At 50.7% G+C, this 70,161-nt stretch overlaps 2 protein-coding genes across 4 annotated transcripts; both read right to left on the bottom strand.

The window, feature by feature from the left end:
- Positions 1-43,384: 43,384 nt before the first annotated feature.
- LOC123358230 (probable E3 ubiquitin-protein ligase TRIML1) lies at positions 43,385-53,269 on the bottom strand. 2 transcript variants are annotated; one of them, XM_045000894.1, is made up of 6 exons: positions 52,177-53,269; positions 50,157-50,162; positions 49,837-49,863; positions 46,308-46,328; positions 46,177-46,209; positions 43,385-43,862 (listed from the first exon to the last, which is right to left on the bottom strand). In XM_045000894.1, exons 1-6 carry the CDS (start codon positions 52,181-52,183, stop codon positions 43,642-43,644), a joined length of 315 nt encoding a protein of 104 aa, XP_044856829.1. In that variant the 5' UTR covers positions 52,184-53,269; the 3' UTR covers positions 43,385-43,641. The 2 variants fall into 2 exon arrangements, with proteins under 2 accessions (XP_044856829.1, XP_044856830.1); XM_045000895.1 differs by lacking the exons at positions 46,177-46,209; positions 46,308-46,328; positions 49,837-49,863; positions 50,157-50,162; positions 52,177-53,269 and adding an exon at positions 44,379-44,660.
- On the bottom strand, positions 51,691-69,767 carry LOC123358229 (butyrophilin subfamily 3 member A2-like). 2 transcript variants are annotated; one of them, XM_045000892.1, is made up of 10 exons: positions 68,936-69,766; positions 66,641-66,987; positions 62,505-62,784; positions 60,537-60,644; positions 57,596-57,628; positions 56,978-57,010; positions 56,838-56,870; positions 55,372-55,460; positions 53,294-53,313; positions 51,691-52,197 (listed from the first exon to the last, which is right to left on the bottom strand). In XM_045000892.1, exons 1-8 carry the CDS (start codon positions 69,156-69,158, stop codon positions 55,375-55,377), a joined length of 1,143 nt encoding a protein of 380 aa, XP_044856827.1. In that variant the 5' UTR covers positions 69,159-69,766; the 3' UTR covers positions 51,691-52,197; positions 53,294-53,313; positions 55,372-55,374. The 2 variants fall into 2 exon arrangements, with proteins under 2 accessions (XP_044856827.1, XP_044856828.1); XM_045000893.1 differs by lacking the exons at positions 51,691-52,197; positions 53,294-53,313; positions 55,372-55,460 and adding an exon at positions 55,471-55,630 and having other exon boundaries at positions 68,936-69,767.
- Between the last annotated feature and the right edge of the window lie 394 nt (positions 69,768-70,161).

Genomic DNA, 70,161 nt, shown 5'->3' with positions numbered 1-70,161 from the left:
TTATTATCCCTACTCGAAAGAGGGAGAAGCTAAGGCTGAGAAAGGAGAATTGACTTGTCTGAGGTCACACAGCCAGTCAGTGGCAGAGTTGGGAATAGGACCCAAGAGCCCTGATTTTCAATATACCTGCCCCTGGAAATTTCCACTACATGCATCCAACGAAGTGGGTATTCACCCACAAAAGCTCATGCTCCAAAACATCTGCTAGTCTATACAGTGCCACAGGACTCTTTGCTGCTTTTACAAACTAACCATCAGATCTTGAATTTCAGACATTGAATGATCTGAATAAAGAGCTCTGTGATGAGCTCCAGATCAACAACAGTGCACAGGAATTATTCAGCAAGTATTTGAGGAGAACTGCAATGTTAGAGAGAATCATGAACTGCTCAGAGACCATTAATGCAGAGAAGCAGCAAAATTCATCAAACACAGAACTGGTTCTGACTTATTTCCTTGGTCTTAAAAGAGAACAAGGATCTGAGTCTCCTCCCTGTCAATAACCCCCTGCTCAGCCAATCAGGGTAGAGACTGAGGATGCGAGGCTGAGGGTTCTCACCAGAGAGCCCAAAGGATGGCCCAGGTCATTGGTGGGGATCACTGCCCGAGCTCTATTTCAGCCCCACATTTTTGGGTGGACCTCCCACAGTGGGAACTGCAGAGCACTGCCCTGCAACAGATGGATCAGACTGAACAGGTTTCACACCTCCAGGAGGCTCTTACCTTCTAAACAGGGATGGCTGTTTTCTAGTAAAATCACTAAAAGGGAAGGAGAAAACACGAAAGAGGTTCCTCCTGGCGCTCACGTCCGTGAACCCGAATACTCTCTCAGTCCTCAGAGAGAGACCTGGAGAAGGAGACTTGCTGGAGCAAAGCCACAGGGGTCTCTGAGGTTTCCCTGGCCCCTCACCCCTGTCCTGCCTGGCTGATGTCAGCATCTCTCTGTGAGGTCACCACCTCCCCACCGCCTTGGACCAATAGTCTGAGGTCCTGCAAAAGGCCTTTGTGATGTCATTGCCACACCCCTCCCTTGCTGTGCCAATGTCCTGCCCCTGGCCAGGCACTTTGGAGGTTTGAGCTACTCCCTGTGGATCACCCCACTCAAGGAGCGTTCATTCTAGGCAGCAAGCCGGCTAGACAGGGAAACATCAGACGCTGCTCCCAATGCTACCGTCAGTTTTTTAGAAATTAGTCAACTTTATGGCCAGAAGAGACCATTAGAGCATCTAATCTGACCCCCTGCACATCACAGGCCTCCTGTATGACACAAGAGCTACTTTTGAGGCAAACACATTCCAGAAAGGCATCTAGTCTTCATGAAATGACATCAAGAGATGGAGAATCCACCACTTTCCTTGGTAGCTTGTTCCTGTGATGAATCATCCTCGCTGTTGAATATTTGTGCCTTAGTTGTAATATGAATTTGTCTCTCTTCACCTTCCCGCCATTGGGTCTTCTTATGCCTTTCTCTGCTAGATTAAAGAGCCCTTTAATACCCAATCTTTTCTCTCCATTAAGGCACTTCAACACTTCAATGAAGTCACCTTTCAATCTTCTTTTGATAAGCTAAACAGGTTGAGCTCTTTCAGTAGCTCACTAGAAGGCATTTTTCTCCAGCCCTCAGAACCTTTGGTGGCTCTTTGCTGCCCCAGCTCCAATTTCACAACATCTTTTTCAAATGAAGACACCAAAATTGGAGACAGTATTCCAGTATCAGTCTCACTGATGCCGTGTCACCTCCTGTGACGTTATTGACATAATCTGTAACTGTATAGATCACCATTGTGACCGCTGTTCTATATTTGCAGCCAATATTGTAGAAAGGTTGTCGTGTAAGGGGGTCTATGGAGAGGTTCTGATTGGCTGATTATAATGATGCTATCTCTAGATGTGTATCATTTTTGTAGTTGACGTTATGAATATTGGCTCTATGCTGCCTGTATTTCAAACTTGTGCTCTGCTTCCGGGGAACACCCCAGACAAGTTGGTGTCAGTTCTGCCTCGCCTGCTTGATGGCCCTTAAGGACCATCAGCTCTACAATCGACCCACTGAGAGAAGGCAGATACACCTTGTGACTCAGCAAGGTCTGCAGGGACCTGCCTATGGACAGAACTCTAAGGTTTTTCTATGCCACGTGCTGCATAGAGTGTCCTTGGGACAAAGAAAGCAAAGACGACATGGAAAGAGGCTATAAAAGGCTGATGCCTCGTCTCCATCTTATTTTCAGTGCAGCTTCATGACTCCGGAGGGACTTTGCTACAAACTGAAGCTCTGTACAAAGGACTGAATGACCCATCCCAGCTGTGGATGGACTCCAGAGACTTGATTTGAACCTGCAGTTTATTCCATCACTGCTACAAGCCTGAACCAAGAACTTTGCCATTACTGTGTGTAATTAATTCCTTTAAAAATTTTAACTCTCATCTATATTTCTTTCTTTTTATGAATAAACCTTTATATTTTAGATGTTGTAAGGGAAAATCCAGTGTTATCCAAGGCCTTGTAGGCCCAGGCCTCATGTCAAGCTGCCAGGGCCGGCCAGACAAGCCAAGCAGGGGGGCACGGAGGAGACAGTGGAAAGTCCTAACAGTCCCCGACTGAAAAACAATTTTGTAATATCCCTGACTGTCAACACGTAACCGCATAGAACAGATAAGTAATAACAGGAAAAGCCTAATATGGAAGAAATTTACTCCTGCTCCAATCAGCATTAACTTTGCAATTTTTTTTAGCAAAATAATAAGGAAATTATTTATGTAATTTGCATATTACAATTGTGGTTTTAAGCTTTATAAGGCTGTCTGTAACCAGCTTCGGGGAGGCCGTTTCCATAACGGTTCTCCCCTGCGTGCTTCTAATCAATAAAAGGCCTCAGGCTGATCTGATTGAAAACACAACACATGGATCAATTTTTCCATAACAACGCTAAAGGATTTGCAAGAGCGTGATTTGTGGGTAAGATCTGACTCGTCTATTGACCTGCATCTGGGGCTTGGTCCTTTGGGGTCCTTTGAGAGAACCCATTTTCTTTTACTGGGGTATTGGTTTTCATAACCATTCATCCCCATAAGGAGTGGTGCTGGTGGTGATACAAGGGAACTGGAATAGGTGAGGGAATTGCTTGTCTGACGTCCGATTGGCCAGTGGGGTAAAACCGAAGTCCTCTCTGCATGGCTGCTGTGACGTGCTTTAATAGTAAAGGGCACCCAGCCTCGGGCTGTGACTGCCCTGCTCCAAGCAATTTGTCCTGAATTGATACTCTCAGTAGCATCCTGCCAGTGGTCGCATTGTTACAGGGGTCGTCCGGGATTACAGCTGGGAACTCTCCGAAGCTCAGGATGCGCTTCCTCAGCTAGGGGAACTACGTAACCCACACACCTCCAGGGTGCGGTGGGGTGTCCCAGCTAGTGGGACCGAGATCACTTAGAGGGAGCAATAAAACATGTCTTCTATACAGCCTTCGCTAACAGCCGGGTGGCTTTTAGTTCATGCTGTAGAGGCCCACACACTAAGCTCCAGAGGTCCCCGGTTCAATCCCACCCACCACCTCGTCACCAGTCTGGCTCTGTCAGCATAACAGAGGCAGCTGCCAACCCAAGGAGAGAGCTGCCATGCCACGCCCGGCTGAGAAGAAGTATCAGTGAGTTGACACCCGTCAGAACTTCCTGTGATAAACTGTGAACTTAGGACAATAGCGGGGTGGTAAGAAGTGTTGCCCTCAGAGTGGGCTGGGTCAGAGCCCATGGGAGGCCCTGGGCTCCCCCGCCATCTGCTGCGTCCTTCCCCCCAAAAGGGCCGAAACCCTGACCAAGAGGCAACATCCCCACGATCAAAGGCCATCATGAGCCATCTGTCTTCGAAAGTTTGCAGAGGATGCGGGAGCAGAAAGGGGAGAGAGGATGAGGGTGGCTCTTAGGAAGCTCTTGTTTACCGCCATCAACCCAATGATCAGATCATTGATGCCTAGAATCTTCCCGGACATGTTGTAATTGATTGGATCTAGGTTTTAAAATGGGTACCACATTTGCAGACGGAGAAATGTCAGCGAGTTGAGTGGAAGGCCATTGCAAGCTCAGCTAATTAGGCAATATGGCTTATGCCCCATCTAACAAGCTCCTTAAACAATACCTCCCAGTTTTCATTCGCATTGTTCTGTTTAGTGTTTTTCTCCAAAACACTTTTACTAAACCTTTGGGTCAGCTTTGGAAAGTTAGCCCTTTCAGCGCACCAAATATAAGTATTGCTGGTGGGGACTGCCCTCTATTGGTCATAAGAACGGCCATACTGGATCAGAACAATGGTCCAGCCAGCCCAGAATCCTATCCTCCCACAGTGGCCAATGCCAGGTGCCCACGAGGGAATCGACAGAACAGGGAATCATCAAGCGATCCATCCCGTCGCCCATTCCCAGCTTCCGGCAAACAGAGGCTGGGGACACCTCAAGAGTATGGTTTTGTATCCCTGCCCACCCTGGCTAATAGCCAATGATGGACCCGTCCTCCATCAACTTATCTAGTTCTTTGATGGACCCTGTTATAGTCTTGGCCCTCACAACATCCTCTGGCAAAGTTTCCCCAGGTTGACTGTGTGTTGGGTGAAGAAATTCTTCCTTTGGTTTGTTTTAAACCTGCTGTCTATTCCTTTCATCAGGTGACCCCAGTTCTTGTGTTATGAGGAGTAAATAGCACTTCCTTACAGAGGCAGACTAACACGGCTACCCCTGATACTTCCTTATTTACTTTCTCCAAACCCATCATCATTTTATAGACCTCTATCCTAGCCCCCATTTAGTTATCTTTTTTCCAAGCTGAAAACTCCCCTCAGTCTTATTAATCTCACCTCACATGGAAGCTGTTCCATACCCTAATCATTTTGGTTGCCCTTTTCCGTACTTTTCCCAATTCTGATATATCTTTTTGAGATGGGGGACCAACTCCAGTATTCAAATGTGGGTGTGACATTATTGATATAAATTGGGACCATATAGAACATGGGCTGCAACCGAGGTCCTGTAGTGGCACCAAATCTTAGGTAAAGGGGGTCATATAAGGTGTCTAAAACCAGGTTATGGGTTGCTGGTTATGATTATGCTGTCTGTGTGCATGTATCATTTTAGTTGAAGTTATGTATATTGGCTCTATACTGTCTGTATTTCAAGTTGGTGATGTGCTTCTGGGTGATATCCCAGACAAGCTGGTGTTAGCTCTGGTTAGCCTGCTTGATGGCCCATTAAGGACCATCAGCTACACAATTGACCCATGGAGAGAAGGCAGACACGCCTTGTGACTCAGCAAGGTATGCAGAGACTTGTCCATGTGACTGCAGACTCCATTTTGCGGTGATTTTCCACAGTAAGAACAAAGAGGTTCTTACACCTGGAAAAGCCTATATAAGGCTGATGCATCATCTCCATCTTGTCTTCAATCCTGCTTCTTACCTCTGGAGGGACTTTGCTACAAACTGAAGCTCTACACAAGGGACTGAGAACCCATCCCAATGGGGGATGTTCCAGAGACTTGATTTGAACCTGCAGTTTATGCCATCGCTGCTGCAAGCCTGAACTAAGAACTTTGCCATTACTGTATGTAATCGATTCCATTTAACCAATTCTACCTCTCATCTCTACCTTTTTCCCTTTGTAAATAAACCTTTAGATTTTAGATTCTAAAGGATTGGCAACAGCATGATTTGTGGGTAAGATCTGATGTGTATATTGACCTGGGTCTGGGGCTTGTTCCTTTGGGATCGAGAGAACCTTTTCCTTTTATTGGGGTGTTGGTTTTCATAACCATTTATCCCCAGGACGAGTGCACTGGTGGTGATACTGGGAGACTGGAGTGTCTAAAGAAATTGCTTGTGTGACTTGTGGTTAGCCAGTGGGGTGAGACCAAAGTCCTTTTTGTCTGGCTGGTTTGGTTTGCCTTAGAGGTGGAAAAACCCCAGCCTAGGGCTGTGACTGCCCTGTTTAAGCAATTGGTCCTGATTTGGCATTCTCAGTTGGGTCCCGCCAGAACCGCATCGTCACAGTGGGCATACCACAGATTTATACACAGGCAAGATGATATTTCTGTCTCGCTAGGCATCCCTTTCCTAAGGACTTCCCAACATTTTGTTCACCTTTTTGACTGCCGATGCACATTGAGTAGATGTTTTCAGAGAAGTATCCACAGTGACTCCAAGATCTCTTTCTTAAGTTGTAAGAGCTAATTTAGATCCCATCAGTTTAGATGTAGAATTGGGATCATGTTTTCCCGTGTGCATTACTTTGCATTGATCCACATTGAATGTCATCTGCCTTTTTGCTGCCCAGTCACTCAGTTTGGTGAGATCCCTTTGTCACACTTTGCGCTTTCTTTTGGACGTAACTAAATTGAGTTGGTTTGTATTATCTGCAAATGTTTCCACCTCACTGTTTACCCCTTTTTCCAGATCACTCAGGAGTATGTTGAACAGTGCTGGTCCCAGTACAGACCCCAAGGGGACACCACTATTTACCTCTCTCCATTCTGAAAATCAGACCCTTTCTTTCTTGCCTTTGAACCAGTTATTTATCACAGAGAGGACCTTCCATCTTATCCCATTTTGCTTCAGAACCTTTGGGGAGAAACCTTGTCAAAGGTTTTCTGAAAATCTAAGTATACTATATCCATGGGATCACCTTTATCCACATGCTTGTTGACTCCCTCAAAGAATTATAGTAGTTTCGTGAGGCATAATTTTCCTTTACAAAAAGGATGTTCATTCTTCCCCAATGTAAGCGGGGGCAGACTCACCCAGCGGCGCCTCCTGCTGGTCGTCTTGGGAATTAGCTCTCCAGCCGTCAGAGCGCCCTCTGCAGGCCGGTGATCTGCCTTACCGCAGCTGGCCCCCTGTCCCTCCCAGGACACCCCGGTGCCCCTTTTACCCTGGCAGTACCCCCTGGCAGTACCCCCACAGTTCTGGGTCTCCCCCTCCCAGGGGAACCCCCACCCACTATCCCCACTTCACCTCAGTCTTGGCTACTGCCCAGTCTCCATCCAGCCCCCGTTCACTGGGGCAGACTGCATGTGAGCCACTCATCACAGGCAAAGGGGTTTGGACCTGCCGCCTCTGCTTCCCCCTGGGCTGCCCCATTGCAGCCCTGCACCTATTCAGCCTAGAGTCAGGCCTGCAGCCTGGGGCTTTCCAGGCCAGAGCTCCCAGCTCCTCTGGCCCTTCCCCAGCCCTGCTCCCACTCTAGGTGTCTTGCTTGGGTCCCTGCAGCCAGGCCCTTCTCTCGCTACAAACAGAGGGAGACTGACTGGGCTCCTGGCTCACAGCCTCTTCTAGGGGCCAGCTGGGCCTGACTGGGGCATGGCCACAGCTGAGCCTGCTTCCCCCAATCAGCCCAGGCTCCTTGCTCCAGCCTCAGCCCTCTCCTGGGCTGCTTCAAGCCCCGCAGGGCAGGAGCAGGTAACCACCCGCTACACCCAGCAAATTCTGTTCACCGATGGGTCTAATCATTGGGCTCTACTATTCCACTCAATGTGCCTGGTACTGACGTTAGCCTCAGTGGCCTGTAATTGCCAGCTGCATCTCTGGAGCCTTTTTCATACACTGCTCCAGCCAGGGACTCAAGGCCGCCCCAGACTTTCCCTTTCTCCCTTCTGGGAAATCAAGTTCAAGTTCTACAAGCAGCTAAAGAAGCCTCAACCAACCCTGCATCTGAATTAATGTCACATTTCTCACTGCCCGACACAAACAAATGCCATTTCAATCCCAGGTGAGTCCACTTCAGGGCCGGCTCCAGAGCCCAGCGGGGCAAGCACCTGCCTGGGGCGGCCCTTTCCCGGGGGTCATGCCTGCGGGAGGTCCACCGGAGCCCCGGGAGCAGCGGACCTGCCGCAGGCATGACTGCGGAGGGGACGCTCGGCCGGCGGCTCCAGTGGACCTCCCGCAGGCATGACTGGGGACGGTTCGCTGGTCCCGCGGCTCGGCTGGACCTCCCGCGGGCATGCCTGTGGCAGCTCAACCGGAGCCGCCGGACCTGCGAACCGCCCGCAGCTGCGGGAGGTCCAGCCGAGCCGCGCGACCAGGGGACCCTCTGCAGTCATGCCCGCGGGAGGTCCGCTGCCCCCGCGGCTCGGGGGCGCCTCCCGGGCATGACTGCTTGGGGCGGCCAAAAACCTAGAGCCGCCCTGGTCCACTTCAGTCATTCCTCAGCCCCATTCCTTCACCCTCCTGCCTTAGCTTAGGGCATTGCGCCACCCTGTGGGCGTTTCATGTCCCTCCTCAGTTTCACATACAGACACAATTTCCTTTGCTGTTCAACGAACAGCAAAACCTTTCTGTGTCTCTAGTCTGAGCCAGGGCATTCAATTCCATTGAAACCTTTGCTCCTGCAATGGCAACGGTCAGACAGAGGGGACGTGGCCATCTTCAGCCCTGAGAGTGAGATATTCACTCTCCTCTTTCTTCAAGCTGCTGCTGTTAGTCCATAAAACATGTACCATGGAGTAAAAAGCTCAGTTTACTCCAGGGTGAGGAAAGAAAGGAGCCACCAACTCCCCGAAAAATCTCTGTGCCCCAGAGAGAGCCTGCCCCTGCTACTGGAATCACTGATGTGCTTCAGCTACAATGGGGAAAGCATCTGCTCTCAGGGGGGTATAGCTCAGTGGTAGAGTGTTTGACTGCAGATCAAGTGGTCCCTGCTTCAAATCCAAGTGCCCTCTAATCAGCTCTTATTATTTTATTTTTATTTTTGAAAAAAGGGAAAACATTTTCATTTCCATTGTCCATTATGTTCAGGAGCTCCACTATACGGGGATGCTTGAAATGAATGTAAACACTCAACATTTCACTGTCCAAATGCATAAAAACCTAGTACACCTGTCCATCAGCTGAAATCAGTTCCAAGCCTCTAAGTGTCTAGTTTATGTTTTCATCAATTAAACAAAGGGATCATATTAATGTACATTTGCAGATCCCTCTTCTCCAGGGCTGTGCTGTGCAGAAGAACAAGAACCACATCAGTTGGGGTTCAGGAGTCTGACAAGCAAAGGCCACTTGGTGCGGGCTAAAGTCACCAGCACTTCGGCTCCTTTCCATTCAACCAGCAGCTGGGCCCCCAGGACAAGGCATGAGAAGAAGACAGTGGCTCTGAGCAGGAAAATAGCCACCAAGAAGCTGGCTAAAGCTGTCAAGATCCCCAGGGAGGTCACCATGCCCATGTCTAGAATGTACTGACTGCAGCGGGGACCAAAAAGGCAGAGAAAAGCCCTCAAAAGTTCTAAGCTGCCAAGCCCCAGAAGGTGATCACAATCCTACCTAAAATCAAGACAGGATAAGGCTAATGTCACCTCCAAAGCCAGGGCTAAGAAGGTAACACTGAGAAAGAAGTGGAGAGATTTCCATTGGGATGACTCCTGCTCCCCAATGGCTCTGTTATGAATCACCACGGACCACCCGGAGAGATCAAAGTCCTGCAGGACAAACAGCCCCATGGCCAGTATAAGGAAGTAGTGGCAGTGGGGGGAAGTGCTGTGTTTTGTGTAACACCTGCCAGGTGAGTGATGCACTGACAGGGCAGCTGCCCATGAGCTCATTCTCTTCGATCTGCTTCTGCTGTTATTTCAGAGCCGGCACTAGCGGGAGCGTGTCCCTGTCACTTCACCAGCTCTAGAACAGGCTCTGTCTGCAGCCCAGCTCTGATTAATCCCACTTTTTAATGTATTCCTACTGCGATACTTTCCCAGTTCTCTGCCTCATTCGAACATTCCGGTCAGAGACTGAATATGGGGAGGGATGGACTAATTTGTGTGACAGTCGGTAAGTTGCCATCGTATGTGATTGAAACTTCTGCTGGAGGTGGGCAGGAGCCTGTTACACACATAAAATAGCTAAGCTTTACTAAACTACCTGCTACACATTCAAACCTTCCTGTACACACACAATAGAAATTGGGGCTCTGAGAAATGGCAACGTTCCTTTAACACAGATCATTGTTTTCTGTACTTTCAGAGGCATTGAAATAGCAGCTGTTTAAAGGCAATGTGCTTCTATTTCATGATCAGCAGCAGAGCCTCTGTAAATTTACCACCCGTAGAGCTGATTGTTTCTAACTGCAGGGTTAGCCAGACCATTCAGTAACATTATCGCTCTGTTCACAAAGCCTTTGGTTAGTGACAAATCATGAGACTTATCCCTTCCTGCTGTTATTCCACTGACTCCAGTGTCTCTTTCCCCAGTTCTGGTTCCAAGAAAATAAACAAATTAAAACAACCTTCAGAACTAACATGCTGTGGGAAAGTGGAAATGTTGATAGCTCAAATAATTCAGTTTCTTCTCTGTCTTGTGTGTGTCTATCTGCTGTGTGTGTGTGTGTGACCAGTGGGGCATTTTGTTTGCTCCTGGCAGGTTCAACCCTGTCAGATTTGTCTGTGGGGAGGGGCCAGAGAAAACAGACACCCTGCCCCTCCAGGTTGGGGTTAGGCAAAGGAATAACAACCCTGTCCCATAAAAAAACAAAAAATGTTACAGAAACAGTGGTAGGAACAGTGCTAGAGAAACTGGTAAATAATCACAGTGCCCAGGCTTGAAGTAATTGGAAACACAGAATTCAAAAAGCAAAGCTCAGGGGCTATTGGGGGTTTATTCTCTGAGCTTAGCCATGTGCTATAGCACAGGGAGCACTTTGGGACGTCTCCCATCCCACAACGGGGGAAAGGAAAAGGATTCTTAGGCTCTAGCACGGATTGAAGGAGGATGGTGACGGGGAATAAGGGAATCCCTCTGACTTACCCTAACTACGTCTGTTGTTACAATGGGGGAAATGACATTTTTCCCTATCCCTGCCCTGTCCCTGCTCTTTGTTATAGTTCAATATATTTTAAGTGTGGAAAATGATAATAAAAATATCTGCTCCCCAGCACAACCTGCAGCAACATCAGAGCAACTGGGAATGAAACAATTGGTTCCCCAAGGGAGAACTCGATGACTAACAGTTGCTGTGAAATGGGGGAACAGTATATCCGTGATGCTCAGGGTTTGTTTAGACTAGGGAAAGTGATGGAGTTTGGGTCAGGTCAAGGGGAAAGCTAATGCCAAGCCCTGCACCTGGGCTGCATCTGCACTACAAATGTTTACATTAAGATCACTAACTTGAGCAGCCAACGCCATGTACAGCCCTAGTGGATGTCAGGCACAGGTACTTTTTGCCTCAGTGTAGCTTGTTGGGATCAAACCTCTCCCCCACCTGGAGCTGATGAACATTCCTGGCAGGAGGGACACACACACTCCTTCGACTCAAAGGAAAGGAGTTGATAGAAAAGATCACAGGACTGACCCCAAAGAAGGGTGAGCTGCAAAAGGCAGAAGCAGGCAACTGATCTGGTGGAGCTGAGAGACCTTGGTGAAGATGGTGCAAAAATCACTATGTGGGAATTAGCATATGTAATTAAAAAAACAAAAAACTTTGGCCAGCCCTAGTCAAGGGATTTATTACAGTTCTCTCTCATATGGATTTTGTGATGTCTAATAAGGTGTGAGCTCTGATTGAAGCTTTTCCCACACTCAGAGCACGTGTAGGGCATCTCCCCTGTGTGGATTCTCTGATGTGTGATAAGGTGTGAGCTCTGATTGAAGCTTTTCCCGCACTCAGAGCACGTGTAGGGCGTCTCCCCTGTGTGGATTCTCTGATGTGTAATAAGGTTTGAGCGCTGATTGAAGCTTTTCCCGCACTCAGAGCACGTGTAGCGCGTCTCCCCAGTGTGGATTCTCTGATGTGTAATAAGGTTTGAGCGCTGATTGAAGCTTTTCCCGCACTCCGAGCACGTGTAGGGCATCTCCCCTGTGTGGATTCTCTGATGTGTAATAAGGTTTGAGCGCCGCTTGAAGCTTTTCCCGCACTCCGAGCACGTGTAGGGCGTCTCCCCTGTGTGGATTCTCTCATGGCTGATAAGGTGAGAGCTCCACCCGAAACTTTCCCCGCACTCAGAGCACGTGTAGGGCATCTCCCCTGTGTGGATTCTCTCATGTCTGATAAGGTGTGAGCTCCACCCGAAACTTTCCCCGCACTCAGTGCAGGTGTAGAGCGTCTCCCCAGTGTGGATTCTCTGATGTGTAATAAGGTTTGAGCGCCGATTGAAGCTTTTCCCGCACTCAGTACACGTGTAGAACGTCTCCCCTGTGTGGATTCTCTGATGTCTGATAAGGTGAAAGCGCCGCCTGAAGCTTTTCCCGCACTCAGTACACGTGTAGAGCGTCTCCCCTGTGTGGATTCTCTGATGTGTGATAAGGTGAGAGCTCAGCCTGAAGCTTTTCCTGCACTCAGAGCATGTGTAGGGTGTCTCCCCAGTGTGGATTCTCTCATGTCTGATAAGGTGTGAGCTCCGCCCGAAGCTTTTCCCGCACTCAGAGCACGTGTAGGACGTCTCCCCAGTGTGGATTCTCTGATGTGCAATAAGGTTTGAGCGCCGATTGAAGCTTTTCCCACACTCTTGGCACATGTAGCGTCTCTCTTCCAAGTTGATTCTGTTGCGTGGAATAAGGGCTGAGTGGCTACTGTAGTTTTCCTCTGGCCTCTGCTGAGTCTCACAGGCTTTTGTGTTTTCTGGGAGTGCACAACTCCTGGAAACATTCCCTTTGGATCTTCCTGATAACAGCCAATGTGGATCTACTTGCACAGTGTCTTCCTGCTGGGGTTTCTCCTCCTCGTTTTCACTCACCAGCCCATCACCGGATGGGAGACAGAGAGAATCCAGACATAGGTCACTCCCTGTGCCTGAGAAAAAGGAAAGGTCAGAGAGAGGAATGGAAAAAGGGATGAACAAACCAAAATATATGTGGGAGAGATCAAACCTATCAGGTGCTGATTTTCCCCAAACCCTTCCACAGAGAAGAGAGGAAGGCATCAGTTCTGGGTCCTCATTGCACCATAACTCTCAGGGGAAAGTGAGATCGGGGAGGGACCTGCTGCCAGTTGTCAGTCAGAATAGGAGGGAAGCCATGAGTGACATCTGCCATAATGATTCCACATCTGCAGGGAACAATCCTGAACTTGAAGAGCTCACAGGGTCTTTGTAGGGCATCCCAAATGTTTCCTGCATTCCTAAGCAGTTGTTGAGTTGTTTAACCAAGTCCTCACCTGTGACGGCAGCTCTCGGGACCACTTCTTTTTCAGAGCCCTGGAGGTCCGGGACCCACGGTTCTTCCCCTCGTTCCAGCTGCGAGATCACAGCAGGTTTGGAAATTGGAAACCCTACTGCAGGCAAAGAAAACAAGGGAGGTCAGTGGAATTTGTGGGATACTTGTCACAAAGAATATTCCGTAGTTTTAACCCCATTTCATTTTTAGGCAGTAACATCTGTAGCCCTCAGGATTCATCTGCTTGCCTGCATCAATATCTCTTTTCTTATAAGTACAGTATTGTGATAGGTTTATTAATTCATATTAAAAATATATTTGGCTGTAATGCAAGAAACCTAGAGGCCAAAAACCTGCATTTTAAGTTAAAGCAAAGTTAGCATAACTATATCCTGTGCCCTTTCATCCAGAAAAGGAACTGTTTTTCCTATACCCAAATAAAGTGCCTACGCTTAGGTCTAAGACTCTTTACCTAGACCAACAGACAATGAAGAATAGCAAAGGGGATTTTTCAAAGTTGTACTCACAGGCTTAACAAGTACCCCACAAGTGCGCAGATACCTGCCATCCATACGCACATACATACTAGCCTATGGAGTAAGCGTACCCTATCATTTCTATGGGGGAAGACTGAAATTTGGGCATAAAAGGAAGGATTTCCGGCATTTATTTCCAAAAAAAGAGGTAACCTACCTCGCTATAAAAAGAGGTAACCTCTCTCTTTTTACCCGCACCTCGACCTCCTCCTCCTTCTCTACGCTTCACCATCTTCAACTACGTATTCATGCTATCCATCTACGACAGCTATTAACCAGTAATAGGCCGCACTTATTTTCTTTTCAAACTTTAAGTTCAAAAGGGACTCGGCTAAGCTTGGTCTCTCTAAACTTTATTTTAATGTGTGTATTAGATTATTTAGTTGAGCTAAAAAGTAAATTCCAAAGTAGCTTTGAGAGCTCTTTACATTAGTTTCCCTTGCAAGAGCTGTGCAACCAGAACCGCCAGAGGTGAGGCCAACACCAGTTTATCAAAACAGGGTGTGAATATTAACCAAAAGTTTGCAGCACATAATATTGTATCGTCATATGCATCTCCTGAATAACAGTAATACAATTGTAACTCTGTAATTCTACCTGGTTTACAATTTACTTACTATTTCATTGAGTATAATAAAAAGTCGTTATGACTAAATCTGTCTCACTGTGAGCTTCCTGTCATACCCCCAAAGGTCCCTTTATCAATTCTGTGGAACCTGATTCGAAACACGAACTTTTATCTTCTGATCAAACAAATTGGCGAGCCTAAACCCATATTAATTAATATAAATGATTAAGTATTATTATTAATTAATTAAAATAATTACAATACACATTAAATTAAGTTGATAAATCAAATCAACATTACTCACACACCCCAAATAAGGCTACACATCCCAAGGCCATCTTCTTTGGCTCAAAGTGGCAGGAGAGTTACTATTATAACAAATCATATTCACCACCTTAGTGCCTAAGGACCAACTAACAGTGGGCCCCCATTGTGCTAGGCAAAGTGCAAACAGAGAACAGTAGATGGCCCGTGCCCTGAAGAATTTACAATCTAAATCAGGGGTAGGCAACCTGCGGCAGCGAGCTGATTTTCAGTGCCACTCACACTGCCTGGGTCCTGGCCCCTGGTCCGAGGGGGGGGGGGGGGGCTCTGCATTTTAATTTAATTTTAAATTAAGCTTCTTAAACATTTTAAAAACCTTATTTACTTTACATACAACAATAGTTTAGTTCTATATTATAGACTTATAGAAAGAGACCTTCTAAAAATGTTAAAATGTGTTACTGGCACATGGAACCTTAAATTAGAGTGAATAAATGAAGACTTGGCACAGCACTGCTGAAAGGTTGCCGACCCCTGATCTAAATAGACAAGACAGACACAGAACGGGGGAAGGGCTAGAACCTACTGTTAGAATAGAGATATTCAGGCCTGCCTGTAAAGCCTATAGTTTAAGAACTTAGGGGTATTTTTATCACTTTGTCTTTATACCACTGTAACTAGCTAAGAATCAAAATCTCAGTCTGCCTGTGTCTGGGCCTTCTCTCACTAGGCTAGGCTGAGGCCTTGTTCTTAGGCTAAGGCCTTTGGTTAAGCAGCAGGGGCTGCCATAAGCTGGGAAACAAAGCGTCACATCCTCACATTTCAGTGTGACTGGTTTGGGATAAGGTGCTATTGGGCTGTTAGGAAGTCAATCCTGTCCTGACAGTGCCCATCACCACCAGATAAAGAAAAAGATCTTAAGATGGTTAAAGAAAACTTAGTTTGATAGCAGCCTGTTTGGCAGGAAATCCCTTATCAATAGTTGTGGTTGTGAAACCCTCATTTCTGTATTGTTTTATCTTTATGGCCACCACTTTTACCTTGTTAATCAGTCTGGTTCTCTAATTGTTTCTGTCTGCTGCATCGTTAATTTTTCTAGGTGTAAGTTCATTAGGGTAGTGGAACATGCTTGCTTGGAAATAACCCCAATAAACATCGCATTATCTGTGCTTCAGATTTCTGGTCTTTTGCTGCTTGCTGTCTGCGTGACAAGAACCAGGGAAGTGGGAGGGTGAAGGGAAAACCCTCTAACAAACGGACATGACCTGATAACCAAGAGGTAAGCCTTTAAGGAAGGTTTTAATACACTTTGGAAGGGACCAGGGATTCCCATGAGGACTGAGAGGGAGCGATGGTAAACACGCATTTAGATCCTTTTCTTGTTTTATATCTTGTCCCCATAAGGCTGAAGCTTTGGCACTGTCATGGATCCATAGGATCTGTGCAATGCCCTGGCTTTTAAACCGTCCTTGGGAGGTGCCCCTTGAGTGCACTAGACCCCCAAGGGGTCCCACTCTTCCACAAGGACAGGCCACTTAGCTTCAGCACCTGAGAATGAGCCACTTCCTCGGTGCCCTTCCTCCACACTCCCCTCCACTTCTTCCCATTACTCTCAGCCAGCACCACCTCCCAGCAACATGGGAGCTTCTTGTGTTCCCACCTCCTCTCTCACAACCTCATCCCTCCCTGCTGCTTCTTAGCTCTAACCCTGCACACACCCTCCCCATATCTGGGCACCCCAGAATTACCTATTCCCCCTTCTCTGCCCCCCCCCCCACAGCTCTGTTCTCCCTTCATCCGTGGGGTCCTGAATGACAACATTATACGCTCTCCTATCAAAAGAGGAGCTCATCTGACTGTCACACAAGCCAGGCATGAGTCACACACCTATTTACTCAATTTAGAATTCTACACGTGGCATATTTTCCTCTTAAAATGAGGAATACGCATGAAAGCTACAGTTATTAATGTAGCCAATAAGGATACATTAAGTGCAATTTTTAAATGACTGACGGCACGAAAAAGGCACATGTCCAAAAATGATACTAGTGGGTGGGAGATAAGGCAAAAAACGGGGGGGCAAGGAAACTTGTCAAAACTTGTATGACAAATAAAGGTATAAAGTTATTACTACTCAGGTTCTTTAGAGACCTCACAGCTTCTAATAACCCAGGGGACAGGACTCCTTACCCAGCGAGGTCAATGTCTCATAGTTCTCCTGCATGACATCCCTGTAGAGGGCTCTCTGAGTGGGGTCCAGCAGAGTCCCCTCTTCCCTGGTGAAATACACAGCCACCTCCTCGAAGGTCACCGGCCCCTAAAAGAGCAAGAGTCCAACACTCAGTACCTGCTGCCCCACTCACAACCCCACTATTCACAGAACAGCAGCACCAGGGAAATGGAAGCTCCGCGAGGCACATGTTAACAGAGTCCCACCCCACCTTGCCTAGAACAGCCAGGAGGCATCAGAGGGCAGAAAGAGAGAACCTTTGTGTCTCCCAGCTGACAGACGGAGGCAGGGTCATCACATTTATCACATACCCACTAGCCAGAGCTTAATATAGGAGATGGGGCTGTCTCTGGACCCTGCTGGTGGCTCCCTGGTAGGAATCCCAACACTCTCCACATAAAATATATGGAAGAAAGGGGAAGTCAATAGTAAAGAATAGAAGTTAGAAAGTCAGAATTGTAGAAAGTTGGCAAGGGAAGTTATCAGAAATCAATGACCAATTAATGAAAATAAGAAGGAGGTTTTTAAAAAGCATATTAAGTACAAAATTAATCCTAACAATGGAAGTGGAAAATTACTAGATGGAAATGGCAGAATTATCAAAAATAATGCAGAAGAGGTAAAAGTGTTCAATAAATATTTCTCTCCTGGATTTGGAGAAAAACGGATGATGTAACTCATATAAGACGTTGACGACGACAGTCTTTCCATCCCAACAATAACTCACGAGGATGTTAAACAGCAGCTATTACAGTCAGACATGTTTAAATAAGCAGGTCCAGATAACTTGTATCCAAGAGTTTTGAAAGACCTGGTGGAGGAGTGTGGTGGACTGTTACTGGAACACTGGGGAAATTCCAGAAGACTGGACTAAAGCTAATGCTGTGCCAATATTTAAAAAGGGTAAAAGAAATGACCCAGCTAATTACAAGAGTGTTAGTCTGATACTGGGCAAGATAATGGAGCAGCGAATATGGATTTAATTAATAAAGAATGAAAGGAGGGTAATATAATTAATACCAATTAACAAAGGTTCAGAGACAACAGATCCAATCAAACTAACTGGATATCCTTATTGCATGAGATCAAAAGTTTGGTTGCAACTAATAGTATTGATGTAATATACCTAAACTTCTGTAAGGCACATGACTTGGTTCAGCACAACATTTTGACTAGAAAACTAGAAAGATACAAAATAAACACAGCATACATTAAATAGATTAAAAACTATGATTGTAAATGGGGAACCATGGTGGAGTAGATTTCTTTCTAGGGGGTTCCCACAAGGATTGGATCTTGGCCCTGTGCTATTTAACATTCTTATCAATGACCTGGAAGAGAATATAAAATCGTCACTGATAACGTTTCCAGTTGCCACAAAAATCGGGGTTGGTGGTAACTAATAAAGTGTCAGTAGGTTCAGGGTTCAGCACTGGGAGTCTGGGAAGTTTTCCCAGCCCTGGCTGGAGGGTTATTTCCTGTTCCACAAAGAGGGGAAGTTCCATTCCCAACACCTGTGCCTTGAAATTAGGCCCTGACACTACACCCCACATTCAGCATAGTGGTATGATTATGAAATGATTAGGACATAATTATGATGCATTTTGTGTAAGACGCATCATATGTTCAGTGTCATTGGAAAAGTTATGATTTGCTGAATATGATTGTCCTATTTGTGTGCATGTATCATGTTCGTATCTGAAGTTATGGATATTGACTCTGTATCTGTCTTTCAAATGTGCTTACTCTGGGTAACAGCCACAACGAGCCTTTCAGGTACAACAAAGAAGCCAGACAGTGTTCATGGCTCATCAACAAAGACAATGGACCGTGGAAGAGCTTAGCCTTCCTGGGAATGTTTCAGCCAGCCTATGAGTCATGGCTACTATGACTCACCAGGCCATGGTAGGGCCTGTGACCAGACCACATGATACTAAACTCCATTTTAGTACCTCTATTTTTCCACAAACTGGACTGGGAACTGAGTTTGGAACAAATGGTTCCTGCCATATGGAAAAGCTACATAAGGTGGGGTGTGACATCATCTCTTGTCCTCATTCCGCACACAAGAAAACTCCTGGAAACACCTCAGGAACAAAGACTGAACTGGGGGATATGCTGGTCCCAGGGGAAAGGGATTTCTAGCTTGTGTATGGAAACTTGGTGGACTGCTTCTATCGTCAGTCAGGGTGAGAATTTGCTAATTCAAATTCTATCCAGATAGTATGTTAGGCTTAGTTTGAGTTTTTGGTTATTTAAGTAATCTGCTTTGATCTGTTTGCTACCACTTACAGCTGGGAAATTGGCTTCTGTCTTCTATCTGTCCTTGAGTGGCTTAGGTAAAGCACTCAGGTAGCTAAGTTAGATGCATAGTGCCACCTGCTGTCGTGTTGGGTGATAACAGGCCCTGGAGAGGCTGGCTGAATCTCCAGCAAAGCAGCGTGAGAAGGGCCAGCCCAGCTTGAGGGTTAGAGGGCACAGCGGTTCCCAGAAGCTCCCCAGATTGCACCCCGGGGTGACAACCCATCACACTATAGAGTACACAAGTCTCAGCAGGTTTGTCACACATCCTGCCCCCTCCCATTCCACACCCTAGATAGTTCCTGCCTCCCACCCTCCTATACATTTACTGCTCCTCTCCCTCCAAGCAGAACCCGCCCCTGAGAATCCCTTACCTGAGCCAGCTCCACTGCAGCCATTTCCTTCCCCCTGGGAGGAGGGGATGATTTGGGGCGAAATGTGGACGTTATTCTGTAGCCTGCCAGGGCGAGAGGGGCAATGTGAGAGAATTCAGACAGGGTTTCTGTCCTTTCCACATGTCGATTCCCCCCAGCATTTTCCCCTGGTAATGGACATTCCCGGTTCTGCCACACTGTGAAGCACAGAGTGACCTTATTCCAGTACAGGCCTAGCCCCCTCCCACCAGGCTGTAACCCTCTGACACATGGTGAAACCCTCCCAGTAGCTCTGTTACACTTATAAAGTTTATGGGCGATACCAAGCTGGGAGGGGTTGCAAGTGCTTTGGAGGATAGAATTAAAATTCAAAATTATCTGGACAAACAGGAGAAATGGTCTGAAGTAAACAGGATGAAATTCAATAAGGACAAACCCAAAGTACTCCACTTAGGAAGGAACAATCAGTTGCACACATACAAGACAGGAAATGACTGCCCAGGAAGGAGCACTGCAGAAACGGATCTGGGAGTCACAGTGGATCACAAGCTAAATATGAGCCAACAGTGTTACACTGTTGCAAAAAAAGCAAGTATAATTCTGATCTGTATTAGCAGCAGTATTGTAAGCAAGACACGAGAAGTAATTCTTCCGCTCTACTCCACACTGATTAGGTCTCAACTGGAATAGTGTGTCCAGTTCTGGGTGCCACATTTCAGGAAAGATGTGGAAAAATTGGAGAAAGTCCAGAGAAGAGCAACAAATATGATTAAAGGTCTAGAGAACATGACCTATGAGGAAGACTGAAAAAACTGTGTTTGTTTAGTCTGGAGAAGATATGATCAGCTTTCAAGTACATAAAATTTTGTTTCAAGGAGGAGGGAGAAACATTGTTCTTCTTAACCTCTGAGATGGAAGAAAACTGGGGAAGATCACAGTTTTCAAGTAGATAAAAGGTTGTTACAAAGATGCCGGAGAAAAATTGTTCTTCTTAACCTCTGAGGACAGGACAAAAAGCAATGGGCTTAAATTGCAGCAAGGAAGGTTTAGGTTGGACATTAGGAAAAACTCCCTAACTGGCAGAGTGGTTAAGCACTGGAATAAATTACCTAGGGAGGTTGTGGAATCTCCATCATTGGGGATTTTTAACAGCAGGCTGGACAAACACCTCTCAGGGATGGTCTAGATCAGGGGTGGCCAACATGTGGCTCTTTAGAATTTAATATGCGGCTCCTTGTATAGGCACCAACTCCGGGGTTGGAGCTACAGGCACCAACTTTCCAGTGTGCTGGGTGTGCTCAATACTCAGCTACAGGCCCTGCCCCCAGACCACCCCTTCCCACTCCCTTTCCTGAGCCTCCATTCCCGCAATGCCCTTGCTCCATTCCCCCCCACCGAGTGTCTTGCATAGTGTGAACATCTGATCGGGAGGTGCGAGGAGGGAGGGGGAGGTTCTAATTATTGTGGCTTCCCATGGGTGGGAGGCGCTGGGAGCAGGGGGTGGGAGCTGATGTGGGGCTGCTGATGTATTACTGTGATTCTTTGGCAATGTACATTGGTAAACTCTGGCTCCTTCTCAGGCTCAGGTTGGCCACTCCTGGTCTAGATAATACTTCGTCCTGCCTTGAGGGCAGGGGACTGGACTAGCTACCTCTCGAGGTCCCTTCCAGTTCTGTGATTCTATGAACCAAAGGCCAGAGACGAGCAGAATCAAAGGAGTCACTTTGGGGGATTCTCCCTGTCATTGTCCCCAAGGCAGCTCTCTCAGGTTAACTAAGTTGTTGGATGCTCCAGCCTTTATCCAGTCTCTCCTGGCAGTGCCCCTTTCCTGGGCTGGGCCTAGTTTTAGCTTTTGGGAAGCATGACCCCGGGGGCGCTGAGACTGGGCCTTCTTGCCGCAGCACATCTTGTTCCTTTCTGTGGCTCCCCAGCGAGTCCCAATGAGTAGATACTCCTCATACAGACTGTGAACATAAGAATGTGTTTAGTGTTTAGACTTCATTGAATGCTTGTGAGTGGCTGCCTGGGTTAACATCTGACTAGTTGCATTGTGAGCCTCTGTGGCTCTGTAAATCACCAGACAGGAGAGAGACTTTACCTAGGAGAAGTGCTGATTGGCAACAGAACGCATTACACCCTGCCTGGCAGGAAAGGTCCATCCACACCAGAGAGACTATTATGGGATATTAACGAACACACAAAAAACTGTTGTTGTGCTCTTGATTTCCCATTAGCTGAGTTTCCAGCTCAGAGCACATGCCAGGAAGGGGATGAAAAACCCCATACAGAGGGAACTGATGATCTGTATGCTGCTTGGACTCTGCGGGGCAAAGTTTCTAGGCATAAGCACGAGATCCCCAGCTGCCTAGCCGGGGTTAGTCCTAAAGAATATGTAGAGCTTGCTTATTATAGAAGCTTTTATTATCTTTGAAATCTAAGACTGCAACTCGTCTGCATCTATAGGATTAGCTGCTTTAACTTTGTCAACAACTCTTGTTTCCTTTTCAATAAGTCTTAATACAGGTTATGACAGGACTGGCTACAAGTGTTGTCTTTGTTGGAAGATCTAAGATTCAATTGACCTAAGGAAGTGACTGGTCCTTTGGGCCTGGCAGTAACCTGAACATTGCTGTGACTCGTGGGCTAAGGCAGTGGTTCTCAACCAGGGGTCTGGGGCCCCCTGGGGGGCCGTGAGCAGCTTTCAGGGGGCTGCCAAGCAAGGCCGGCATTAGACTCACTGAGGCCCAGGGCAGAAAGCTGAAGTCCCAGCGCATGGGGCTGAAGTCCAGGGCCCTGAGCCCCACCACCCGGGGCTGAAGCCAAAGCCTGAGCAATGTAGCTTTGTGGGGGCCCCTGCGGCATGGGGCCGCAGGCAGTTGTCCTGCTTGCTGCCACCTAACGCCAGCCCTGACTTTTATATGCAGAAAACCAGTTATTGTGGCCCACGTGGGCAGTGCAGTTTTTATAGCATGTGTGTATGGGGGGGGGGGGGGGGAGCTCAGAAAGATATATGGGATCACCCAAGGGGACTGTCTGTGATTCCATGTTAATGCTGTTACAGAGCCTGAAGCGTTTACACTGGATACTTGGTTGGTGAAATCTCCATACAGACCTCACACCCAATTTGGGGTTTGTGCCCTGCTTCTTACCAGTCTGCCCGAGGCTGGTGCTCGTGCTCTCGAGTCACTGGGGACAGCGTTACAGAGAGAGGGGCTGTGACTTCCCCACGGTCACTGAACAGGTCTGTGACAGAGCCAGGAACAGACCCTGTTAGTTCCAGAGCCCCGTCACCCGCAGCTTGGAAAGGCCCCCGAGCACACTGTATTAGGCTGCAGGAAGAGGTGTGCAGGGACTGCAGCTGAGCTGCCCTGCCCTGCCAAGACAGCCTGTGCATCCCTGGACAAACCACCTCGCTGGGGGGTGTCCCCTGGGTCAGGAGAAGTCAGTGTCCAGCCCTGTGGGGCTGCGCTCCTGGCTCATACCTCCAGCACTCACTGCTGCCCCTCCCTTACCAGGTGCACTGGTCAGCCAGCCCCAGGCATCTGTGAGGTCACTTCCCCCCGCCCCCACCTCAAACCTTCAAACTAGGACATGGTGCACCAGTACCAATCAGAGTGCACTAGTGTAACTTCTGCCTACACTAAGGGTTTGCACCAGTGCCTAACACACCAGGGTGGCAGAGACCTTCAGAAACAGCAGTACGGCGGCACTAGAACCTATTTCTAGCTCGGTCACGGACAGCCTGGGTGACCTTGGACACGTCAATGTTTCTCCTCCCAACTTCAGTCTCTTTACCCAGCTGCCACTCACTGGAGTCTCCTCTCTCTCCAGAGCTGCTCACCACTACAGTCTGTGTGGGTGTCCCCAGAGCTAAGGCAGGTCAGCTCGGGAATAGTCTTACAAGGGGGCCTGGGGAGTCTCTTTCCCTGGAAGTTTTTAAGAACAAGTAGGACAAAGCTGTGTCAGAGATAATCTACAGATACTTGGTCCTGCCTCAGCAGAGAGAGCTGGACTTGATGACATCTTGAGGTCCTATCTAGCCCTGCATTTCTACGATGTGATGCAATATATACACATATAAAAACACAACATACAAAATAAAACCCACCACAACATAATGTCAGGCAATTCGGGGAGAAAAAACACAACCTACACTCCACAGCATAGAATGACAATACAAAGGAGAAGAAAGCAACACGATGCAAACGATGACATCCTAGGACAAAAGTACACAATGGAAAATAGCTCAACTCAAACCGACACAGCACAGGCACCAAACAAGCTGAGGCAATAAACAATTCACCATAAAACTGCTACACAACATGGTGCGATCACAGTTCCAAATGGCACCATGCAAAACAGCTCAGAATAGAACAGGACACAGCACAAAAGAGAATTATTTCAGTGTAGGCCTGGAAGGGATCTTGAGAGGGCGCCAGCTCCCTGTGCTGAGGCAGGACCAAGTATCCCTAGACATTCCCAGACTGGTGTATCTCTAACCTGGTCTTAAAAACCACCAGTGAAGGAAATTCCACAGCCTCCCTTGGAAGACAATGCAAGGCAAACACTGACCAAAACAACGCTGTACACACACACGCTGGGCCTGGGGTTAAGGGGAGAGGCAAGAATTCAAACAATCTGGGTTCAGTTCCCAGTTTTGACCCAAATTCTCCATGCAAACTTGTTAGACACCGGCGGCTGGCCCGTGCCCGCTGACTTGGGCTCACACGGCTCAGGCTGTGGGACTGTTTAATTGTGGTGTCCATGTTCCGGCTGGGGCTGCAGCCCAAAGTCTGGCACCCTCCCACCTCGCAGGGTCCTACAGCCTGGCCCCAGCCCGAGCCCAGACATCTACACTGCAATTAAACAGCCCCTTCGCCTGAGCCTGGTGAGCCTGAGTCACCTGGCATGGGCCAGTTGGGGGTTTTTAGTGGCAGGGTAGAGATACCCTTGGTGTCTGTTCAGCACCTGTCACAATGGGAACCCTGATCTTGGTCAGTGTCTGTGCAGAGCCATGCACAACAGGGGCCTTATCTCAGTCGGGGGCTCTGCAACTCCCGGCATTACAGGATCCCGGATTTTGTTTAGGGCCCCTGCAGCAACTGGCAAAATGTGGGGGCAGGATCTCTGTCAGGGTCTGTGCAGTGCCCAGTACAGTGGTGGGGCGAGATCTTCATTAGGGTCAGTGCAGTGCCAGACTCAACGGGGACACAGATCTCAGTCGAGGTCTCTGAAGTGCCCAGCACAATAGAGGCAGTGGTTTGGGTCGCAGTCGTGCGCTGCCTGGCACAAGGAGGGGGCGCGATCTCGGTCCAGGTCTCAGTTTTACCTGGCACAACAGTGGGGTCTCATCTCACCTGGGGTCTCTTCAGCGCCTGGCAGAACAGGGCCCAGATCTCAGTTGGGGTCTCTGCAGCAGCTGTCAGAACAAGGCCACGCTCAGTACGATAAGAGCCCTGATCTCAGTCACACACCTGGAGAAAAAAGGGGGAAGATTTTTGAGCATTAGATCTCAGTATTTCAGAACTGAGGAGAAAATGGGGCACAAACTAAATATTTGCCAATATAAGAGAGAAGCACCAACATCTTGGAGATTTTGTGTCACCATTTAAAGGCTCGAGAGAAAAGATGGGAAATTGGAGGGGATTATACAGCGATATTGAATCAACAACAGAACTAGACGGATTCTTCTTGCCCCACACTCACATGGTCGGCAGGGATCCCTGGGTGATGTCTTTTCACAGGGGAAAGGAGGGGGCTGGAGTAAGAAAGTCACTATCAGTGGGGAGGGGCTGGCAGTGGGGTCTGGGAATGTGACTAGCAAGTGGGGGGGGTTGCTGGGTTGGGCAGGGTGGGGGAGGGGAAGTAGCTAGGACTGGGAAACCTGGGGCTGGGCCGTCTCCATGGGGGACACTGGCTCCTCCCTCCCCTTCCTGGCCCTTCCCAGGCCCCGTTGCCAGCAGAGAGTGGCCCCCCCAGCCCAGCCGTGTCCCTGTCTCAGGGCCCCCCCAGCCTCTGCCCATTCACCCTCTGCCCAGCTCAGGAATCACTGGGGGGAACCATTTCCCACCCGCACAAGGACAAATCCCTGCAGGTGGAAATGGGGGAAACCCCCCAAACCTGAGACCTGAACTGGCCATTGGCGAAGGGGAGAGAAAATGGGGCACAATCGGGGGGGGGGGGAACAGGGAACTTCTCAGGGGTTGGGGGAGGGGGGGTCACCCTGGGCGCTGCTCGTGGCTCTCTAGGGAGAAAGGGGGCAGGACGGGGGAGGAGGGGGGTCCCCACGGGAGGGGGCAGCGGTAAATCCGAGGGGATCTCAGCCCCCCCCTTTCTCTCCCTGCTCCTCGGGGGTCACCTGCCCCCCCCCCATGTCCGGGCTGCACCGACATTTCCCACCCGCCCCCCCCAGCCCGGTCTCACCCCCCAGCCCCGCCCCACGCAGGGACCCCAGCGGGGCCGGGCTCCTCCCACTGGCACCCCCTGGGGGGCCCCAGGGCAGAGCCTGGCCGGGCCCGGGGGGCGCTGGGCTCCTGCGGGGGCAGCAGCTCCGAGCCCCCCGCGGGCGCTGCCCCCCCCCCAGGGAGCAGATCCCGGCGCTGCGAGATGCCGGGTCCCCCCCGGGCACTGAGGCAGAGTCACCGCCCGGCCCCGCCCCCGGGGCTCGCTCCCGAACCTGGAGGCTGCAGCTCCGCAGCGGGGCGGGCGGAGCCCGGGGCGGCTCCAGCGGGGCAGGGCCCGGGCCGGGCACGGGGGGGTGTTAATGAAGGGCTCTCCCGCCGCGATCTGCGCATGCCCAGAGCTCCAACGGCACCAACCCTTCTCCGGCCGGGAGAGGCTCCAACGGCCCCGCGCGAGCCTGGCAAAGCCGCAGCGGCCCGCGCGCCTTTGCAACTGGGCTTGGTCGCTTCCCCCGCAACGTCACTTCCGGTCCAGGGAGAGTCAAGAACTACATCTCCCAGCCTGCCCCGGGGCAGCTTCCGCTCTCTCCTGCCCAGGGAAGGGAGGTCCCCGGGTACAGCCAGACCCTCCCCCCACCGCTCATCCTTTCCCCCGGCCCCGCCCCCTCTCCCAGCCGGTGCCTCTTAGACACCCCCCCCCGCCCTTTCCCGGGGAGCGGCAGAGCGGGGGGGGGGCTTGTGACCCCCACGTAATAACCGGCCCCCCCCCAGCCCAACCGCCAGCCCTGACCCCGCCCCCGCAGCAGCGTGTCCACCCCCCGCATGTCCCCGTCCCCCCGCGCTGCAGGGCTGGAGCAGCCCCCGCGCCGCGCTCCCGGCCCCGGCCATGGTCCCCCTGCCCCCGCTGCCGGGCTGGGAGGGTGGGAAGGGGCGGCTCCTCCCCGGGCCTGGCCCCGCCCCCGGGCCCCACGCAGGGGGTGGGACACGCGGGGACCCGCCTCAGCCCGGAGGGGGCAGGAGAGGGGCCGGGGCTCCCCAGGAGAAAAGCGGAGGCAGGAGCTAGTGTAGCAGCTCCCCCCGCCCCAGCCCCTGCATTGGGTGTCAGCTGGATCCCAGCCGCTGCAGCCCGCCCCGGCGAGCGCTGCAGCCCGGGGGGAGAGGCAGGGTTGTGGGGCACGGGAAGGGGCTGGAGCACCTGGGAATGGGGGGGGTTTGAAGGGCACAGGAAGGGGCTGGAGCAGCTGGGAGCCGGGGGTGGGGGAGGTTGCAGGGCACAGGAAGGGGCTGGAGCAGCTGGGAGTGGGGGGCGTTGCAGGGCACAGGAAGGGGCTGGAGCAGCTGGGAGCTGGGGGGGGGGGTTTGCAGGGCACAGGAAGGGGCTGGAGCAGCTGGGAGTGGGGGGCGGGGTTGAAGGGCACAGGAAGGGGCTGGAGCAGCTGGGGGGGGGGAGGTTGCAGGGCACAGGAAGGGGCTGGAGCGGCGGGTGGGGTGGTGGGGGAGGATTGCAGGGCACAGGAAAGCATTAACCCCTCCGTGCCTGGCCGGGGGCGGGGGGGGCTTCTCCGGCTGCAGTGGAGCCAGCTCAGGTAGGGGTAATTGGGGGGTTGCTGGTGGGTTCCTGCTGGAGGGGGAGGGGCAGGAAATACTGAAGAGGTGGCAACTTCTGGGGAGTTAGGGCTGGAGGGGGCAGGGAATACCCTGGGTGAGGAAGGGGAGGGGGACAGAGTGTGACAAACCTGCTGGGACTTGTTAACATGGGCCTAGATCCTCAGAACAAACACTTGGGTGGTGGGGGAGAAAATTCCCTAATTTGTGAAACAGGAAATAGAGAAACCAACCCCCTGGGTAGGGCTGGGAAAACTGACCAGACTTCCAGTGCTGAATCCAGGGGCTGGTGTGACATGGAAAGGGGGCACCCAGCAGGGAGGTGTAGGGAAGATGTCCCAGCCCCTCACATCCAGCTGCTGGCAGTGGGGAGGGTGTTGGGTTCCCCACCATGGGGTTGTATCAGCCTCTGGCTAGTAGGGGTGTGATGGATCTGCTGGGAGAGACAAGGGGTCGCTCTTTGTTCTCTCACCGTGGTGCCCACTAGCTGCTCTCAGGACTGGGGGGCACAAATTTTCTAAACTGAACCAACAGTTCCTGCAGTTTTCAAAAGAGGAGAAAAGCAAAATCTGTGATTTCACACTCAAAGTGTCTGATAAGTGGATAGAAAGTTACCACAGTGACAAGGCCTGTGACTGGGGAATGCCCGCCAGTGCTTGGAGCCAGGACTCTGACACGAGTTGATCAGAGAGAAGAATCATGGTTAGTAGAAGTTCCCACAGCCAGGGGCCCAACAGCTATTCCCTGGGATGCAGGCCCCAGAGTCCCCAGCCAGGGACCCCAGATACTCCTCAAAGCCCCACCGGCCAGGGAATCCCCAACAGACCATGACTGTCAGGTTGGGAATCCCAAAGGGTTCCCCCCACCAAGAGCCCCCAGCAGCCAGGGACCCCCCCAAAAGGGACATCCACTGGGAACTCAGTTCCTCACTGCCTGTCTAGGACCCCCTCCCCACCACCAGGATCTGCCCTGCCGTTTGTCTGGGACCCCCTCCTCCACCCAGCAGGACCTGCTGATGCTTTTCAGTGGGATCCCTCACTCTGCTTCCCTGGCATCCCCTGACCTAGAGCTGGGCCCCCCCCCCCCAGTTCTGTTCATTGGGTATGGCAGCGATGCCAGGAGCCAGCTGGGGAAGCCCAGACAGAGCCCCTGGCACAGCACCAGGCTCCCTCTAACCCCCGTCCCACCTCCCCAAGAGACGCCCACCCCGGCTGTTCTGCAGCCACCAGGCCCCCAGCGATACCCACCTCCAGGACCCACAGCCTCAGGGCTGGGCACATCACAACCACCCCCTGAATCCCCAAATCTCCAGAACCCACCAACCACCCCCAGCCACCCAGAGGCCTCCCCCACCACAATCCCCCTTCAGCTGCTATCTCCCCCCACAGCCCCACCCCCACCCAGCAACACTGTTACCTCACAGTGCCTGAGAAACGGATAGAAAGTGACCACCGCCCCCTGCTGGCCAGTCGCACAGACAGAGGGAGCCCTGCGGGATGCTTCTTTAACAGGAGAATGGAAGGCCTGGAGGGCAAGAAAGGTAAGACACTTCCATGGCCTGTCACTAGCAAATAATGGCCACCCTGGATCCACCCCAGAAGTGGCTGCATCTTAGCACTGCGGGAAGCAACCCCTCCTGAAGAGCATTTGTCATGGGATTTGGGAAACTTCTGGACCCACACTGCACTCAGAGAGACCTCCTCATCCCGTGCCAGCTGGAGAAAAGGATTCAGCCAACTCGCCTGTTATCAGCTGGGAACCACTGATCCCCAAACATGGGGTGGCCTCTGAATTTGATGGGTATTAAACGTGTCTCTGGTCTCTTTCTTCGGCAAACATTTTAACAGAGATAAAGGAGGAAGAAATGATTCTCAAAGGAGACGGGAAAGATGATCTCTGGGCAATTTAACCCCCTGCAACAACCAGGATGGAGAATGACTCAGGGCAACAGGTTCCCTCCAATGAAGAAGTTGCTGGGATTTAGAGACATGGGGAACAGCCCCAAACCGGAGAGGATTTTTAATTGACATTTGATGATGACATAGAAAGAGGGAAAACCTGAGATTTGAGATCAGTGTTCAGAAATGAAAAAGAAAGGGTGGAAATCAGAGGGATTTTTGGATCCATTTTTGTAAATTAGTGAAAGGAAAGTGGAACATCAGAGGGATTTTATATCAGTTGTTGATATGAGGTAAAATCTGAGTGTATTTCACATCAATATTTGATAAACGAATAAAGAGGAAATGGACAACATAAGGACACATTTTGTATCCATAGTCAAGAATCTGAGAAAAGGTGTAAATCTGAGATTTATTTTTTTTAGTAATTTATAAATAGAGACAAGGAAAAACTCAGGGCATAGTCACTTAGAAATAGACAAGTAGAGAGAAAGTGGGGCAAATTTTTAGGGTATTTTATATGAATCTTTGAGATTTGCAGAGAATACATGTCACAAGGTAAGGAATTGATAACAAGAAAATTAATTCATCTACACGAGTTCCAATCAACACTCCTGAGGTGAATTTTGGGGAGGATATTGTGTGTCGAGCCAATGAAGAGTAATACATTTTTGTAACTCTCCTTTGTGCTGCATAAAGTATTTCTTTCCACACAAATTAAAGCCCAATTGTAAGTAAAATATCTTGCTTATAAAAGGTGCCTGTTCCAGAATTCTTTCTCCTACAGGGCTACGGTGCTCTGATTCCTGACCTCTCTCTGGGTGTGACTGGTGTGTAATGCTCACAATACTTCAGAAGAAAAGTTCTCTTATTGCTGAGTGTCATTTGCATCAATAAAAAGTTACTGATTTCCTCAAATCACACGGAATAAAACCCACCACAACATAACGTCAGGCCATTCAGGGAAAAACACCAACCCCCCCCCCCCCCCACACACACACACACACACAGACGGGGCAGTTGTTGATCAGGGATAAGATCTGAGCGGTTCCCACCAGGGTCTGACCGAGGAGCGGGGGGGGGGAAGCGGTGCCGCCCCGCGGGAGCCGGGCACAGGGGTCGATCCGGGCGGGGCCCCGCGCTCGGCCCGGTCCGGCGGCAGCAGCGGAGGCGGGAGAACGGGGCGGGGGGGGGGGGGGTTGGGATGTTTTATATCCGGGTCTGAGAGTTGGGGGGAAAACGGGTCACAGACTCCGCCCCCGGCAGCGGGGAGACAAACCCCCAGGGCGGGGGGGGGGGGCGGGGGCGGGGCGGTGTGAGGGGCCCCGGGGGGGGGATTTTACGGGACGCTCCAGCGCACGCGGGCAGTGATGGTTCCCCCCCCTCACACGGGCCGCAGGGGGGGGGAGGGGGCGGCAGTGGGGGAGGGGCAGGGGCGAGACACGGACACACACTCACCTCCCCCCCCATGGGGGTTTCCCGCCCCCCCGCACCGCTACGGAGGCCGCACCGGGACCCCCCAGCTCCAGGCCCAGCCCAGGGCGGGGGGGGGTCTCGGGCCCAGGTGTCTGTTCCCCGCGCCCCGCTCGGCTCTTACCGGTTCCGCGGCGCGCCGGAAACCTCCCCCCCCCCTGCGGCGGCCGGAAGTGACGCACCCTGCGGGGGACGGGGGGGGGGAGTCACGTGACGGGTCGGGTGTAACGACAGAAACAGCCCCCGCTCCGGATTCGCTCCTTGGGCTGCACGGAGCCTGCGCAGTAACCGCCGCTGTGGCCGCTGCCCGCTCTCTGCCCTCACCGCTCCCGGCGCTTCGCTGCCCGCTCCCCGGGGGGGTGAAAAGCCCCGGGGGGCAAAGCGCAGCGGGGGGGAGGGGCTGCCAGGGACTGAGCGGGGCAGAAATTCACTGGCCGGGGGGGGGGGGTCGAGCTGCTGCAGGGGGCGGCGGGGGGAAATGGGGGGGGGGGAGCCGCTGCCAGACCCTGTGCGGGACAAACCCCCCGTTTGGGGGGGGAGGGGGGAAAAGGGGCCCCTCGGGCCGAGCCCCCCGCTGCGCGCGCAGATCCGGGGGGGGTCGGGCGGGGGGGCACCGGCTGTCTCGGTTCTGCCGCGTGTCAGCCCGGGGGGGGGGCGGGTTCCCGGGGCTCCAGGCACCGCCCCCCCCCGCCTGTCCGAGCCCCGACCCCGCAGCGCCGCTCGGTCTGTGCCAGCGCTGCGGGGCGGCCCCTGCTCCGGCCGGGAGCCCGAGTGCGGGACACACCGGCCAGACCCCCCCGCCCGCCCCCCCCCGGCTCTGCCTCCCGCCCTGGGACTGTGGGAAAGTGTCTGTGTCCGTGTGAAACCCCCGCAGCCCCTTCCCCTGCCACAGCGCCGAGCTGCCACCTCCCCCCCCGAGCCCGCGTGTCCGCACCCCCCCTGCACCCCCATCCCCTGCCCCAGCTCAGAGCCTGCCCCCCTCACTCACCCTCCCCATAGCCTGCAACCCTCCCGCCCCCCAACTCCCCCCCCGAGCCCGTGTGTCCGCACCCCATCCCCTGCCCCAGCTCAGAGCCTGCCCCCCTCACTCACCCTCCCCACAGCCTGCAACCCTCCTGCCCCCCAACTCCCCCCCTGAGCCCGCGTGTCCGCACCCCCCTGCACCCCCATCCCCTGCCCCAGCTCAGAGCCTGCCCCCCCCCTCAACCTCCCCATAGCCTGCAACCCCCCCGCCCCCCAACTCCCCTCCCGAGCCCGCGTGTCCGCACCCCCCCTGCACCCCCATCCCCCGCCCCAGCTCAGAGCCTGCCCCCCTCACTCAACCTCCCCATAGCCTGCAACCCTCCCGCCCCCCAACTCCCCCCCGAGCCCGCGTGTCCGCACCCCCCTGCACCCCCATCCCCTGCCCCAGCTCAGAGCCTGCCCCCCTCACTCACCCTCCCCACAGCCTGCAACCCTCCCGCCCCCCAACTCCCCCCCAGAGCCCGCGTGTCCGCACCCCCCCTGCACCCCCATCCCCTGCCCCAGCTCAGAGCCTGCCCCCCTCACTCAACCTCCCCATAGCCTGCAACCCTCCCGCCCCCCAACTCCCCCCCGAGCCCGCATGTCCACACCCCAATCCCCTGCCCCTGCTCAGAGCCTGCACCCCTCACTCAACCTCCCCATAGCCTGCAACCCTCCCGCCCCCCAACTCCCTCCCAGAGCCTGCGTGTCCGCACCCCAATCCCCTGCCCCTGCTCAGAGCCTGCACCCCTCACTCAGCCTCCCCATAGCCTGCACCCCTCCTGCCCCCCAACTCCCCCCCGAGCCCGCACCCCAATCCCCTGCCCCTGCTCAGAGCCTGCACCCCTCACTCAACCTCCCCATAGCCTGCAACCCTCCCGCCCCCCAACTCCCTCCCAGAGCCCGCGTGTCCGCACCCCCTGCACCCCCATCCCCTGCCCCAGCTCAGAGCCTGCCCCCCTCACTCAACCTCCCCATAGCCTGCAACCCTCCCGCCCCCCAACTCCCCCCCAGAGCCCGCGTGTCCGCACCCCCCCTGCACCCCCATCCCCTGCCCCAGCTCAGAGCCTGCACCCCTCACTCAACCTCCCCATAGCCTGCAACCCCCCTGCCCCCCAACTCCCTTCCAGAGCCTGCACCCCAAACAGGGCTGGATTAACCTTTTGTGGGCCCGGTGCTAAACATATTTGTGGGTCCCCCTCGGGGAAATGGGGACATGGGGCAGGGGGGCAGAGTCCTCAGAGCGAGGGGCTCGCCGGGGGCAATGGATGATGAGTCATGGCACGGCAGGGACAGCCCAACTCCACCCAGCCCAGTACAAGGGCCCTGTTTATAAACCGGGAGCTGCCAGACCCACGCTGTCCAGACCCCCCACACTTCCCAACACACACACCGATCTCCCCCACTGACAGCCCCCCAACACACACAGATCTCCCCACCCCACAGTGCCCAGCACCCCCCAGACCCACTAGAGACCTACTCTCCCACACCCTAACCCCCAGCCACAGTAGCCGGCCCTGATGGGAGGTGACTGTGTCTGCCAGGCTGAGATGGCAGCGCAGCCAGAGCTGGTCCTGGGGCAGGAGAACTCCGGCCCCTTGGGAGTGGTGGAAGCAGCCAGGCTAGAGCAGGAGCAGAGCCTACCCGGGCAAGGCTCCCTCAGGACCTAGCTGAGCCTCCCCCCACCCCCGCCACTGTCCCCTGTGAGTGGCTGAGACTGGCCCAGCCTCTGCACCAGTCCCAGGTGGCTCTTCCCCCAGGGAGGCAGGTGGGGCCACACAGGTCCCAGGCAGTGGAGACAGCTCAGAGCTGGAGCAGTGCTGGGGAGTGGGGCAGATCCCTGAGACGTGACTCCCGAGATCCCACCCAGCCCACCCACATCCATTGGCCCCGTGGCCAGCAGCCCTGCTGAGCACACACCTCTCTCTCTCCCTGCTTTCCTATCACCAGTTATGTTACTACAGGAATGAAATTGAGACATCCCGTAAAACAGCTAGTTCCACATTGTTCTTCAAACCTCAGATCATTGAAATGCAGCTTTGCATTTGAGATACTATATGACTGTAGTACACTTTGCACTGCCTGCATCTACGCTGACATCAGGAGAGGAGAAGAGGACAAGACTGTCCCTAGCATATGTGATTTTAAAGAAAGGTGAGACACACCCACCCACTATCAATACAACAAGAAGGGAGAACAGTAGCTGGTGCCAAGAGAGAAGGTGCAATGAAACCCTTCTGTACCCACAACTGATGTCTGAAAAGCATCAGTCACTCTGCAGATCAAAGAAAGAAAGAGCAGCCAGTTTCAGACAGATAGGATCCTTATGACCTATATAGGAGAAGTGCACTTCCCTATAGCAGTTTCCCAACATAGTTTTCTTGTGGATTTATTTATGAAGCAAAAATTAAGATTAGGAGTCTGATTTAAATTATGTACATTTTCAGTGTTAGTTAAGTATGAAACTATTGCAGCTACTTTTATTTTACTCCTGCCTTCATAAAAAGCTACTGAGTTATAACAGATAATTACAAAGACTAAAGTACATGCTTTACTATAATTAGGACCGGGCAACCCAAGATGAAAACTACACCGTGGAAGAGTCCTACAACCAGGTATTGGAGGCCAATCCCTTTATCAATGGAATCCTCAACCAAAATATGAGGAAGGAGAAGAGTCACCCTCAAACTTTTGACAATAGCTCAAGGTCAGATACCAAGAAGACCAGCACCATTCGTATTCTGGTTTTGGATAAAATACTTGATCTTGCCTACATCATAGAAACCTTCCTCTCTCCAAGTCTACACCCCACTACACCCTTTAGCAATAAAGTAACCATTAAACAAGTTCTGAATCAGGCGTCTTTCTTCCCAATTTAGTTTTAACAATAAAGCTGCAGCGTAAGTAGCTATGGGAGATGACAGTGCAACTACTGGGTATTGGTGGGAGAAAAGTGTGCTAGTAATGTCCTGGATATACTGGCAGGGCTGGCTTTAGGCCAATTCAACCAATTCCCCTGAATCGGGCCCTGCCCCTAAGAGGGTCCCGCGCCCAAGCCCCGGTTCGGTGTATTGGCAAGAGTCAGTGCACTGTACCGGGGTGGCCCGGCTTCTCCAGGGGACAATTTAAAGGGCCTGGGGGCCCTTTAAATTGCCATCACAGCCACACTGCTGGAGCCCTGGGGTAGGGCTGTGGGGATCTGTGGACTACTTAAAAAGTCCGTGGCTCCCATTGCTTCTATCGCCCCAGCCCTTTAAATAGCCACTGGAGCCCAGCCGCTTCCCCAGGGCTCCGGCAGCTGTGTACATGGCCAGGGCTGTGGAAGCAGGGGAGCCCCAGGCGGCTGCTGCTACCCTGGTGGGGGAGGGAGGAGGAGGAGGGAGCACTTACCATACCGGGTGGTCTGTACCCCCTGTACCCGCACCCCCTGCCCTGTCTCCATGTGAGCTAGTCAATGGGAGAGGCTGGCAAGGGGGAGGTACTAGCACCGCATGAGGAATATTCAACGTCATTTAAATATAGTCAGAAGTAAAATTTCATTGCTCGGTGCTGCAGAACAGTCAAAGTTTCCAGCAGATGGGACTGCAGCTGGGGGGGTGGGGATTCCATTTGAAAACTTGAAAGAGGTAAACAATGAACAGAAAACCACCCAGACATTGAATAGTAACAGTAACAAAGGACAGTCAAATAGCAAGAAACGAACAGAAAAAAATAACATGAAGAGACTAAAAAAAAATCTAGAAAAGAAATCAAAGACATTGAAAAAAAATGTCACCGCAGAGCTGGTGGGGCAGGGCTGGACTGGCAGGGGGCTGTGGGTCGGGAGTGAGGGGCTGGGAGAAGCACATTGTCCTAAGCCCTGCCCACCCCCTCACAGATAGATGTCTAAATCTGGGTTGCAGGGGGGTGGCTGTCTCTGCTTAGCACTCCACAAATGGGAACCCAGCCCCTGCCGTCAGGTGACTCAGGTGTCTAAGGCGTTTCTTGGACTGGAGGTAGGCAGCTGCCTCACGCCACACAAACTGGCGGTAGGGGGAGAAGGAAGAGGTGGGGTTGGTCACATCAGCTGCTTTATAACGTTTAGCCCCACGGTTCACGCACTCCCCTGGGCTGTGTGAGACCCGGGTTCAGTTCCCCCTGGCTGGAAGAGATGATGAACGTGAATACCAACCTCAGGCCAAACAGCTACAAACTACTCAACCTTATATGCTGCTTCCATGACACCATGTATCAGCGGGTGCCAACTCATCCGATCCCTTTCCTGTAGCCCACAGGGTAAGCAGAGCTGTGTGCCTGCCAGGGACGGCTCCAGACCCCAGCGCGGCAAGCGCGCGCGTGGGGCGGCATTTGCCGGCAGGGGCGGCAGGCGGGTCCAGCGCACCTTCCGCAGTCATGCCTGCGGAAGCTCCACTGGAGCCGCGGGACCAGCGAACCCTCCGCAGTCATGCCCGCGGGAGGTCCAGCCGAGCCGCGCGACCAGCGAACCGTCCACAGTCATGCCCGCGGGAGGTCCAGCCGAGCCGCGCGACCAGCGAACCGTCCACAGTCATGCCCGCGGGAGGTCCGCTGCTCCCGGGGTTCTGGTGCACCTCCCGCGCATGACTGCTTGGGGCGACCAAATTCGTAGAGCCGCCCCTGGTGCTTGCCCCTATATTATTTACTTGGTTCCAGGCTGGAGTGCTAGAAGTCGCTGCGTGTGCTACCATACAGGTGTCCAGTGCTGGATGAAACTTCTGGGGGCCTGGCACCAAACGTGTGTGGGCCCCCATGAGGAATAAATGTAAAAGACAGGAGATCGACACAGGGCTTGTCTGACACAGCATCCGGGTGCACTGGTTTTATTTCCAATATTTGAAGTTTAAGTTGCAGGTGGAGGTGGCTGCCACTAGGGTACCAGCAGTGGTAGCCCGAGGGGAAAAAAAGATATGCACACAAGTGGATATAAAGTAAATTATAAAAGAAAACAGAGAAAATAAAACACAGCTAACAAAAGCCAGAGCACCCAAAAATACTAGCCATGTGCTGCTCCCACTAAAAAGGCCCATTCCCACTATCTCACCATTCACATTTCTCATAGGAACCACCAGGGCTTGTATTACATTTTGATATGAAATTGGGGTGAATTTAAAACTATTTAAAATATTGTAAAAATAAAAAACATCAAAATTTTAATACATTTTACTGACCGTATAATTAGTCATACTAGACTTGCTTGTCCTCCCCCCAAGGCCGAGAGGCACACAGACTGGGATCAGGACCAGCTGTGCCCCCAAAAGACCAGGCCAACCCTCCAAATCAGACCAGAGCCACATCCCTCCCCCAGAACAACCCCCTGGAACTGGACCACTTTGAATCAGGCTCTAAGACACCATAAACTGTAGGGCCTACCTAAGACAAAAATACCATTTCTCATTCTTTTTTCTTTGTTTTTTGAAAAGTAAACGTAAGAGTGGCCAGGCTAGGTCAGACCAAAGGTCCATCTAGCCCAGTATCCTGTCTGCCGATGAAGTGGGCTGTAACCCAGGAAAGCTTATGCTACAATAAATTTGTTAGTCTCCAAGGTGCCACAAGTCCTCCTGTTCTTTTTGCGGATACAGACTAACACGGCTGCTACTCTGAAACCTGTCTTCCAACAGTGGCCAATGCCCGGTGCCCCAGAGGGAATGAACAGAACAGGTAACCATCAAGTGATCCATCCCCTGTCACCCATTCCCAGCTTCTGGCAAACAGAGGCTAGGGACACCATCCCTGTCCAGCCTGGCTAATAGCCCCTAAGGGACCTGACCTCCATACACTTATCTAGTTCTTTTTAACCCTTTTATAATGTTGGCCTTCACAACATCCTGTGGCGAGGAGTTCCACAGGTTGACTGTGTGTTGTATGAAGAAATACTGCCTTTGGTTTGTTTTAAACCTGCTGCCTCTTCATTTGATTTGGTGACCCCTAGTTCTTGTGTTAGAAGAAGTAGTAAACACCACTTCTGTATCTACTTTCTCTACACCAGACATGATTTTATAGACCTCTCTCATCTCCCCCACCCTGTACATCTTGTGAACTGGGCTTTTCCCTCCCTGCTGCTGCAGCCTCCTTCCCATCCTTGGGCACAGCACCCACACACCCCTCTGCCCCTGCAGCCAGCTCCCCCCTCTAGGGCTGCTTGGTTGCCAATATTCCTGATGCTGGGAACTGAGAGGGGAGGGGATGGCAGGAGAAAGGCAGGTAATGCCCTTCCCCCGCAGGAGAAAGGCCTGGGGGCTGATCAGTGCTGGGAGGGGACAGTCTCTGCTGCGGGTGTCACTGTCCGGCACAGAGACTCCCTCCAGCCTGAGCTGCGACTGGGCAGATTATCAGGGGACACCTATTTGTGCCCCCTTTATTGTTTTCAGGGTTGAAATAAGGGCGGAGAACCCCAGAGAAGGTGTCAGTGAAAGTGAAGAGATGGGACTTGTGTGACGTTATTGATATAAATTGGGACAATATAGAACATGGGTTGCAACCAAGGTCCTGTAGTGGCACCAAATCTTGGGTAAAGGGGGTCATATAAGGTGTCTAAGACCAGGATATGGGGTGCTGGTTATAATTATGCTGTCTGTATGTCTGTATCATTTTTAGTTGAAGTTATGAATGTTGGCTCTATGCTGTCTGTATTTCAAGTTTGTGCTGTGCTTCTGGGGAAAGCCTCCCAGACAAGCTGGTATTAGCCCTGCCTAGCCAGCTTGATGGCCCATTAAGGACCATCAGCTACACAACTGACCCATGGAGAGAAGGCAGACACACCTTGTAACTCAGCAAGGTATGCAGAGACTTGTCCATGTGACTGCAGACTCCATTTTGTTGTGATTTTCCACAATAAGAACAAAGAGGTTCTTACACCTGGAAAAGCCTATATAAGGCTGATGCATCATCTCCATCTTGTCTTCAATCCTGCTTTCCTCTGGAGGGACTTTGCTACAACCTGAAGCTCTGCACAAAGGACTGAGGACCCATCCCAGCGGGGGATGGTCCAGAGACTTAATTTGAACCTGCAGTTTACTCCATCACTGCTACAAGCCTGAACTAAGAACTTTGCCATTACTGTATGTAATTGATTCCATTCAACCAACTCTACCTTTTTCCCTTTGTAAATAAACCTTTAGATTTTAGATTCTAAAGGATTGGCAACAGCGTGATTTGTGGGTAAGATCTGATGTGTATATTGACCTGGGTCTGGGGCTTGGTCCTTTGGGATCGAGAGAACCTTTTCCTTTTATTGGGGTGTTGGTTTTCATAACCATTTATCCCCAGGACGAGTGCACTGGTGGTGATACTGGGAGACTGGAGTGTCTAAGGAAATTGCTTGTGTGACTTGTGGTTAGCCAGTGGGGTGAGACCAAAGTCCTTTTTGTCTGGCTGGTTTGGTTTGCCTTAGAGGTGGAAAAACCCCAGCCTAGGGCTGTGACTGCCCTGTTTGAGCAATTGGTCCTAATTTGGCACTCTCAGTTGGGTCCCGCCAGAACCGCATTGTCACAGTGGCGTAGTCGTACTTGGATCCACAGAACCAGGTCAATTAAGCTTTGGGTCAGAACCCCACGCTATCCAAATTTGAAATTTGGGATTGAGAGTTTGGCTGGTTAAAGATCAGTGACCATGAGAGACAGCATGCGGTCTGAATATGAGCTAAAACTGGCAGAAATTCGAATGGAAGAGAAGCAAGTCTTGGCCCGGCTGGAGAAAGAGGCGGCCGAGAGAAAGAAAGAGGCTGCTAAGAGAGAAGAAAAAGCTCGTAAGAGACGTCTGGAGCTGCTAGCTGCTGAGGAGGAGACTCACAAGATGCAGCAGGAGACTCACAAGATGCAACAAGAAACTGCTAGACTCCAGCTCCAAGTCAAAAAAGCAATGGAAGAAAAGCAGAGACTGTATCCTCTGGAAAATCCAGTTTATAACTGTGTTGATATGTGGTATTACTCTGGGCAGTTTTCTGTGTTTAACCCGTTTTGCTATGGCTATGGAGAGGGGGATTCTAACCTGGTGGGAAATAGCTGTTTGTCTGTGCAAGAAAGCAGTGTGTCTGTGAGTGAAGTTTCTGAATGTCTGTCTGATGTCTCAGAAGTGAATCTGAAGTTAGATCAAGAGCAGAAAGATCTCATGGACGAGGAAAATGTTTCTCAGGAGCAGATTAAAGTAGATGGTCAGGTTAAAGCCCTAACTGAGGAAGGAGAGGGTAAATTTGTAATGGGTAATGAATTGTTGGCTAGTGCAGCGTGTAAAAGTGAACCTGAAATGGGTAACTGTGATTTGCTGGAAGTAGCTCAGTGTAGTGAAAAAAGCAGCAGCTTATCTGTTGGGAGTGGCGATGTGCCTGGTAGGGAAAGTTTGGAGGAGCCTAGGCAGCCTTGTGAGCTGACGGCTTTGTCTAATCAGCAGTTTGGGAAGGGAGGGATAGTGGAAAATGAGTGTCCCTGTCCCTTACCTGTTTCCTGTGTGGAGAAATGTGACAGTGAAGGGAATGTGCCTGTCTCTGTCAGGGGTATTGACTTGCCTATGAAGGAAGCTATCTCGGTCTCCAAGCAGTTGTCTGTGAACAGCCATGTGTGCTGGGACAAGGGAAATGGGATCCCAAGCTGTGTGTCTGGTGAAGGAGAACGTGTCTCCGGCTCTTCTGTGTCTGTGGAGCAGACAGAAGGTGCCTTTCAGCCTGTGATGGTTGAGGGTGAGTCAGTTGTCTCGGAGTTGGTTGTAAATACAGCTAAGGCCCAGGAAGGGAATGGTCCTAAGTTTGTGTCTGCTGGGGAGAATGGCACTGTAACTAGGTTGCATCCAGTTAGTGTCTTAGCAAAATCCCAGAGAGAACAGACAATTCTGGTGCTTGTAGTTTGCCAGTTGCTAATGTGTGGTTGGAAAAGGGTGTAGCAACTCTGTCTGATCAGGGTGATATCCTAGCCAGGGCACAAGGGGAGCAAAAAGGTGATTTAATTGTGTTACCTACTGACAGTTTGACAACTTGTAGCAAGAAGGAAAAGATTCCTGAACTGGTTCATGGCCAAGGAAAGGAGAGTGCTTCTAACCAGTTATCTAGAAAGTCTATACGTTTGCCTGAAAGGGGATGGTGTAGAGATCTGCCTGATGGGCCTGAGGTGATTATGAATGTAAGTAAAACCCAGAAAGAATCTGTGGTTGCTCAGGAAAGTGTTCCTTTAAAGCAAGCCCTAGGTGAAGCAGGGAAGGGCAGAATTTCTGTGAGGGGTGAATTGCTGCTTAGAAAAGCTCCTGGGGAAAGGAATCCTCATAGTAGCCTGTGCACGCAGTTTACTGCAACTGAAGGGTGTGAAAGTGATTTAATCAAGAAAGTTTTAGTGCCTAACAGCCAGAAATTTTCTGTTGTGAATGGGTCCACTGACTTTCCTTTTGAGAGATCCAGTGTGGGCAGCTTTGAAAAGGTCTTTGAAAAGGTGAGCAGCCCTATAACCACGAGGCTGTGTGTGGCCAGCTTGTTGGGAAGACAATGGTGTTGGAACAGGAATGTCTCCATGCTGATTCTGTGAGTGAGCAGTCTGTGCTTCAGAGTCTGAGGACAGATTCAGTTACTGGTGTTTCAGAGCAGAACAGTTTTATGGCTAAACGCTTAAGGATGCAGGGTAGAGCAAGCCAGCTCTCACCCTCAGACTATTTGGATTGGTGTGGTATCTCTGTAAAACAAAGTCCAGCCTTGGAATGGGTAGCAGCTGAAAATCTAAACGCTAGTGTCTGTGTTGATGCGAATTACTTGGCTGGCAGGGAGAAGAAAGACTTGCTAATAGCTGTTAGCACAGAGAGCCCACCCCAGCAGCCAGTAAATTCTGTTAAGCAAGAAAAATCAGGGTTTAATCCTGAGGGACAAGAAGGAAAGAGAAGACTGAATCTTCCAAAGGGAAGCCACAGGTTAACCCTAAAATGCCCAAACTCCAATGGTATTGAGCCAAGGGTGTGGCATGACAAACATGATTGTAAATGGACACTTGCAATGAATTTGTTGTTATTGCTAATGCTAATTTTTGTAACTAATATGTTGCTATTGCCAAGAACTGTAACAATGTACAATGGGCCTAATCTTTTGGAAAATCCCTTGAACATGTTGAAAGGAATACATGAAAACACACTTTATGTTAAAGGGCCTTGCTATACTGATGTTTCACAGTTAATGCCTGTAAACAGTATTGGAACTTTTCACAGGGGAAAATACATTCCAGACCTGATGTGCTGTATGAAAGGGGAAACTGAGGCACACTATCATATTGCTTTCATGGCTAAATGCCAAGATTCCTGTACTATGAACAACATCAATATCTACATTGGTTTAATGTTAATTGGGTTCAAAACATTGGCCAAAGCTGGTATGGATAAAGTAGCTGTTTTCTTTAGCTCTTGGCAAGATCACATGAAACATACAGGAACCATGCTGCAAAAGCTAACCAAGTTATACCTTGAGTTTGTAAAGAGATTCATTCATGTTATTGAACATGACTTTGATAAACCATTTTGGTTGTACACTGGTATGGCCTCTAGCCCAACACTAGCTGTAGTGAGACAGACCCAAGGAGGGGGGCTCTTGGGATGCAGTCAGCGATGTTTTGTCATCCCTTCCTGCATCAATTTTGCGTTGGGGGTGTGACGTTATTGATATAAATTGGGACCATATAGAACATGGGTTGCAACCAAGGTCCTGTAGTGGCACCAAATCTTGGGTAAAGGGGGTCATATAAGGTGTCTAAGACCAGGATATGGGGTGCTGGTTATAATTATGCTGTCTGTATCATTTTTAGTTGAAGTTATGAATGTTGGCTCTATGCTGTCTGTATTTCAAGTTTGTGCTGTGCTTCTGGGGAAAGCCTCCCAGACAAGCTGGTATTAGCCCTGCCTAGCCAGCTTGATGGCCCATTAAGGACCATCAGCTACACAATTGACCCATGGAGAGAAGGCAGACACACCTTGTAACTCAGCAAGGTATGCAGAGACTTGTCCATGTGACTGCAGACTCCATTTTGTTGTGATTTTCCACAGTAAGAACAAAGAGGTTCTTACACCTGGAAAAGCCTATATAAGGCTGATGCATCATCTCCATCTTGTCTTCAATCCTGCTTCTTTCCTCTGGAGGAACTTTGCTACAACCTGAAGCTCTGCACAAAGGACTGAGGACCCATCCCAGCGGGGGATGGTCCAGAGATTTAATTTGAACCTGCAGTTTACTCCATCACTGCTACAAGCCTGAACTAAGAACTTTGCCATTACTGTATGTAATTGATTCCATTCAACCAATTCTACCTCTCATCTCTACCTTTTTCCCTTTGTAAATAAACATTTAGATTTTAGATTCTAAAGGATTGGCAACAGCGTGATTTGTGGGTAAGATCTGATGTGTATGTTGACCTGGGTCTGGGGCTTGGTCCTTTTGGATCGAGAGAACCTTTTCCTTTTATTGGGGTGTTGGTTTTCATAACCATTTATCCCCAGGACGAGTGCACTGGTGGTGATACTGGGAGACTGGAGTGTCTAAGGAAATTGCTTGTGTGACTTGTGGTTAGCCAGTGGGGTGAGACCAAAGTCCTTTTTGTCTGGCTGGTTTGGTTTGCCTTAGAGGTGGAAAAACCCCAGCCTAGGGCTGTGACTGCCCTGTTTGAGCAATTGGTCCTAATTTGGCACTCTCAGTTGGGTCCCGCCAGAACCGCATTGTCACAACTTGTCAGTCACATTGTAAAAGGAGACCTCGCCCGCCTCATAGTCCAGGAAAATCCCCAATCGTCTGGCCGTGACACTCACGGGCAGGACGGTCGCGGGGGAGGTATTGGCCTTGCATTGCCCAGCACGCTGCCATATTGTCCAGTATCCATTCTCCAATAGATATACAATATGCCCCTTCCTGCGCACAGCTTCCCTACAGACCCCCAAGAGTCCAGAGATTCTTTCCTCCAACCTCCACCTGCCAGTAACGTTTCCCGCTCGTGAATCCCTCAGCGCCCAGGACAATCGCCATAGTATCAAATCTCTCCGGATTGTCAGGCAGATCCTGGCGCTCGTCTCGGCGTGTCACACGTTTCCGATCCTCAGCCAGGACGAGGTAGGGATTTGCTGTGCTGGGATCCAGAGTCACATCCACTGGGGAGAGAGTCACAGAGTCACTGCCGGGGCCAGAGGCTGGCCATTCTAGGGGGGCACAATCTAAAGGGTAGGACATGTGACCACCCCATGTGTCTTCTCCCTTGTGCCCAGCCCGGGGCTGCCCTGCTCCTCCTGCCCCATGTTACCTGTGGGAGCAGGGGGAGAGCTCTGTCCTTCTCCCACTGCACCTGTGCCCCAGGGCCTGGGCAGGGAGTGGGACAGAGCCTTTCTGATGTGGCCGAAGCCAGCTGCTCCTGGTCGCTGCCTCTGTGCAGCTGAGCCAGCCTGGCTGGGGTGACAGCTCCTGCTCCCTGCCTGGGCCCACCTGCTGGGGATGGGGGCTGAGCTGAGGGGTCTCTGGCTCACTCAGCACCTGGTCCCGCATCCATCCTCCTGCTCCCCACTGCCAGGGCTGGGGCCAGGCACAGCGGGAGAAGGGAACTCCCCCTTCTCCCTGCAGCAGGCCAATCTGGGCAGGGGCCCCCCCACATGTAGCCTCGAAGTGGCATGTACACCCTGGCAGCTGGAGCTCCATGCACTGAGTGGGGTACGAGGACATCCCAGCGGCTGTGTGAGCCCCGCACGGTGCTGCTGACATGGCTCAGCCCTGACCCCTGCTGGAACCTCTCTCCCTGCGGCCCATGCAGGTCTTGGTCTCCCTGTGGTTGCCATTAATGTGAGTTATGATGTGAGCTCCTGTCCACTAAGAACTGGCCTCGGGTTGGGCTGAGATCGGTAACAGGGAAGTGAAAGCTCCCATCACTGCCCCCTGCCAAACCAGCCCATCCAGCTTCCCCCCGCAATGCGGAAACAGCAATACTCACACTTGGCAACACCCTGAGCGCCCTCAGCGGGCAGGGCGAGGGCCTGTCCAAGGACCAATGGGCACAATCTTCAGGAAAAACAACAAGGAGTTCGGTGGCACCTTAAAGACCAACAGATTTATTATGGCATCAACTTCCGTGGGTAAAAAATCCCATTTCTTCAGGTGCACGGAGTACGAAGAAGTGGATTTTTTCCCCACAAAAGCTTACGCCCTAATAAATCGGTTGGTCTTTAAGGTGCCATAGAACTCCTCGTTGTTTTTGTGGATACAGACTGACACGGCTGTCCCTCTGAATCTTCAACAAGGGAGACTGAGGCTGGAGATTAGGAAACACTTTCTCACTCTCAGGGCAGTGAAGCTCTGGACCGGCTCCAAGGGAGCCTGTGGGATCCCTGGCACTGGCGGTTTGTAAGAACAGGTTGGACAAACCCCTGTCAGGGATGGTCTAGGCCCTGCCCCAGTGCAGGGAGCTGGATTAGGTGACCTCACAAAGTCCCTTCCAACCCTGCATTGCGATGAGTCTAGGTTACAGCTGTTCTGGCGCTGGGTCCAGGGCCCTGGCGGTTCTAAGCACGGTGTGTGGCACACGGAGGAGTTAACAATCTTAGTGATCACAGCAGCTGGTAGCTCAGCGTCCCTGCCAGGGCCTGTAACCGGCTCAGCTGGGTGTTACTGGCTTGTGTGGACAGGAGCTAGGGTTGCCACCTGTCCAGGTTTTCACAGGATCAGCCCATTGTTCAGGTCGCTGTCCTGCGAAATCTGAGTCTGTGCAGGAGGTTAAAAAGTCCTGGGTTTGTCAGTGGCTGTAGTGGGGGAAGCTGTGGGGTGGCAGTGACTGCTCAAAGGGAGATGGTCTTGGGACCAGCAAGCAGGAGATGAGGAGCTCGGAGCTGGTAGGGCCCAGTCACCACGGTGGAAGTACCAACCGTGACGTTTAACTGCCGGATGGTAACGGGTTGGATCTGGTGCCAGGTCCTGCTTTGTGAGGCTGGTGCCCAGGGCAGTGACAGGAACAGAAGCCTGAGAGGGCTGGTCTCCTCTCCCAGGGTGGGATGGGACACAGTGCCCGGGGTGAGGAGACAGGGGGTGTAGGTGGAGCAGGCAGATGTCCCATTTTTTACACCTCAGAGGGGGCAACCACAACAGGACCCCAACACTGTTTGTGTAACTGACCTGAGTGCCCCCCTCCCTCCCAGCTGTGTGCGGCAGGATACCCCAGAGTACATGGAGCCATGGCCAGTGGTGCTGCAATGTGTGTGCATGTCCCTTGGGGTCTCTAATTCCTGCTGGAGCTGCCCAGACTCTCCCAGCCTTCACCAGTACATACGTATGGTCAGGCAGCATGCTGGGTGCAAATACACCCAGACAGCTGTTTGTAGCCTATCGAATGTCATAGGAAAATGCTCTGTGTAGGGAAAGGAGCCAGGAGCTCCCACGGGGAGGTGGATCTCCCCATGGATAAAATATCAGCGACTTGTACAGTACCTGCGTAGAGCTGTGCGCTTCTCCGCCCTGTAACTAAACACAGACAGAGAGGTGAGAACGTCCGTGAACACCGACACTCTGAACAGGAAACAATGTCACACAAGGGTGATAATGGGGGGAATGGAACTTACTGATCTCAGCCTGGAGTTTGGCTAAAAACAAAACACAGAGAAACGAGTCAGGATCACGTCATGTTGCAGAAGGAAAGCGAGTCAAAAAGACTTTAAAGCAGAGAAGTTAAAATCCTTAGACTCAGCCAGGAGGCTACATCAGCAACCAGAGCCTGGCAGCTCCTGGGCAACAAAGGAATCAGCAAGGGGAGAAACACAGTAACCCCATCCTGCCACCTGGCCAGGTGCAAGAGGTTGTGAGAGCCAAAGAGGGATCCTTCAGCAAATGGAAAATATTAAAAGCGAAGTCAGTAAAAGGAGAAAAGTGCATCAGGTGAAGAGTATGATGGGACTGAATAGGCCAAAGTTTAACTAGAAGAGTAAATGGCCAGAGATATAAAACAAATACCAGGGATTTATTTCAGCCTATCAGAATCAGGAAGCCTGTGAGAGAATCAGTGGGTCCCCTGGATCAGCAGGGATAAAGGGAGCAATTCAGGAGGGTGAGGACAATGGTGAGAGAATAAACGATTTCTTTATATTGATTATCACCATAGAGGGTGTTCGGGAGAGACATACTGTGGTAGAACACACCCCTGTACTCACACTCTATGCACTATTGTAATAATCTTTGTACAAAGTATGCCTTGAAAGGTATCGTTTGAAAACTCATCATTTGCTGATCAGTACTTCCCTGGGAAAATATGTGTGACACATTTGTATGTGATGTTTGAAGATTCCCCTGTACAGTGTTATTAACCCAAGTTCCAAGCCCCACAGCTGAGGCCAAACAGAAATTGGCAAACAGGTCTGGCCTAAACAAAGGAGTGTGTGCTCTGCTTAATTTGCATTAATCAAGCAGAAAGGGAAAACAAATGAACAAAAATACTAGCAGGAAATATCCTCCTACATAGATTCTGTGTCTCAGCTGGAAATGTTTTTTCAAGGTGTGTGTGTTATGGGGGAAGAACTGAAACTATAAAAAGGAGGGAAACCACCCCAAGGCCCCCTGTTTTCTCTGTCCCTGCACATCAGATTCACTGCACCTGAAGAGAAAAAGGAAGCCCTCATTGGACTCTGGGGAAGGGGACCTGACCTGAAAGTTTGGTCAGTAACCTGCGGAGCATGTGATAAGAATCTGCTTGAATTTAATATAGTTTGTTAAGTTAAACTTCAGTAAACATCTTAACTTTATTTTTCTTGTAACCATTTCTGACTGTTATGCCTCATCACCTGTACTCACTTAAAATCTTTCTCTTTGCAGTTAATACATTTGTTTTACTGTTTTATCTAAACCAGTGTGTTGAAATAGAAATATATGAATAATTATGTGAGATAATAACATGGCATATTATTCCCTTAAAAGAATAACATCTTAAAATATTTTGTACTGTCCAGGAGAGGGCTGGGCAGTGCAGGACACACATTTCTGGGGAGAGATCTTCGACTGGGGGTATGCTCAGGCCACCCTGCAGTATAACCAAGGCAGAGGTTGCAGAGAAGGTTGAAAGATTTCTTCACCATATAGCCACCGAATCAACAAGAGGTGATGCTATTTTAGATTTAGTATTGGTGAGTAGTGAGGATCTCATAGAAGAACTGGTTGGAGAGGAGAGCCTTGATCTGAGCGATCATGAGCTAACTCAGTTTAAACTAAATGGAATGATAAACAAAAATATGGCTGCAACCAGGATCCTTGATTTTTTTTTAAAAAAGAGGGAATTAGTTAGAGAAGTGGACTGGACTAAAGAACTCAAGGATCTGAATATGGAGGAAGCTTGGAATTACTTTAAGCCAAAGTTGCAGAAGCAATCAGAAGCTTGCGTCCCACGCAAGGGGAAACACATTTTTAGGGAAGGGTTGCAGACCAAACTGGATGAGTAAGCATATGAAACAGGCATTAAGAGAAAGCGGAAAGCCTACAAGGAATGGAAGATGGGATTGATCAGCAAGGAAAACTCCCTCTTGGAGATCAGAAAGTGTAGGGAAAAAGTGAGTATTGCTAAAAGCCAAGCAGCGCTGGACCTTATGAAGGGAATTAAAACCAATAAGTAAAAGGTTTTATAGCCACATAAATAAGAAGAAAACAAGAAAAGAAGAAGTGGGACCATTAAACACTGAAGATGGGGTGGAGATTAAAGATAATCTAGGCATGGCCCAACACCTAAATGAATACTTTCCTTCAGTTTTTTATAAGGGTAACGAGGAGCTTAGGGGTAGTGGCAGGGTGGCTAATGGGAATGAGGATATGGAAACAGAAATGACCACATCCAAGGTGAAAGTCAAACTCAAACAGCTCAATGAGATCAAATTGGGGGCCAGATAATCTCCATCCAAGAATATTAAAGGAACTGGCACGTGAAATCACAAGCATAATAGCAAGGTTTTTAATGAATCTGTAAACTCCAGGGTTGTACCCTATGATTGGAGAATTGCTAATATTGTTTCTATTTTTAAGAAAGGGGAAAAAACTGATCCAGTTTGACCTCAATTGTATGCAAGGTCTTGGAACAAATGTTGATGGAGAAAGTAGTTAAGGACATAAGGTAATTGGGATAAAATACAACATGGGTTTACAAAAGATAGCTCGTGCCAGAGCAACCTGATCTCCTTCTCTGAGAAGGTAACTGATTTTTTAGACAAAGGAGATGTAGTAGATCTAACCTACCTGGGCTTCAGTAAGGCATTTGATACATTTCTACATGGGAAATTGTTAATTAAATTGGAGAAGCTGGAGACAAATATGACAACTGAAAGGTGGTTAAGGAACTATTTAAATGGGAGATGACAACAGGTCATACTGACAGGTGAATTGTCAGGCTGGAGGGAGTTACTAGTGTAGTTCCTCAAAGATCAGTCTTGGGACCAATCTTATTTAACATTTTCATTAAAGACCTTAGCACACTCCCACTTTTTGTGCCAATACAATTTTCAGATGACACAATGTCAGGAGGTATTGCCAATATGGAGGACTGGAATATCATACAAGATCTGAACAACCCTGAAAACAGGAGTAATAGAAATGGGATGAAATTTAACAGTGCAAAGTGCAGGGTCATGCACTTCGGGACTAACAACACTAACTTTTGGTATAAGGTGAGGAAGTTTAAGTTGAAAGTGACAGAAGAGCAGAAAGACCTGGGTATATTGGTTGATCACAGGATGTCTATGAGCTACCAATGTGATCTGGCCATGAAAAATCCTCATGCAATCCTAGGAGTTATTTCTAGTAGAGATAGGGCAGAAATGGTTACTCTCCCTGTGCAGTACCGCAAGGAATCATTACAGCTATTCACATAGGTTATTGCGCCCGTGTCCTGGCCCCCGGGAGAGCACCCGCCGAAATGTCACCGAATTTCAGCAGCATTTCAGCGGGGATGCCTCTCGATGACGCCACTTGCCGTCGACACCTGGAGGGTGTAGCTCAATAGTCAAGCTCCTCGCACTTTCACACTGACTTTGACATTTTATCCCTATAAGGTGACCAGACCAGGAGACAATACCCCTTGGGAAACAGGGCTGAGCATCACTTAGTATCAGCTTTGCTTACCTGTGAATCTTTGGGTTATGTCACGTGCTGAAACAGAAATGGGAGTTTACACAAAAATTACAGACTCAAGACAAAAATTGGGGGAGGGATAGCTCAGTGGTTTGAGCATTGGCCTGCTAAACCCAGGGTTGAGAGTTCAATCCTTGAGGGGGCCACTTAGGGATCTGGGGCAAAAATTGGTCCTGCTAGTGAAGGCAGGGGGCTGGACTTAATGACCTTTTCAAGGTCCCTTCCAGTTCTAGGAGATTAGTATATCTCCAATTATCTTATCTTAAAAATTGCTAAAAAATTAAGCTACACAAACTAAAACCAGAGCTTACTTTGTTCTGCCGGAGGGATCCATGGGAATGAAAAGGGAGAAAAAGGAATAAAACAACAATTAACGATTAGTAGAGATGATCAGTGATAAAACTACCCCATTCTAAACCCAAATTACATTGGCTTCCATGTGAATTCTGCCTGAGTAAGGACATCAGGATTGGGCCTCTAATTATTAATTACAGCTTCTGCTTTATTGCATTCAATCTTGCATAACCTCCATCCTAGAAATCAATGGGACTGCACCTGTGAGGATCACTCATGTGAGTCAAGGTGGCAGAATTGGGTCTTTAGTGAAAAAGGGGCCAGGTTCCCTCCCCTGCTCTGGTCATTTAATGCAAGGATGGTGCAGACTGGCTGAATTGGGCCCTAACAGGACATCAGAGAATTCCTCCAGCATAGGGTCTGCTCAGCTGGGGGAAAGCAGCACAGCCCACCCCTGTGCCAACTGCCCCCACCATGCCAGCGTGGTGTAGGGGCATGTCAGGAGTCATAGGGTTTAGACAGAGGGGCGGAACTGGATCACACAGCCAATGCTTGGGGACCACAGACAGCTGGAGTAAAGAGGGGCTGCAGTGATTGATGCTGGGGCATCTTGAGACTTCAGGAGCCATAACCAACTCCCTACTGCCCCCCTCTCCAGTACAATACTCCAAGCAGATCTTGGCACAGGAGAGATTCTGGCCTCCAGTTCAAAGACCTCTTCTCTTGCGTTTCCATCATCTGGTCATGCAGGGATGATCCCAGGCATGCTGAGCCTGCTCCTGGCCTCAGTGAGAGCAGAGGGTGCTCAGCTCTGCGCAGGATTAGGCACATGTTCCTTCTCCTACAAGTGCTCTGTGGAAGCCAGCAGGGGTCAGGGGCCCAGTCCTGCCCCAAGCAAGGCAATGGGTGCAGGAGTGTGGCTGTGGCGAGCTTGGAGGCTTGGGCCTTTTTTGTCAGAGATAATTATTGTTAAGATCAGCCGTCTTGGGTCAGGCCAAAGGTCCACCTAGCCCAGTGTCCTGTCTTCCCATAGCGGTCAAAGCCAGGTGCCCCAGAGGGAATGAACAGAACAGGGAATCACCAAGTGACCCATCCCCTGTTGCCTATTCCCAGCTTCTGGCTAACAGAGGCTAGAGACACCTTCCCTGCCCAGCCTGGCTAATAGCCATCGATGGACCTGTCCTCCATGAACTTCTCTAGTTCTTTTTTGAACCGTGTTAATGTCTTGGCCTTCACAACATCCTCTGGCAAGGGGTTCCACAGGTTGACTGTGTGTTGGGTGAAGAAATACTTCCTTTGGTTTGTTTTAAATCTGCTGCCTCTTCATTTCACTGGGTGACCCCTAGTTCTTGTGTTATGAGAAGAGATAAATAGCATTTACTTTCTCTATACCATTTATATGTCTCTATCACATCCCCCCACTTAGTTATCTGTTTTCCAAGATGAACAGTCCATTTTTTTTCATCTCTCCTCATACAGAAGCTGTTCCATACCCTTTATTCATTTGTTGCCCTTTTCTGCCATTTCTAATATATCTTTTTTTGAAATAGGGTGACCAGAGCTATCTATAGTTGGGTTTATGTTTTCCAATGTGCATCACTTTACATTTATCAACATTGAATTTCATCTGTCATTTTGTTGCCCAGTCTCAGTTTTGTGAGATCCCTTTTTAACACGGTCAGCTTTGTACTTAACTCTCGAGTAGTTTTGTATCCTCTGCAAATTTTGCCACCTCACTATTTACCTCTGCTTACTATTACAAGATCTCTCTGAAGACAGAAAGTGAAGTTTGTTTGTTTTTTCCAAGGGTTAATGTGAAAAATAAAACTTAATATTCATATTTCAGTGCCACAAATTTTCCATTTATTATTTCTATCTAAAAATCTCTACTGTATATTATCAGTCCTAGGCCTGGATTTCCCCTTGTCTTGTGTGTCACTGTAACAAGTACCACACATCAGTTTACTTTATACACAGCATTTTCAGTGTTCACTTTCCAAGATTAAGCTTGATGAAACCTAGTAAAACCGCACTTACCTGCCATTGCCTCATGTTCCACTGGAAAGTAAGACAATGTGAATTAATCCTGAGTCACAAAAGTTAATGTGCAATAGTCAAGATACAAGTAATATCCCCCTCACTGGTGTTATGACTGTTTTTGAGAGGTTTTTTTTTCCTTAAGATGCTAAGCGGAGCACAGCACAGGGGCTGGCTGCTTGTGAGGAAAGTGACCCAACTTCTCTTGTCCCTGTTGTTACATGTAATATTTTACACACATCAGATACTGTATAGAGAAACCTGGACCCAGAGATCAGGGCTTCCTGGCTCCATGAGATAGCTCTATATCCCGCCCCCCCCTCCTTCCTGTGACAGGTGGGCAGGGGGTTACAGGTCCCCCATCACTTGCCACTAGGGGTTTCTCACATCATTTGAAGCAGCTGGCAGTGCAGGTCAGAGACAGAATCCCAGGGTAGGTGGGCCCTGATCTGATTTGCACTGGCCACTTCTGTATTCTTAAGAACACAAGTTTTTAGGGCTTAGTTCAGCAAAGAAATTAAGCAGATTCTTAAGTACTTTGCTTAATTGGGACATTTAGTGAATATACATTTAAGGGACTATTCATCACAGATAACTATCCCTGAATAAAAACTGTTTGCTTGAAGTTAAGGGTTTTTTGAAAATTACCTATAAATTGTTATATATGGCAAATAAAGTTAACAAGTAAAAAGGTGTTTTTCAAACAGGAATTTGCCAGGCGTCCAGATTTCTGAGACAGCTTTTAAAATCTCAGCCTCATTGTCTGAAAGGCTGGAAATTCATAACGCCATTCCCAGCACCAGCCTTCTCCCAGCCACTGTCAGTAAAATTTTCAAAACCACCTAAGTGACTGAGGCATCCAAGTTCTGCTGAAAGTCATTGGGACTTTAGCTCCTAAAGCACTACACACTTTTGAAAGTATTTACACTCTGGACATATTGAGTAAGGGGCAAAGATGGAGAATGTCTTTGCACAGAGAACAAACCAATCTCAATTTCAGTTCATAGTGAGATCCCTTAATAGCTGCCTGGAAGATCCAAGAAATTCATTGCAAAGTTTGAGATTTTTCCATCTCTTCCCCATCCCTCCCCCTTAAAATGTAATGAAGAAATGTTACCTTTCTCTGAAATATGTTTTCTAGAAATAAATAACAAGAGAGACATAAAGTGACATAGTTGACTTAAGTGATGGTAAACTTACAGCAGTATTTTTTTCCCCTACGGATCATTGTACGCACAGACACTCGCTTTCTATCTGTTCCCCTTGTCTATATTATACTGAGGCCATAGGGCTGGATCCACAAGGGGTCTTAGGTATTGTGATGCTCAGCATCACAGAGTCTAACTTTTAGTTGTCCAGAAAAATCATAGGGAAAACAATGAGATTCACAGAGCCTGAGCTAGGGACCTTGGCTTGTGACAGAGACATGCCCAAGCAAGCGTATTACAAGCTCATCAAAGAGAGGGTCATTTGTGGTCTCTGCCAAAAGCAAAGACCTAGCTGATTCTCAGGGCCGGCTCCAGAGCCCAGCGGGGCAAGCACCCGCCTGGGGCGGCCCTTTCCCGGGGGGGCGGCAGGCTGGGCCGGCGGACCTGCCACAGTCATGCCTGCGGGAGGTCCACCGGAGCCCCGGGAGCAGCGGACCTGCCGCAGGCATGACTGCGGAGGGGACACTCGGCCGGCGGCTCCAGTGGACCTCCCGCAGGCATGACTGCGGACGGTTCGCTGGTCCCGCGGCTCGGCTGGACCTCCCGCAGGCATGCCTGCGGCAACTCAACCGGAACCGCCGGACCAGCGAACCACCCGCAGCTGCGGGAGGTCCAGCCGAGCTGCGCGACCAGCAGACCCTCCGCAGTCATGCCCGCGGGAGGTCCGCTGCTCCCGCGGCTCGGGGGCGCCTCCCAGGCATGACTGCTTGGGGCGGCCAAATTTGTAGAGCCGCCCCTGCTGATTCTCATAGTTATTGTGAGATGTCTGTACAAGGGAAAAATAGTTTTGTAACATGTAGAATATTATGTTCCCCAAAACTACTGAAGGTAAAACAGCTCACCTGAGGCTGGGTGAGTCTCAGAACTCACTCATTTAGCAGTGAGGACACTGACATCCAGGGCCGGTGCAAGGATATTTTGCGCCCTTGGCGAAACTTCCATCTTGCGCCCCCCTTGCGGCAGCTCCCCCCTCCGCCCTGAGGCGCCCCACTTGCGGCAGCTCCCCACCCTCTGCCCTGAGGCACTGCCCCTGCCCCAGCTCACCCCTGCTCCATGCACGAGCACCCTCAGCATGCCATGGCTGCTTCACTTCTCCCGCCTCCCAGGCCTGCGGCGCCAATCAGCTTAGGCACCACAAGCCTGGGAGGCGGGAGAAGTGAAGCGGCCACGCCGTGCTCGGGGAGGAGGTGGGGCAGGGGTGAGCTGGGGCGGAGAGTTCCCTTGTGTGCGTCCCCCCCCCCCCCCTTACTTGCTGCAGGTGGCCCTCCCCGCGCTCCCCTGCCCCAGCTCCTTCCGCCTAAATGCCGGTGGCGACCAGGGGGCCGAAGATCCGGCCACCATGGCCGCTGCCGAAGAAAATGGCGCCCCCCAAATGCCGGTGCCCTAGGCGACCGCTTAGGTCGCCTAAATGGTTGCACCAGCCCTGCTGACATCCCTGGACCCAGGCCATCCCTATGTTTACACCCTGGGGCAGATGCGGGCATGAGCATTTACAAAGACAAACGGACCCCAAGAGAAGACTCTGACTGGGGACCATCAGAGTTGAGCTGAAGTTAATGAAACACCCTGAGTATGAAAAGACAATAGTTTAGGACTGTATAAGAGGAGAAGAAAGCGCACAAGATATTCCCCATTATGGAAGAGAGACTCTGCTAGCAGGAGTGTCTCATGAAAGGTGGATCCAGACTCTTTGGATTGGATAAGTGCTGTTTGGATCGACCACTGAGTGAAACATACCTTGTTGGACAGGAAAGTACTTTAAGACGTACAGGGTATAAGAGTGCATTTTATATTTTGCTTTTACCTGTCACCTTATGTTTGAAAATCATAAGAGGGGGAAGGATAGCTCAGGGGTTTGCACATTGGCCTGCTAAATCCACAACTGTGAGTTCAATCCATAAGGGGGCCACTTAGGGATCTGGGGCAAAAAATTTGTTAGGGACAGTACTTGGTCCTGCTGGGAAGGCAGGGGAATAAACTCACTGACCTTTCAACATCCTTCCAGTTTTATATGAGAGGTATATCTCCATATTATAATCCTTTTGCTTGCTTTTATTTGAATCTTTATCTCAAGATCTGTAAAATAAACGTGTTTGGTTTTACTCTAAGTGCCTTGAACTGAGGTGAAGCCAGTTAACTGGGGTGCCCTGCTTCCACGGAGGCAGTGGACTGGTGCATTGCAGGTGTCCAGAAGACAAGGGACTGGGCAATTCAGTGTATCAAATTGGGGTGTGTAAGTTGCTAGTCTGCAGAGAGAGAGAGGGTGGGGCTTGCGGAGCCCAGAGCGGAGTGCCGGTGTTGCCAGAAGCTGTGGGAGCGTTTCCTCTGGTTGGCACAGACAAGGCTCCCACTGTAAGCAGGTGGTCATCATTGACCCCAGACACCTTGGGTAACCCCAAAGGTGTGTCAAGGCTCCCTATACACTGAATGGCAAGAGATGGCCCATTCGAATGGGATCCACAAAAGCCAGCACACAAGGTAGGCAGATGCCAAAGACAGCCAATGGGAGATGCCAATAACGGGGGCATTTGCCTTTCTCAGGGGTTTGGTGCCTTGGGCTGGAGGGAGAAGCCCTCACTGCTGGTGACCCAAAGCTGGGAACCCCTCTCCTGCAGTCAGGTGGCTTAGGTGCCTACGTTGTTCCATGCAAGACAGTATGGCACATGCCTTTAGGCTTGTCTATACTTCCAGCTAAGCGCTGATTTAGTGGGTCTGGTGATGACCTGCGAAATCGATGGCAGAGTGCTTTCCCGTCTATACTCCACCTCTGTGAGATGCAGAAGGTAAGTCAGCAGGGAGAGTATCTCCCGTCGACATAGCCTGGTGTAGACACCGCTGTAAGTTAACTGAAGTTACAATAACTTACGTAACTGAAGTACCGTAACTTAGGTTGACTTCCCGCTGCTCAGTACTAAAGGTGTAACTCCACACAAAATGGTCAGGGGGAGAGAGGATTATAGTGATTCCCATTTAATAGTTAATTAAGTTTAATAACTTCAGCAAAAGGGCTAGAGGGAGCCCCGTGTCACAATATCCCATTGCCTAGTGGCTAAGGCACTCATCCGAGAGGTGGCAGATCCCTGTCCAAATCCCTTCTCATCAGGCAGAGGTGGGACTTGACCCAAAGTCTCCCACAACCCTGGTGGGTCCCCTAACTGTTGGGTTAAAGATTATAAGGGAGGTCCTCCTCTACTCCCACCACTACCATATCAGGTCCCATAGGTGAGAGAGACACTCCTCCACCCATCTTCCCCTGGTTTGTGGATCATGCTGAGATTCAGGTGGGAGGTAGGTGCTCAGATGCCTAGACTGAGACAGCAGCATGCATGCCCAGAGACAGAAACTTAGACAACAGGAGAACTTTTAGAGCTCGGGTTTATGCCCTGAGTGAGTTTAGATGCCTACAGGATTAGGCGTCAGCCAAGTGGGGTTTTGTGGATCACAGACACTGACCTTTCTGTTTCGCCAGTTCAGATTGCAGTCTCTCTAGGGGGAGGAAAGGGGGATATGTGAGATTTCACCCTGCCATATTTATGATGGTGACACCCCCCCCCCCACTCGCCCCAGCTAATGTAACTGGCCCAGACACTCACCATTCTCACGCTCCATTTCAGTTAGCAGAATCCCTAGAGGGATAAAAGGGCAGAGGTGATATTTAAGTTCTACGGCCAGAAGGGACCATTGTGATCATCTGCTCTGACCTCCTGCATAACACAGGCCAGAGAACGTCCCCAAAATAATTCTGATGGCCGCTCTTACAGAAAAAAATCCAGTCTTGATTTATAAACTACCAATTATGGAAAATCCACCCCCAAACAACCCTTGGTAAATTGTTCCAGTACTTAGGGCAGGTCTATACTCACCGCGCGGGTCGACGCGGAGAGTTCGACTTCTCGGAGTTCGAACTATCGCGTCTGATCTAGATGCGATAGTTCGAACTCCGGAAGCGCTGCGGTCGACTCCGGAACTCCACCACTGCAAACGACGGTGGCGGAGTCGACCTGGGAGCCACGGAGTTCGGTCCCGCGGCGTCTGGACGGGTGAGTAGCCCGAACTAAGGTACTTCGACTTCAGCTACGCGCGTACCTTTGTTCGCCCCTCCCACCCCCCCGGTAGTGTAGACCAGGCCTCAGTTAATACAGGTGAGATTTCGCCCTGCTCTGTCTGATATGACCCTACTCTCAGGTAATGTAGTGGGTCCAGACACTTACCCTTCTGATTCTTCATATGAGTTTGCAGGGTCTCTACGGGGAGGGGGAAAAAAAAGAGGTGAGATTTCACCTTGTTGTGTTTATGGTGCAGTTCCTGCTATTCATGTAATTTATGCTAGTGAGGCAGGCAGTCAAACAGAACCCACAGACAGATCTGTCTTGATGTTCCTTCACTCAGCATCCCTACTGCCCGGGCCCCACTGACTAGCATGTCTAGGGATTGCTCTGCGTGTCTCCCCGAGGGGCCATCCACACTGCCCAGACCCCATCACACTCCTGTCAGATCTGGCTGCTGTGGGAGTGGGGTAGAGAAGGTCTCTGTCCCCTCTGTGCCCATCCCCTGAACGGCCACAGCTCCCCCCACCTCCTGACTGTGGGGCCAGGGACAGGAAGTGAGCAATGGTAATGGGGCTGGATAAGGGATGGGATCTGGTTGGCTTCATCCAAGCCCAGCTCCTGGCCTTGTGGCTGGCGCCTGCCCCCTGGCCCTAGTGATACCTGGGAAACAGCTCCCCGTAGGGCTGGGGCAGATGGTGGGTGCCCTAGCTCAGAAAGGGGTGGATCCAGCCCTCGGATCCAAACACAGCTGGAAATGAGAGAAACGTGTCAGGTGAGACATTTCCCTGTTAGCAGCTTCCCTCCTCCTCCATTTCTATTGGGTGAGGCCTTCAGAGGGGACCAGTGTTGTTGCTGGAGGCTCCTCGACTAAGCCCCACCCTTCAGCTCAGTCCACCACAAGAATTCTTGCAAAGCTGCAGAAACACTCCAGGAACTAGAGAGACAACCTGGAATTCTGTTCTCTAACCCTAAGGCAATTATATGTCTACAGCTCCCTGGAGAGAAAAAAATCAGCTTGTTACACGCTGTGTTCCAGTCATTTACCAGACTAGCAGGGTGGGATGAATGAGAAGAGATGCTGAGAACAGAAAAAAAAATTACCAGGTAAGAATTTTCTCATTCTGCTGCACAGCTTCTCTCCTCATTCATCACTAATGGGAAGTACAGAATCGCAGAAGATGGGGTGAGGGAGTATAAAACACAAATGTAATATTATTGCAGTAGAATAATTGGCAGAAATGGAATCTCTCCACCCACTCCCCAGCAAAGGCTGTTTCATTTAAGGAATTATGTGGGAACCAATACATTAACACCTTCCTATCAAAGGCAGGGGCGGCTCCAGGCCCCAGCATGCCAAGCGCGTGCTCGGGGTGGCACGCCACAGGGGGGTGCTCTGCCGGTCGCCGGGAGGGCGACAGGCGGCTCCGGTGGACCTCCCGCAGGCGTCCCTGCAGAGGGTCCGCTGGTCCCGCGGCTTCGGTGGAGCATTCGCAGTCATGCCTGCGGGAGATCCACCGGAGCCGCGAGACCAGCGGACCCTCCGCAGGCACGTCTGCAGGAGGTCCACCGGAGCCACGGGACCGGCGACCGGCAGAGCGCCCCCCACAGCGTGCCGCCATGCTTGGGGCGGTGAAATTACGAGAGCCGCCCCTGATCAAAGGATGCTTCTGCAGAAGAACAGAAACCTCTTTTGCAAATCTTCCTCAGATGATGCTCAGTCACTTCTTGTAATACATCTAGGGACCTTGTCGAGGGAGCCTTGATTCCTTCTGCGAATGGCTTCCCAGATGCCAAAAGGTGCAAACTTTTAAACATCTTGCTGCAGGAACTTTGAGGCTGCCAGGCCCTGGGATTTTGGATGGCATGCAATGAACTATGACTAATGGCTAAAATGAAGTGATGGGGAAACTGTTTCCAAGGAACAATGGGAGAAAAACTTCGCCTGGGCAGAAAGAGTTTTCGTCACGAAAACAGTCGTGTGGCTCTTGTACGGCTAGAGGCACTAACTACAAGAGCTGTCTTTGAGGTAATGGCAGCTAGAAAAGCTAGCCCCAGGCTTGTCTCATCTGGACAGTATGAGGAATCCTAACACCTGATGATACTCAGCTGGGGAGTCCAATATGCCTGCCTACACATCCCCATTAAGGCTGTTACCCACTTCTCTGTGGTGCTAGGACCCCTATAATCACCCTGGAAGAACACTAGTGTAGCTGAGATTACTAGAACATTGTGGTCTTTCGTATTTGTAATGTGGCAGCATCCCGAGATGAGGCCCCATTGTACTGGGCACATCACAAAGAGACAGAACATGCCGCAGAGAGCATTCTCTTCCCCCCCGCCCCCATTTCTGAAATGTGACACAATGAGATCAGTGAGTGAAATTCCCTAGTTGAGTTCTGTCTGGAGACTCCCTGCAGATGTGCACTTCTCCTCCAATGCCCATGCTGTTACCTGTAGGTCATCCAAGTCCATCTGAAGATGGACTTCCTGCTTCAAGGTGCAATGGAGATTCCTTGAATGTCTATCAAGTCCAAAGGACCTTCTGAGCCAATGGAGGACTAGGAGAAAGACTTCAGCTTTTTCTTTACCCTACTGCCATTGCCTACAAGAGAATCTTTGCTCTCTGGTTATTCTGGAGTTCTTGCACCTTCCTTTTGAAGCAGCTGATGCTTGCCACAGTCAGAGACAGGACCCTGGCTTGGATAGACCCCTGGTCTGATTCCATATGGTCATGCTATTGTTTCTGGCCAGACGCCACTGACAGAGCTAATGACGTGAATGCATGTGCACGCTGAGACTTTGGCCATGTGGAATCAGACCAGAGTGGCTTCAGCATGCTGCTTGTACTTACCTTTCCGCTAGGGCCATACAAAGGTGTTCCAGGAACGCTGCCTAATTTTGCATTGGACCCAGTGTGTGGTTCCATGTCATCAGAAAGAAGTACTGGAGACACATTTTCAGAAATCCCACTTGGGATGACACTGATGCATGCACCAGCAATCCTCGCAGCTGGAGATAATTGGCTGTGGATGACGACTGCCCAGGAATGGCTGATGCAAATCTTTCCCCTAGCGCACTGCATTCTCCCTTCTTGTTCCTTTACCTTTTGCTCTGCGTTGTGTCCAGATGCAGCAGATGGCCAGGACAATGACAAGAGCCAGGATCACTGCCAGAGCCACCACCCAGGGAGAGACCCGTGGAAAAAAGAGATCTGCAGGAGAAATATTGATTTAGGAACAAACACATGTAGAATGAAGACAGGACATTGAGAAAATGGTGACACTGTGACTGGTTAAAAGAATCTCACAGGGAAATACAACATGAAATGTGGCTTCTTTGAGTTTTATTATTAAGCCAATGAAATTCTGAGTGCTAATCTGGTTACCAAACATGGTTAATTAATAAGAATGGGGATATTAGTGGCAGGCACGGGGCATGGCAGAGCTCCACTACACCCATCTGCCACTGGTGTAACTTAGAGCAGCCCCTAGGCTTCTCTACTGGATGTCAGGGCTGCAACCAGTGCAGACGGGCCCTCAAGATCAGAATGCTGTAACCAGTTACTGATGCTCCACATTCTCCTGTGCTCAGGGAAGCTCAACCACGCAGGGATTTTAATAACAACAAAGCCGGAGTCTGAGGGTGGGTTTACATTGCAGTGTAGATATACAGTGTGTTCCTTGCTCACTGGGGGCAGGGGTTTCCTACAGAATCTAGAATCACTAGGGGGTGATTAATACAATATTCCACAACAGTGGCTATGCAAATTCCCCAGTCCTTGAAGCTTGACCTTCTGGGGAATAGGAGGAGGGACGGGTTTTACCTGTTTCCAGGAAGTTGGGGGGACAAAGTGAGACTTTTGGAATAAAAGGCAGTTAAAACAGACTCAGGGGTCAGGGCTTTCTTCCTGGGTGAACAAAAGGACAGCACCTTCTTTACACTGGTGCTGGAGCCTGAGCAGACCTGCTGGGGGAATCACAGTGAGGTGCAGAGGGGACTGCAAGTCAAAGCCCCCAGGCTGGAAGGAGAGAGATGCAGGTATCTTCCTATGAGAGATGACAGCTGGGAGCTGGAAACCTTAACTGGATGCCCTCAAGGAAGACCAGGAAGGGAGTCAAAGGTGACTCTGTGAAACTGATGCACTGGGCATGCCACAGGGAAATGTTACAGCCCTTTGAGATGGAAGATGAATAGTGCTTTACAAATGCAAAATTATTATTACAGTGACAAAATATTGGTTCTATAATAATAGTTATTAGCTAGGAAATAGTACAAAAAGCCTGAACTGTTTTTCTAAAATGTTAAGCTGGATTTAGGTAACATTTTGTATTTACACGTTATAGGCTTGATTGTTTATGCCTAGCAAATCTCCCTATCAATTTCATTGTACAATGAATGCAGGATCAGGCTCATGAAATGAGCCAAAAACCACCGTATGTGCACAGGGGAGGTCCGGGTCATGCTGCCTGTGGAGTTCTGCATTTCCTGACTTTTGTGCAATTCAATACAAGTTACAGTTTGAGCCCTCAGTTCTAACTCTTTAAGGCAATGGGAGTTTTGCCAGGGTTTGAACTGCAGCAGGGGATCCATAGTGCAGCCATTCCACTGTTGTGATCTTTTCAGGTGCAGTCTAAGCAGCAATGCTGAGATCCTGACCGGGGCCCTTTTTCACTGTTCAGGAAAAATGACTTCAGTGGCTAGATTTTGTCAAAAATACTCAACAACCAGCAACTCCCATTGGGAACACAGGAGAATTCCCTCTGCAGCCCCACTGAGAAGAAAGGAGATTGCTGGTTGCTCAGCTTTTCTGGCTAAACACCCTCAGCTACTATTGAAGTCAAGGGTTTGTCTACACTAGAGTTTTTTACCTGGAGTAAACTGTCAGTTAACCCGAGGTAGCTTTTACACGTCAGTCCGGATAGCCCACAAACGTTATATAGAACTATTTTGAGTCACCAGGTATATCCAAACAGAGTTGAGGATGCTCAAGACCTCACTACTAGGAGACACTCTAGTAAGTGCTCCCCACTAACATCTGCAGTGTCTCAGTCTGTCCATGTGCGGCACTGACCTGCTATGTAAATTGCTGACTCTCTCTCCTGGTTGACACGCGGGTTCCTAACACAGCAGGACACTTTCTGGTTGGACTCTTCTGTTATAACAATGGCAATCTCTGTTTGAAACAGGCCACCGGCTGCTTGGGATGTTTTCAGAGGCTGATGGTAAGAACTGCCCCTGAAGATCTCTCCACTGAGCCTCGGGCTGTGGGTACCATCTGGATGAACGACACACCACCTTGATCCCTCCGTCCTGATGTCCCTCCACAGAGATGTCAGGGCCAGAGCCCAAACCTAGAGGGGAATGCAATGAACTGATGTTAAATCTACAATATTGTGTTATGAGCCAAATGTTTCATGACAGTATCTTCAAGAACACCCCTTTGGGAAGGGGGGAGGCATGGATTCTCGTAAACTAGGAATTTCTGGGACACCTGGAAGATGTGAACAGCACTGACCGAGGTAAGGAGGAGATGATGTAGGACAGGGGTGGCCAACCTGTGGCTCCAGAGCCCCGTGTGGCTCTTCAGAAGTTAATATGCGGCTCCCTGTATAGGCACCGACACCGGGGCTGGAGTTCCAGGCGCCAACTTTCCAATGTGCCGGGGGTGCTCACTGCTCAATCGCTGGCTCTGCCACAGGCCCTGCCTCCACTCCACCCCTCCCTTGAGCCTGCCATGCCCTCGCTCTTCCCCCTCCCTCCCAGAACCTCCTGCACGCCATGAAACAGCTGATCGGGAGGTGTGTGTGGGGGGGTGCTGATTAGTGTGGCTTCCCATGGGTGGGAGGCACTGGGAGCAGGGGGTGGGAGCTGATGGGGGGCTGCTGACGTATTACTGTGATTCTTTGGCAATGTACATTGGTAAACTCTGGCTCCTTCTCAGGCTCAGGTTGGGCACCCCATATGTGTGGTATTGTTCTATCCACTCTCAAGGCCTGATCCAGAGCGTAACGCCTCACATTAACAATCTGGGCTTTGGATTAGGCCTGGAAGAGCTCTGTAGTGTCAGACTAGGTTGGTTATAGAGACCATTTCTTTTTGCTTTAATATGATCGATGCTCTGCATTCTCAATCCATCTTGTGTTAATGAGAGTATTTGAGTCTCAGGGCGAGTCTACTCACAGGCTGGCACCAGCAAAACGAAACCAACTTCAACTCACATCTTTGGTTCTTTCAGTGCAAGTCAGTGTGTAACGCTCTTATTTTGTGTCTCATTTTTATTTCATTTAAATCAGTTGTGAAATGGGACACTGTTAATCTGAAACGACACACACGTAGACTCGCACTGACATCACAAAGGTGTGGATTCAAATTGATGGGCCGAGTTTGTGAATGCTGTTGGAGTTCTCACTCTCTGGTTGGGTGCAGCAAAGTCAGATACTTTATTTCTCGAGCAATTGCATAGAGGGAGGGAGTGCGCTAGGATCCAGGGTTTCCCCCTCCTAGGCAGGTCTCTCCACAGGTAAACAGTTCCAGCATTTATACCTTTTGTTACAGACAATAAGAAGCACCAGCTGCATTTTGTTTATACATAGGTCATCCTGATAACATATTTTTCTCACTTATTTTGACTCTAATCTTATTTACACAAGGTCACAACAACTTCTCACACAGTTCCTTCCCACTCACCTCACACAATCCTCGCTTCTAAAAATCTCGCGTTATTAGGGTCACAGTTAGCCTGACTCTTGCTAACAGAGACTGTCATGCATTAAGATCCCCTACAAATCCCTGTCAGTTCTTGTTCTACTTCCACAATGCCTTACACTCAACTCAGGGCTTAGCTACACTTACTGTTTGCAGCGCTGGTAGTTTGCAGCGCTGGTCATCCAGCTGTGTAGGAGCAGCGCTGGTGTGTGGCCACACTCACAGCTACCAGCGCTGGTGTGTGGCCACATTTGCAACATTTGCAGCGCTGTTGGGAGTGCTGCATTATGGGCAGCTATCCCAGCATTCAAGTGGCAACAACGTGCTTTTCAAAAGAGGGGGGTGGAGGGTGGTGTACTGTGACAGGGAGCGGGGAAGAGAGAGAGAGTGGATTTTTGGAGCCAACACTGTGTGTTAGTTTCCTGGATTGAAAAATCACAAAATGTTCGCGAGCCCTTAGTCTTAACTCTTAATTGCAAACAGCCTGCCTCCAACACGGACTCCCCGCTGTTTCACTCACTCCCTGTGGTGTACTGTGACAGGGAGCGGGAAGAGAGAGAGAGAGAGAGTGGATTTTTGGAGCCAACACTTTAGCTTCCTGGATTGAAAAATCACAAAATGTTCACGAACCCTTAGTCTTAATTGCAAACAGCCTGCCTCCAACGCTGTTTCTCTGTCAAGCAAACATTCACTCCCTGCCTCTCATTTGATCGTTCACAGCCAGGTACAGATAGCTCCTGTTTGCTGTGATCAGTGTTTGTTTTTTAGATAAGCAGTTCAACGGAGCTCCGATCGGAGTTCACAACAAAACAAAGAGAGGCTGCATAACAAAACAAAGAGAGTAATTTAGTTAAAAGCTTTCTGGGATATCTCCTTATTCCCTGGAGGCCAATACAAGCGCTGGTGTGTGTCCACACTTGATGAGCAGCGCTGGATCACCAGCGCTGCAATCGCTACACCCCAACCTGGCCAGGTGTACAGCCAGCGCTGCAGCCAGGGAGTTGCAGCACTGGATGTGCCTTGCATGTGTGGACGGTTACTAATTGCAGCGCTGGAAAGCCTCTACCAGCGCTGCAACTTGCAAGTGTAGCCAAGCCCTCAGTGGCATCTCTCTGTTATTCTGTCTGTGTTTGTAATGTGACACCTTTTGAACGCTGTACCTAGTCGATTCCGAAAGTGCAGGGACTGTTCTAGGTCTCACTGGGCACTTGACTTAGGGGAAAATTGGAAAACCAAATAGGGGACAAATTAAGCCTCTGCCAACTGATTAGCCCAACCACAACTTCAAGCCCCTTTGCAAGTGTCCAGAGATCAAACTTCCAGCATAACTAGTGTGTCACACACTTTGTATCTTGTGTAGGCTGAGTGCATCGCACGCATGAGGGGCTCCTTGCGTACCTCCATACCCCCCACAAGTCACTGTCCCATCCCCCTCTACTTCAGGGACTCCCTGCAACTCCCCCCAATCTCCCCCATACCAGGGGTTCTGTGTGCACACCCCCATTCCCACTTCCCCCAATGCTGTCCCTTTCCCCCATGCCAGTGGCTCTGTTTACTGTCCTATTTCCATGTCCTCCACACTGGGGTCCCCATCCTTTCCATCATGCCATGGTTTCTGGGTGTCTCTTCTCCCCCATAGATTGGAAGGGTAGGGTGGATGGCTGGTGCCCTCTCTCCCCTGACTGGAGCAGGTATTGAGGAGGCAGGACACTGGGAAGGAGGAAGGAAGGAATGACCTCTCCACCCCTCTGGCTGTCCCTGCTGGCTGAGTATCCACCCCATGGAGGGAGAACAATTATTTCTCTTCTAACACTGGAGGTGTCAACATGATAAACTCTGTTGGCAGAGTGAGTAGGGCTGTTATGCTTCAAGGTGTTAATGGTGCCATCAACAGATAGCAGCTCCATATGGCCCCCATTTCCCCCCATTTTTGTTTTCTGATTGTCCCCAAGATCAACAGGATTCTGGCCTTTGATGCTGAGAAAATTCCCTAAAATGTTGGAATTGATCAGAAGTGGCATTCAGTCCCTTTGGCCCCACTGCCTCTCATTGATTGCTGTTCTGTCATATGTGCAGATCCTTCATTTTCTCTAAGGACCAGGGATAAGCTGCTACATAACCCAGGAGGCTGATAGTGTGAGCAGGGGTAAGGGAATCAGTTTTCCTTTTAACAATGCTATAAACAGGCTTGGTGCAGCAGCTGCATACAAGAGGAATCATGTGGAGTAGTTGTGAACCACCTAATTGACATGCATGAAGACTAAACTCTTCCATAACCTTCACTTGCAAAGCAAAGTTTAGAAGCAGCCTCAGCGTACAGAGCATTCCAGCAAGCCCTTCAGTGTGTCCTGAGAGCAGACACTGACTCTACTGGGAAATTATGGGAAGTCAAAAGAGAATTCAAAGAATTGGCCGGCAGAGAAACCACAAGCATTGTTTCCCAAGAGCTCTCTATTTATTATCCTTTCTGAAGTAAAAACAGCAGTGAAACAAGTTACTAACCTTCCACCTGCAGGAGCACTGAGGCGCCTTGAAAAAAGGTAAGTGATTGAAATAAACAAGCGTCAGACCTTCGTCAGAAGGTCGGATATAACGTATTCTCAGGGAAACACTTCCACTGGTGATGTCATCTTTCAGCAGCTCTGTCCTTCCTTGATAGTCCAACATCTGATTTTCATACTGATCCTGCCCATTTTGGTACAGGTGCACAACTGCAGAGTCCTGGGATCGGATCCATCTCACCTCCATGCTCTGAGCGCTCATCCTGGGGGAGAGGTGGCAGGGCAGGACGGCCTCCCCACTGACAGATGCTGTGATTGGACGATCAGGTCCAGTCACTGTGAACTGTGCTGTGAAATGTGTCAGGGATAAAAAGTCAATTAAATCAAAGAGGAGCTGAGTGGTGTGTTAATTCAGTAGTAAGACCCACAGTAAGAGAGAGCATCGTGTATTAGAATGCATGACATGTACCCACGCAGTGCCCTACACACGTGTACGATGGCAGAGCTCATGTGAATTTTATGCATTACTTGTATGATCTCTGACTATGGCTCAACACTTCTCATGGACACCGTGGGGATAATGGTATGGGGGGCCTGATTCTCTGATACGCCAAGGCCTTTTCATACTGCTGCAGCACAGGAACCGCCCCAGCTGCTGTAGAGATGGTGTAAGCGCTTGCAAAGTGTAAAGATATGAAAACAGATCATCACCACACAGGTGGTCACTTTAACGGGGGGGTCTCTGTGTACAGACTCAACATCGACCTGTAGTGGTGCTGTGTTCTGTGTATTCGAAGCTGCCAGAAACCAGCCAGAGCAATAGGCTGGATGAGTATCTAGGCCTGAGAAGACTGAGTAGAGGCAGCAACAGTGGTGAGCTGGAGCCGGTTCGCAAGAACCGGTTGCTAAATTTAGAAGCCGGCGTAGAACCAGTTCTTAAAGGGGTGGGCGGGTGGCCAAACTCTGGTCTGTGGGCCACATCCGGCCTGTCTGGGCTGCTTGAGCTCCCAGCTAGGGAGGCTGAGGCTCGCCTGGCCCCTCCCCCGCACAGAGCCACGGGAGCCCTGGGGAAGCGGCGAGGGGGGGCTCCAGCAGCTATTTAAAGGACCGAGGCGGTAGAGGCAGCTGGAGCCCTGGCCCTTTAAATAACCCCTGGAGCCCCCTGCTACCCCAGGGCTCGGGGGCTATCTAAAGGGCCCGGGGCTCCCCTGCTTCGACCACCCCGGCCCTGTAAACAGCCGCAGGAGCCCTGGGGAAGCGGTGGGACTCCAGCGGTTATTTAAAGGGCCGGGGCGGTAGAAGTAGTGGGAGCCCCCAGAGCCCCGCAGCCCTACCCCAGGGCTCCAGCAGTGGGGCTCTGGTGGCAATTTAAAGGGCCTGGAGCTCCAGCCCCTGCTGGGAGCCCCAAGCCCTTTAAATTGCCCCCTGGGGAAGCCGAGCCACCCTGGTGCGGTGCACCGGCTCTCGCCGGTACGCCGTACTGGTGCACACTGGCTTGCTTTCACCTCTGGGTAAGGGGGTGGGGCTGCAAGCTCCAGCAGCTGTGCGGCATCCATACACAGCAGCATGGTAAGGGGGCCGGCCGGGGCTGGGAGGAGGGGTTGGATAAGGGGTAGGGAGCGGTTGGAGGGGGCAGAGGTTATGGGGGGAGTCAGGGGATGTGGAACAGGGGAGTTGGGTAGGTGTGGGAGCCCCGGGGGTCTGTCAGGGTGGTGGTGGCTGAGGTTGACGCAGTCAGGGGACAGGGAGTGGGGCGAGTTGGGTAGGGGGTGGGGTCCTGGGGGGCAGTTAGGGTGGGGGGGGTCTCGGGAGGAGGTGGTCAGGGGACAAGGAGGGGTGGTTGATGGGTTGCGGGTTCTGAGGGGGGCAGTCGGGGGCAAGACGTGGGTTGGGGTCAGAGGGGTGGGTGGCAGGGGGGAGACAGGCACGTGGGGCTTGTACTCACCACGTGGTTCCCTACCAGGTCTTCGGCAGCACTTCGGCGGCGGGTCCTTCACTCGCTGCGGGTGAAGGACCTGCTGCCGAAAACCCAGAGCGAGTGAAGACCCCTCTGCCGCCAAACCACCAAGGACCCGGTAGGGAACTGGTTCTTAGGATTTTGGGAGCTCATCACTGGGTAGCAACCATGGTTATTAGGGACCCAGCTGTGCCCTGCAGTGTCTCCATTTGTGTAGAGCAGGAGACACCAGGCGGGGTGAGCAGACGTGGTTTGCAAGACAAGGCAGTGGTGCGAGATGGATGTTAATAACCAGCAATAGACCAGCAGCAAACCCAGCGAGGAGGCCGGAGCTCCTACCTGACACCAGCCTCTGCACCTGTAGAGCGAGGCAGAGAGCGACGTAGCCGGGCAGAGCGGAGCTCACTGTGGAGCCGGGGGAGAAGGAGGGAACCTTCCCCATCATCATAGCTGGGTCTGGGGAACAGGAGAAATAACAAACCAGATGGCGTGTGCGTGTGATGCAGTGACAGTGCCATGGAGCTGCAGGGAGGAGGTAACAGGCCTCACTGCTGCCTAACATACAGCCAAAGGGAAGGGATTTTCCCTACAGTCTCTGAGCTAAAACCCCCGAGCTGCTGTCTGGTCTGTTTAGATTGTACGAAGCTCTCCAGGGCAGAGATGGTCTCTCACTATTGGTGTGTCCAGGGCCCAGTACATTGGGGCCCCCATCTTGGTTTGGGCATTTAGGTGTTACCGTAATCCCAGTGAATGAATAAATAAGAAGGGAGGTATTAAGGAAAACAAGCCAGTGCAGGCAAAGCTCTTGAGCTTAGGCCACTTATTGCTTTGGGGAAAGCAGCTCCATCTCCCAGCAACATCTGTCCCAGGTGAGGGTATTCTGGGGATCTCGCTACCTCGGGGCAGTGGGGGGCATTCCAGTGAATAACATCACCCTTTGGCTTTCTGAACAAGCTCCGTCTCTGCGTCCTGGTCACACACATCAATGTAACATCAGCTAGAGCAGGGGTCGGCAACCTTTGGCTTGCGGCCCGTCAGAGTAATCCGCTAGCGGGCCACGAGACAGTTTGTTTACATTGACCATCCGCAGGCACGGCCACCTGCAGCTCCCAATGGCCGCGGTTCACCATTCCTGGCCAATGGGAGCTGCGGGAAGCGGTGGCCATCACACCAGGGGTCAGGCAGTTCCTTAGCGTATGTGGTTTGAGAACGCCTGGTGGAAAGGACCATCTGTCACAAAGGTGAACTCACCTGCGTGGTAAAATATATGGGATCACCCAAGGGGACTGTCTGTGATTCCATGTTAATGCTGTTACAGAGCCTGAAGCGTTTACACTGGATACTTGGTTGGTGAAATCTCCATACAGACCTCACACCCAATTTGGGGTTTGTTCCCTGCTTCTTACCAGTCTGCCCAAGGCTGGTGCTCGTGCTCTCGAGTCACTGGGGACAGCGTTACAGAGAGAGGGGCTGTGACTTCCCCACGGTCACTGAACAGGTCTGTGACAGAGCCAGGAACAGACCCTGTTAACTCCACAGCCCCGTCACCCGCAGCTTGGAAAGGC

The sequence above is a fragment of the Mauremys mutica genome, unplaced genomic scaffold (assembly GCF_020497125.1).
Source record: "Mauremys mutica isolate MM-2020 ecotype Southern unplaced genomic scaffold, ASM2049712v1 Super-Scaffold_100033, whole genome shotgun sequence".
Lineage (NCBI taxonomy): Eukaryota > Metazoa > Chordata > Testudines > Geoemydidae > Mauremys > Mauremys mutica.
Note: the sequence above shows the minus strand (reverse complement) of the source record. Positions and strands in the feature narration are given on the sequence as shown.

Excerpts from the sequence above, each read along its gene's own strand:
- LOC123358230 (XM_045000894.1), bottom strand. Across the intron at positions 46,329-49,836 it reads CATAACCCAAAGATTCACAG|CCAAACTCCAGGCTGAGATC; the intron begins GTAAGCAAAGCT and ends TTTTGTTTTTAG. Across the intron at positions 46,210-46,307 it reads CAAACTCCAGGCTGAGATCA|TTACAGGGCGGAGAAGCGCA; the intron begins GTAAGTTCCATT and ends GTCTGTGTTTAG.
- LOC123358229 (XM_045000892.1), bottom strand. The coding sequence starts at position 69,158 with ATGTTAGGCAGCAGTGAGGCCTGTTACCTCCTCCCTGCAGCTCCATGG. Across the intron at positions 60,645-62,504 it reads GTCAGCAATTTACATAGCAG|ATCTCTTTTTTCCACGGGTC; the intron begins GTCAGTGCCGCA and ends TTTCTCCTGCAG. Across the intron at positions 55,461-56,837 it reads TGAACTGGCGAAACAGAAAG|ATCTTGAGATAAAGATTCAA; the intron begins GTCAGTGTCTGT and ends TTTATTTTACAG.